The sequence below is a fragment of the Pleurodeles waltl genome, chromosome 6 (genome assembly GCF_031143425.1).
Source record: "Pleurodeles waltl isolate 20211129_DDA chromosome 6, aPleWal1.hap1.20221129, whole genome shotgun sequence".
In the NCBI taxonomy this organism is placed as follows: domain Eukaryota; kingdom Metazoa; phylum Chordata; class Amphibia; order Caudata; family Salamandridae; genus Pleurodeles; species Pleurodeles waltl.
Genome location: NC_090445.1, coordinates 1,154,577,489 through 1,154,649,577, shown reverse-complemented (window position 1 = coordinate 1,154,649,577; position 72,089 = coordinate 1,154,577,489). Strand labels below are relative to the sequence as shown.

The 72,089-nt window shown below is 42.9% G+C and overlaps 1 protein-coding gene and 1 long non-coding RNA gene across 3 annotated transcripts; one reads left to right on the top strand and one right to left on the bottom strand.

Moving 5' to 3' along the window:
* Positions 1–11,445: 11,445 nt before the first annotated feature.
* Positions 11,446–58,529, top strand: LOC138302108 (uncharacterized). Of its 2 annotated transcripts, none has more exons than XR_011205279.1 (4): positions 11,446–11,674; positions 12,181–12,300; positions 12,677–12,723; positions 58,468–58,529. It is a non-coding gene; the product is annotated as an uncharacterized lncRNA (long non-coding RNA). The 2 variants fall into 2 exon arrangements; XR_011205278.1 differs by lacking the exon at positions 58,468–58,529 and adding an exon at positions 22,873–24,451.
* On the bottom strand, positions 39,562–56,594 carry NODAL (nodal growth differentiation factor). Its single transcript, XM_069242552.1, has 3 exons — positions 56,486–56,594; positions 47,222–48,039; positions 39,562–41,106 (listed from the first exon to the last, which is right to left on the bottom strand). Exons 1-3 carry the CDS (start codon positions 56,592–56,594, stop codon positions 40,954–40,956), a joined length of 1,080 nt encoding a protein of 359 aa, XP_069098653.1. The 3' UTR covers positions 39,562–40,953.
* Positions 58,530–72,089: the final 13,560 nt, after the last annotated feature.

The window sequence follows — 72,089 nt, the reverse complement described above, 5'->3', positions numbered from 1 at the left end:
CCATCTTTAGCCTTTCTTCATGTGTCCCGCACATTTTGGGCATCGGTGGAGCTAACGTGAAGCACTGAGGTCAGTAGAGGACTGAGAAGTGGGTGCTGCAGGCAGAAGCTCACTGGCTCTCATAGCTCTCATATTCTTTGTGCAGCCGATGTGCAGAAAAAGTGGACGTGGAGGTACAGAGTCCTCCCTCTGGGAGTCACAGTGACAAAGGATATCTGTGAGGTATGGGAGACTTGGGGGTAGTAAGGTGGCACGGCTCATCACATACTGAAGGGGGGACACCATTTTCTGTTACACCACAGATGTTAAGCACTCATTGGAATTTGCATTAAATGGCATGATGCACTGATCAAAGTTTCCATAGTGTTGCATCATCCACACTTCTGATCGTTTGCCACCGTTCACATCTCGTGTGTAGCCGCACAATAAATCTTGTAGGTGCTTGCAAAGGGACATTCAACATGTGTTTCTGCTGTCCACCAAACATTGCACTGTGAGGCAAAGAGCAACATGCACAGCTGTGGCTATCTAGATGTTTGCACCATATTATTGCGTGATTGCGTCCATTGATCAGTTATGCATCAACACATGAATTACAGATCTTGCTATTGTAAGAACAACCAGTGCAGAGGGTGGAACTAAAATTATACCTGGACATATGAAGGCAAGAAAAATGCAATTTATTTAAAGTGTTGTCCAAAATTCTTGCTTGACTAACGAGAGTTCCTACTTCTTGGCTGGTTATATTCCTAACATATGTTTAACGTGTCTTTTGCTAATAATTTTCTCCATGCTTTATTTTTTTTTATTCACTTGCCATAGGACATGGATCTTTTGTATTGTGAACGCGCTGGTTGCAGTACTCACTTAGGGTATCATGTTTTGTATTATGATGGAACATGGGTAGGTCCTTTCTGTTCCTAGTAGGTGTCCATATGTAATACTGTTGTAGTGGTATCGTGCAGGGCCTGGAGGATGCAGGACATCTTGATTCCCTACTTGAAGTGGAGGTGTGCACAGACCACCCTGAGTGCACTCTCAACTCAACAAATGGTTTGTGGAGAAACATCTGTGCCCAGCTTCATCTTTATGCACCCTCAGAACCGTGACAGAGCACTACATCAGTCTTGAGGTTCCAGAGATCTCGAGTTTGCAGGCACCTGCTTTGCACCCTACTCGAATAACATTACCAGTTAATGATGGCCATCCTTGGTTAAATTGTCTTTCCATGTTAAAAATGGAGGGCCACATCTTGCAGTTGCTGAAAAAGACCATCTGGTTCATATGTTGACATGGGTGATATCCAGCAGCTGTGAAGGCCACCTGCTGATGACTATCTGTTCCTCCAGAAAGTTGGACATTCTGAATATTATAGTAAGAAGCTTAAGATTGGACTCAACTACTTATGGAATCAGAGGATACCAGCATTACTGAGAACGAGATGCATATCAATAGGTGGGATTTGAAGGGAAACTGCTGAGTTGCCCTTGCCATAGCCACCTCTCTTTAAGAGACTGAAGCATCAGTCCCCATACTAAAACCACCAGGTCATCCATTGCACACATTCTCCACCTGTGACAGATCTTCACTTTTCTTCAGGAGATCCTACTTCAATCCTGGTTCATCTCCTGGTACCAGGAGTAGTGAGGAACCAGCCTTAATACCATGTGAGACCTAATGAGACAATAAGCCCCAGAGACATTCAGGTCATCAATGTCACTGAGGCTTCAATTCAAGCGAGGATGCATGGGATACTGATTGTAGAAACTGTGAAAAAAGTAGCCCTGGGACCAAGAAGAGTTTGTAGACCGCAAGTTGCCCGGTGCAGAAAGCAGCTGGTTGTACATTGCACACCTCTGGCAGTAAGGAGGCAGGCTTCTGCATGATTAATTGACCTGCTTTAAAGGCTGACCCTTCCAGGTCCCACTCAGGAAGACATGCGGGTGCACCAAGGTTAGCGTGTGACTCAAGAATGGTGAAAGGATGGTGGAGAGAAAGAGATCACCACAATTTCCATTGTGTGCCTTCCTGTGATGAGCACCATCACAGCCAGTTGAAACCCTGTGGGAGTCATTTGAGAAGCAACTATACCCTGTCTTATGCCAGCTCGGTGCTAGGTGGCACAACTTGTGCCTTGCTCACTACAATTGCCCAAATAGTATATGACTGAAGTCAATGTACCCTACCTCTTCATTTGAAAAGCTGAGAAATGTAGTACCTGAAGTGAGGCCCTCGAACCCAGGCTTCCAGGTGAGATGACCTCGGGAGAGGATCTGCAGAGGTACCTTCCTAACCCCTTATGGGACCACTGCTCGACAATATATCATGCTGAACAGCAAGGGTATCCTTCGCCCTGCCGTGCAGTCTGTTCGAGACCCTGAAAATGGCAATGCTGTAGCTACACTGTATAGATGTGTGGTAGAAGTTATGTACGTTTTAGCACCAGAGGAGGGGCCTGGGTATCGTTGGGCCTGGGTATCGTTAAACTTTGAGCGACTATGATTGGTGAGACGGTGAAATTCCTTGCGCGTGTCTGAATGAGTCAGATTGGCGATGATGTCAGTAATATCACACCTCATCCCTGAATGTTTTTCCTTGCAGAAATACCTGGATAGGACCATGGCTCCACTCACACCACCCCCACTGCTGACGTCCATTGGATAGACAAGTTCAAGGATAGCTAAGAGCTGGAGAGGGGGATTCTGGTCACAGTAGCTTCTAAGTCCATGGTTAGTATTTGCCTCTTGTCTTGTTTGTTACAGCAAGGAGAGACTTCAACACCATTTAATTTCTAAGCAAGTCACAAATCTCTTTTCACTAATGTAGTACTACAGTAGTACCGAGTGTCCAAGTGCTCAAGTTTGTTAATCAAAAAAAACTTTGAGATCATCCAATAGACAATCGAGTGGAAATTTTAAGGATGTCTTTTGGTCTGGTGTTAGCCAAGGTGTTTTGATTTTGCTAATTTTTTGTATAATATATGTAATTATATAAGTAGCTTTCAATCAGCCCTTTTGATTCATTGACCTTTTAATGTGTCACTCACCATTTCCTTCTGCCTGCTACTGCATACGCTAGGTGGCAGGGGGTCAGTCCATTTCAGCCATTGGCTAATCTCACTGAGAGGGACAACATTCTGTCATTTCAAAAAATAATTATTCAACACACAAAGTGCCCTTTAATGGCAGGGAATACTACTCAATATGTGCTGAGATAAAAAATACGTTTTGCTTCTAGTCAGTCTTGTTTTTTAATTGATGAAGGCCCGGCAGCTTCCCCAACATTAAAGCTTTGCAAAAAAACATAACAAAACAAGTACTGTCAGAGCCAAAAGCCTGACAGCCACCACCAGAATTCGCTCTGCCAACGTTTGTTCACTTTGTATGTTTTACTTTGCAAATGTTGTCGCTGCCTTTAAATTATTTTTTCAAATATGTATCAATATTCCAATAAAAGGCCGCTAGATGGCACCTCCGTGCTATGAACTGCTTGTAAAAACACTGCACTGACGCAGGATCATAAAGATGCGACAATCTAAAATTAACTGCGCTTTTCTTTGCATCTCAGCAGTTTAAGAAACGATGCTTGACTCCTGTTTGTGCGAGAAGGTTATGTACAAAACCGAGACTTGATGAGGATGCTGTTAGCCACTATTGGAAACGACTTTGCCGTATCACCTCTATTCCACACGATCGATTTTTTAGCTAAGGGTGGGCGCGTATATAGCCAAAGAAACAAAAAAGATGAAAATGCACTATAAACAGCGGTGCATTTAAAAGAGGGAAAAAAGTATGGGAACAGTGATTCTGAGTAAAATGTGGAAGGGGGCGGAGGGGCTCCTGGGGGAGGAATCAAAGGTGTGGCTAACAAGAACAACATATTCTCTAACTAATTTGTTGTTCTTTCATCTTCAGGTAACTGCATATAAAATAACATACACCTTAAATGAAAAAGAAATGCAAGTTAAAGTAATCAGTGAGAGGTGCAGCATTTTATTTTGTGAAACCTCTCTTGATTAATGCAATCCCTGAAGATGTTTGTGTATGTAACCAGAAAGCATCAGAATTGAATTGTGGTTGGTGCAGTGGGGAATTGTGATGTGTTTTTAATGTTAATGAGGTCCCAGCATGTGACAGAAAGTACTCAGAGTATGTTCATCATTATTTTAAACTTACATTACACACAGTAGATGATAGGCTGCTGCAAATTGGACATGAAGATTTAGGTTTAAGATAAAAAAGTACTTTTAAAATATAGATCTGAGTGGCATGCAGACTGTACCAAGTGCAAACATTTATTATAGCTGTCCATTAAAACTCCTCACTCCACAGTTTATCAAATGACCTTACACTACCTTTCAAAAAGAATAGTTTTTGTGTGACTCCATGCATTAAAGCCAATACCGGGTTTCAAGTAGCCTTCCCATTTGCAGATTAACCATATGCTTACATTTACATAGCGCCATTATCCCATGGACCCCCGCTTAACCCCCAAATTGCCCTTGCAAATAATAATGTAAACCTTGACTGTAAACTGTTGAAATAAGATCAGGACACCACAAATTTAGATGGAGAACACTTGGCTGCAGGTTTATTATTCCATATGTAGGCAAGACAAAATCGGGTTACTTTATGATTAAAATCAGCATTCTGGTTAATGTCGGGCGACTTCAATCTCGGCTTATTCCACAACCCCAGTGAGGATCACATCCAAACAGTTGTAAGAATGCCCACCCAAACCCTCCCAAAAAAACTTAGGAAAGATAAAATAGGGGAGAGTTTCATACGCACCTGTGAATTAGTAGGCCTCTTCGCGCTAAACGGACGGAAGTGACCGGATATTCCACCGGCATGGACAAGATTCTCTGGGAAGTCTGTCTCCTATCTAGACTACACTTTGGTGTCCCCTGCTTTATATAAGTTAGTAAACACCTTTACCATCATGGACCGCACGGAAAGCGACCACAAACCACAGGTATTTGGGATTTGTGCATCACCGCAAAAACCGGAGAAAGTGGCAGCCCTAAACGGGACACTAGGCACTGAAAATCTAAAGCGACTCAAATGGTCCTCTGACACCATTGAAAAAACAAGCAGAAGAGGCCCTACGGAAGCTAGAATCAACTATCACAAGTGGGGCAAAGTTGACAACAGTCTGGGAGAACTTTGCCCTCAACCTCATAAAAAAAGATTCCTTAAGTAACACGAGAAAGGGAGCACAATTGAATCACCGCCAAAGTTCACTTTTACCGCTGCCAGTGCGCAAAAGGAAAGCAGCAATAGGTAAATTATTAAGGTCACTGTGTAAATGCCCAGATAATGGATCAATATTGACCGCCCTTAGAGAGCAAAGGAAAATGTATAAAAGGGATCTATGGACCTTTAAAAAAGGCCAACAGGAGGTCCTGTGGGCCAAACTACATTTTGCGACCAAAACATCTGACTCCAAAAGATTCTGGAAAATCATCAATACAATAGACAACGGTGCAAAAGCAGGCAATAACGCAAACATAACAGAGGAAGTATGGGTATCCCATTTAAAGTCACATCTAAAAGAATTGACCATCGAAGAAGGCCCCCAAATGCAGTCACATATAATTGGTGGGGATCCCAACACCCCTGAACCTTTGAAATTTACGGCACCAGAACTATTAAAAATCATTGGAAAGTCACGAATGGACTGTGCCCCTGGTCCCAATGGCTTACCGCAAGCACTATTTAAACAAGACACGGAAAGATGGGCCAATTTCCTGGCAGCAATGTTTAATGACGTGATCACAACAGGCATTGTCCCGGCATCCTAGAAAGGCTCAATAATCCACCCCATATATAAGGGTGGGAGCGCGCTCTCCCCAAGCAACTACAGACTAATCGCTCTTTTAGACGTTGACCTCAAGTACTTTTCCTGCTGTGTGCTAAAACATCTAGAAGCCTGGATTACAGAGAACAATATTCTACCCTTTAATCAAACCGGGTTCACCAAGCACCAAGGAACATTAACAAATCTTATGGGGCTAGGCTTGATCATAAACAGAGCAAAAACAAAGGGGACTCCAACTTATTTATGTTTTGTTGACTTTAAAGCTGCTTTTGACTGTGTCTCCCGTGGCAAAATGTGGGCCAAATTACTACAGTGGGGGCTGCCACACTCTATTTTAAATGCCATCAAAATGTTATACTCTGATACTTGGGTAAAGGTTAAATTGGGGGAAGGCTCTCACCTATCCAGGGCAGTCAAAACAACAGTGGGGGTGAAGCAAGGCTGTGTATTGGCTCCAACACTCTTCAACCTGTACATAGCAGATCTCCCCGCCAAGTTAAATGGTCACTCATCCCACTCTCCATCACTGGGCGGTCAACAAGTATCCAACCTACTATATGCAGATGACCTACTACTAATCAGTAATACCAGAATAGGCATGCAGAAATTGTTAAAGGCATTAGAAGAATACTCAGGTTCTAATGATTTAGAAATGAATCATAAAAAATCTAAAACGATTACCTTAAACCACAGGCCAACCACCCAAGGTAAATGGCATATGAATGGGAAAACCCTAGAGGAAGTAACATCATACAGATACCTAGGATTGGTGGTGGATGCTAGAGTTAATTACATGCCACAAAAAGAGGCTATAAAAAACAAGACGCAGGCCCTTACTTACGCCTTTTGCAAGCTAGCAATTTCAATCTGTGTTCATGCTCTGAACCCATTAAAAGCAGTAATGAGAGCGAAGCTACTTCCAACTATCACCTATGGGACCGAAATAATGAGGGGGATGGAAGTAGCTCTTCTGGATAAACTTCTGATAAAAACCTATAAGCACGTTTTTCGGCTGCCCGGACGTGCATCGCCAGCCCAGGTCAGATTGGAATTTATGCTGGTCAAACAGTTGTTAGCCCGACCGGCAGCATACATTAAATGCTGCTACAAACTGAGCCGCGCTTCAAAAGGGTCTTTAGCCAATCTAGTCTGTCAGGAAATTATCCTAGAAAGAGGGAACCCCAACTACATAAGGTATCTAGAAAAAGTAAGAATCTTTTGAACTTAGATGAGGTATGGAACCAGTCTCTACCCATCCCCGTTTTCAATAAAGCAGTGAATAAAGCAAGTAAATTACAGAGCTTGCTAGAAGATAAGATCTCATTGGCCAAAAGGGAGCATAGTTGGTTGATTGTTAACTCCTACAAAACATTTAAAGAATCACCACTTATGGCTGGCCCCTACTCACGGAAAATCAAGCAATCCTTTCTCAGACTTAGGCTGGGTGAAGTCCCTACTTTAGACCTCACGCCAAAATGGAAGAAGGAGTGGCAAGTAGGCTCCCAGGAGTGCCGTCTCTGTCATCTAGCAGATGAAAACTTGATGCATGTGGTCTGCATTTGCCCAGCGCTGGCGGCCGAAAGGAGACTCTTACTAAAAAAATAATTTAACGGTTTAAAAATTAGATCATGCAGACAAGCATTAATTGCAGCCTTTAACCCTCGAAATTCAATTTTTGGAAATTTTCACTCTAAAAACCACAGCCTCTCGAAATAACCAACTCAGAGGGAGGGCGGAAACGATAGCGAAATCCCTATAACCCGCTTTGAACATCTTAGAGAATGGAAGGCTCCTAGGTAGTCCATTGGGTTGTTTAGCTTGTGTCATAATAAAGTCTGGTACCAACAACCAGACTTAAGTAGGGGTAAATAAAATCGATAGAAGGTCTCTTCCCACTTTGCCCTATTTTTACCAATGCCTCATTGGGTTACTGTTTATATTTCTTTGTGGAAGGAAACTTCATATATGATTTCATTTTAAACACAAGATTTTATTTGGCGCTGTATTTTTTCTTACCTTCAATAAGATTGTTTTGTTGCCTATTATCAATGCCTTATAGCACTAGTATGTTTTTTTCTTAAAATTTTTATGTGGAAGGAAATTTTACTTACCATTTCACCCTAAGCCAAAGAACTGTAATTGTCTTTTTGAACTAAAATTGTTCTGTTATTGTTTAGGTGGAAGGAAAAGTTTTATGGTTTTAATTAACTAATAAACTTGTTATTATCAGTGGGTTACTTTACGGGTAATTCAGGACGGCCAGCGGACTAATCCACCAATGCTGACCAGCCACCTGATTGGCCAACGAGCACCTGGACTACCCATCATCGAACGCTCTACCTTTTGGAGTCTTCCACCCTGTGGACCCCTTAGAGTTGAACTCACGCCAGTGGTGGAGTGGTACAGGGCAAGCCCCCAGTTGCTCAGGTTTACAACTGCCTGTGGGACTATTGGGTCGCCGTTGATTTTGTTTGGGTTTCTGCCGCGAGGGCTCATGAGAAGTTGGCCTGGAACACTCTTTGGTGCTCCCTACTTGGCTGATTTCTGCACCAAAGTCCTTTGCATCGCCCCAGGAAACTCCGCCTGCAACACAAAACAGTAAAACTACTATGCCCATTTAAAATCAGACATAACTTCCTGAAGACATAAGGACAGGGTGGATGTTGCTGAAAGAGACCACAAAAAGACGAAGTGGGGCTGCAGACACCGGGTATTTATTGCCCCTACCCCGGAAGTGACCACTGCCTACCTGGCGGTTGGTTTGGCCACTTGCCAACCAGCTAGATCCCCCCCAAACCAGGGGGAATTGTGAGGGGGCAAGGGAATACAGCACTAACCCCCTGTCTGTAAAAGAGAGCATGCTGCATACGGCGCAGGCAGTCACGTTCATTCAGGCAGCAGAAACCCTGGCAAGAAGGCTTTTTTCTTGTTCATCTGTCTGTCCCTCCCTTGGATCTACTGCACAGCAGACTCTCTCCCCTTCCACTTCAGCAGAGTCTTCTCAAATGTTGGTTTTAACCATCCATGGAGAATAGCCTTTTAACATGAAGTAGGGGAGCTGTTTGTGCCAAATTTTAAAAGTATGGGCAAATTTTGCCCCCTCAGATCCCTCCTACTTAGACCTCTGACTACAAAGAGGAAAACAATACATGTGAAGATAATAAGCTGCCCTATTAGACTTTACAACTATGTGGATAACAGATTTTGCCAACACACATTTTATCCCACCGACACCAGTTAGTTGTCCCACTAACTCAAAGCACACACAAAAGCATTTGCAAGGCAAGTAGATCTGGCCTTGGTCACCAGCCTTTTGATTTTGTCAATGGCTTTTGCAAAACCTGCAAAACCTGATTGTTAGAAAAGCTTCCAGGTCTTCTGCAATCTGAAATAATAAATGGCTAAAAGTAAAAATATATTTTGGTGTCCAAAAGCACACATTGCCATTATAGTTCCTGGAACGTAACATAACTATATAGAGTGTGGATGTGCTCACCCACAGTGAAGTAAGCTAATGCTGAAATGGGCTTACTCACCATGTTGTACACTGTTTGTGACAGAAGAAAATTGTGAATTACACAATAGAAGACAAATTGATGAAGAGGGCTGGCTGAAAGCCCCTTTAAGTAAATTTCTTATACATATAATAGTAAAATCAAATTGTTTCTGTTAACACTAGACCGTAAAAGTATGTAATGTAACTAAAAGCATGAGAGAGAAGGCCAAGTGGTGTTAGAACCCCAAAAGGAGCAGTACTGCTCAACAAACTATTTGAAATCTGGAGGAAGCGGACTTGCACCCATGTAATGCCTTTTTCTTGGAGACAAAGAACGTCAAATCAGTTAGCCAGGGTTCTGATGTTTGCTTATGCCAAGAGTTTCAGAGTCATAACATTTTTTTTGTGTGGAAATGATCAGTTCCTGAAAGGTAAACAGATTTATTACTCTGCATAGAGCCTAAATGATCACCCCAATTTAATAAGCAAAGGAGGGGCCACATTAATCTCCACAACAACAGTTAGGCTTAAATGTACAAATACATCTTCACAGAGATTTGAAACTACATCATATCATTCAGAAAACTCAAGGCTTTATAACAGCTAAGGGTGGGTAGAATCTTTCATTCCACCTGCAGAATTGGCAGAATTTTGGTAACTCCGTGTAACTCTTTAACACTGAGTTTTGACCAAATTCTGTAATTCTGTTAATCTCTGTGTGCTGAAATTTGTCTCCCAAAAGGCTCCGGTAAATAAGAGCTGGCATGCGAGGATTTGCATCTCCCAGCGCAATTTTCTAATGTGGGCAGTCATGGTCAGAGGGCTGCAGCTCAAGTAGATTTGCTGCCACTCAAGTGAGTGAACTCTAATGACTGTATGCTCTTGCACAATGAATGTTGCCAGAACTCAGCGGAAGCTTGTGGAGATTTTTATGTCTCTTTAGTGAATTCTGTGGAGTGAAACTCTGTGAGTTCCCCCTACCCCTAATAACAGTCCCAACAATTAGCATCCTTTCCTTCAATACCTCCTGATGATTCATTTCTGCTGAGTTAGCCAGATAATTTATGTCCAAAATTTCTAAAGAGAATAGCATGTAAGTCTTCTAGCTGTATATGCAAGCCTTCCAATTCAACATAATCGCAAACCAGGCTGACTAGAATTCAGTAGCTAAGAGAAAAAGCATTTGCCATGCAATAGGTCTCGCATTTACTTGAGTTGGAGCTATAGACATTGTAAATGCATAACTGGACTTTTTTTCGCAACATCGATTGGTCAACCCTGCTGCATATTTTGGTCCTTTCAGCCATATTCCTCCAGTGGCCCTGCATATAACTAAATGGCTAGTAGGCCTTCTGGAATATTTTTTTAAGCAAGGCCCTTAAAACACAAACTACTCTCAGGTGCAAAGCATATTTACTTGGTAGTTGGTACAGGCGACATTGCCGTTGGGGCAACGAATAAATAATTGCACTCCAAGAATGCACACTTACTGGATCACTGTCCCTTTACTGTAGTGTGGGGAGTTGAACAAAGCGCCCATAATTTTTCACGCGCTTGAGGAGAGCCACCACACATGATATTAATGATCCTAAGTCAGACTTGAACTGAAATATTAGTTATAAAATATTGACCATTGTACAGCATAATGAACTGTAAGCTATCCTCTGGGTTAGTTTTATAAATACATGCACCCACAGCTCAAGTTTCACAGACTCAAACATGTGTAGGTCATCTAGTCAGGTTTCTGCTTTGTATTCACAGCTTGCATCATGTTGTAGGAATAAAACTAGAAGTCCCAGAATGCAAAGCAGAAACATAAACTGAATGAGCGAATTACTCATCGAACTAGGGAGCTGGACAATTCTACAAATACTACTCCAAAGGCTGGTTTCCAGCTTATATCACGTTATGAAAATAAAACTACAAGTCCCAGAAAGAATATGCGTGCTGCAAGTTACGTGTATGTGACGGGCTGGCCGGAACCCGCCTGCACACAAGACTGACTTGTGCTGCAGCTGCCTGTGGTGCACCGGAACACCACAGGACAACCTCCAATGAGCAGCGGGTTTCGGAATCCACGCGGGAAGGAGGCGGGATAAAGAGGTCGGCATCAGCAGAGGGAGCGGAGGAGGAGAAGGACGTGGGATGAAACGGAGACGAGGAGAGACGAGACAACGAGGAAAAGGAAGATGAGGAGGCCGATCCAGACCATAGGATTTTGGTGACGGGAGAGTGGTTTCTCCCCAAGCGGGGAGAAGAGAACAACGAAACGGAGAACAGAGGTCGGAACACCGCGCCGACCCGGGAAGACGGATCTCAGAATCCTGCCACACTTCTGGGGGAGCATGGCATAGCCAGGTGTGTGGGGGATACCGCTGTGAGGGAAGGGAGGACGGGTGGAGTAGATACGAAGGGAAAAGGGGTTGTGGGTGGAGGGTGGAAACCAGAAAGGACAAACAAGACACAGCACTGGGACTTTAAAGTCTGCTATTACTGGTGGGAGGGGAAAAAGGGGCATTGTCTAAGACAAAACACATATATGAATAACGAAGTAAAAAAGCCACAAAAGAATAAAACGAAGGAGAGCATACACCATTAGACAACAGGGCCACAGAGGCATGAGAATAGGAAGACAGAGGAAGACAGGAGAAGAGTAAGGAACAAACCACTGGCAGGAAGGGATAGAAAAGAGAAGACGAACAGACCAGGAGGAAACAGGATAAGAAAGGATAGAGACCAGGAAAGAAAGAACAATAATCAGAAGTGTGAAAGCCAGGAACAGATAGAGAAGGGGAAAACACAACGAGCGGAACAAACCACTTACCAGTATCTTTCTGCTTCTCTTCACATGCGTTTCCCGGGAGGCCTAAGAGACAGAGGGAACCAAGAAGAAGAATAAAGACCAGGAACTTACATAGTGACGTCAGACAAAGACAAGAAGAAACAAAAGAGGAAAAACACCAACCTCACCGGCACAATTCCAGGTATTTCGCAATAAATATAACCTACCTGTTTGACAACCGTATCCTGTGAGGTTATGGCCCCGTGGTTCACTACAGTCTACTAAGCAGATCAGAGTGCATATAATGTAAAAATGTCAAAATAACTCTGGCGATTAATGTTTTTTGAAAAGAGAACGTACTTTTGTCCATTGGAAGTTTCGACTCATTATGAGGCAGCGCAGAGGGTAAATGTTCTTTCTGGAGAGAGAATGTACTTTTCTCTAGTGGAAGTTTAAACTCGTTATAAGGTAACGCAGAGGGTTAACATGCCTGCTGCAAAGACTGTGCGCTAGACAAATCACAAAGTGCATATAATGTAAAAATGTCAAAATAACTCTTGTGATTTATGTTCTTTCAGGAAAGAGAAAGTACTTTTGTCCAGTGGAAGCTTGGAGTCATCATAAGGTAACGCACAAGGTTAATATGCCTGCTGCAAAGAACGTGTTCTAAGCAGATCAGAGTGCATATAATGTAAAACCGATACCGCCGATCGAGTTCGCGCTCTGAGCGCTGTGTGAGCTGTGGCAGCCAAGAGAATGTACTTTTATCTAGTGGAAGCTTGAAGTCATAATATGGTAGCGCACAGGGTTAATGTGCCTGCTGCAAAGAACGTGTACTAGGCAAATCACAAAGTGCATGTAATATAAAAATATCAAAATAACTCTGGCGATTTATGTTCTTTCTGGAGAGACAGAGCGTACTTTTGTCTAGTGGAAGCTTGAAGTCATCATAAGGTGGCGCACAGGAATAATACCCCTGCAGCAAAGAATGTGTACCAAGCAGATCAGAGTGCATTGTAAAAACTATACAGTCGATCAAGTTTGTGCTGTGAGCGCTGTGAGCACCATGGCAGCCAAGAGAACTTACTTTTGTCTAGTGGATGCTTGGAGTCATAATAAGGTAGCTTACAGGAATAATACACCTGCTGCAAAGAACATGTATCAGCAGATCAGAGTGCATATAATGTAAAAACAATACCATTGGCCGAGTTCGCGCTTTGAGCACTCAGAGCACATTAGCAGCCACGAAGCGCAGATAAAAGAAAAAAGTAGTTCGCCATCGCTGAAGTATATTGGCAATCGTGCAATTATCCCTGTAACAGGATCAGTGTTCAAGGCGGTAACTAAACAGCCTCAAGGTGGGACAAATGTAGAGCATTTACCAATCACATCAAGTGATTTTTTAAAGGCAAGCCCATGAACAAATTAAAGTGATAGGCGTGAGGTGGGTGTGGTTAAAAGCCCACAATACTTACAACAGGTCAAAGCGCTTGCACGCTCGACCTAAAAAGGAAGCAAAATTCACAGTACAATTTAAGAATGCCCAGGTGGTGGGCAAAGTATCTTATTTTTTTTGGTTTTTGTCACTTCTTTTACAACATCAGGGTTTAACTCACAACAAGAGAAAGAAGGGGAAACATGGGTGAAAGATGGTGGAAGAGAAAGATTGGAAAACAGTGACTAAGGGTGAAAGCAGAAATGAAAAAGCTGCTTCAAGAGTGAGAAGTAGAAACAGGAAGTGTATATTAATGAAAGACGCATGAGGTGCATTCAAAGTTAGGCATCCTTGGTATTGCACTGATGACTGCTCCTAAGAAGCACGGAACCAGGTGAATAAACGGACAAGATCAGAAATCACAATTCACCTCACTGTTCTTAAAACATTCTTTTCTAATTGCCAGTCCCTAAAGCCCCTTACTACAAGACCACAATCAAGAAGGCAGCCAACAGAAGCACGCCCTCTCCAAGACAGTGAAGCGCTGCAACAATTCAATCCTTTACTCGGATCCACAGGCCTTTTTTTAGTCGACAGGTGGAGTGCTCTGCACCTCTTCGCAAAGAAGATCAACAAAATCAGATCTAACATCGTTACTACTTCCATGGCCATCCACTATTGTCTCATCACAAAATTGACTTCATTCAATCCACTCTTGCACATGAATCTTTTTAAAAACACAAACTTTCCCAAGGCAATCTCCAGTGATGAAGGCAGCCTTTCTCCTTCTTGCATCATCTTGCTCTCAGAGAGGCTATTACACCCCATCTCCACATTTAATGCATCCCTAAGCCAAGAAACATTCCATTTGCCCTTAAGATGGTTCAGATGCTTCCTGTAATAACACAAATATCTGTGGACCCTGCTCCCTTCACCTACATTGATCCTATTTCCCATCATCCATGCATTGAGAAAATCATTGACAAAACAGTTTCATCCTAGCTACAGGATTACGTCAGTAAAAATAATCTTCTATAGAACTACCAATCAGGCTTTGGACTATGCTGTAGGACAGAGTCTGCCACGTTCCTCATAGCCTACAATGCCTTCCTGAAGACCAAGATAGTTTGGTACTAACTCTGCCTCATGAAGAACGTGAATCAGAAAACGTGACTTCAGAACAACTGTACAAGTGTTAGCCCTCCCCTATCTGGGCAGAGGTAGTGCTTTGCTCAGGGGTCTATATAACACCAGCTTAGCCTACCTGGAAGGTATCCTACATAGAATGATAGAGTTCATTAAGTGCTTGGAGAAATTCAACCACATCACCCCTCTCTTCCTCTAGCCCGAATAATCTTCAAGACCAGCTGCATCACTATAAAACCATAAGAGCATGATCCCAATTTACCTGGCAAATAGACTAATTACATCAGGGGGACTCCAGACCAGGAGTATATATCTGACCAGAATGGTGACAAAACATTGCATGAAGGAAAAAAACAGGAGGCAAGCCTTCCTGTTCATGCTTCTTGGATACATTTTTTAAGTATTTCCACAAGATAATATTGTCTTTGTGATTTAATCAGGTTTCCCTCATCCTCATCCTAGTATGGTACATTCCACTCAACCATCCTAGCAAATAACGGTCAACGTCAACAGATTTGTTCATTGCTGTTGGCTTTTGAATTAATGTGTGCAGGCTTATACTCATTGTTCTACGATGATCTGCCATTTATGAAGTGGTTGAAATGCTGTTAACAACTTCAGCTATCAAGACAAAAATAATCCCAATTTTTTGCATTGTATTTATAGATATATAAAGAAATTAATAGACATTGTCTCACTTATACTTTGCAAAGTACATAGTCAAACGTTGTTTTATATTTATGTTGCCTTTGAATTATATTGTTTATACTTTGACACTGTGTGATTACCTATTTCTATCAAACACATTACTACCATATCGCGTTTTGATGCTGTTCCAAATGTAGATATTAATTATACAGACCTAAATTACTTGGCAATGAACTACCATTAGCAAAACCTGTAAGGCTGTTGTGTGTGTTAACATTAGACAATAGTATGATTGATTTGAACTTGCTATGTGATTAAATCAGTTGGCAATATTACCTCATGGAAATATTGTTGCGACAATTATCATATCTTTGTTTCCCAAAGCTTTAAATATCAGCTTATGTTACTTCTAATCTAGGACATGGAACAGCATCCATATTGACAGTTGGTTGTGAGACAAATATTGCGGACAAAAGTATCACACAAAAATATTGAGATCACAAATACTGACTTTACATGTTTTGTATGGAACTCACAAATATTGGCAACAGAAATATAGAAAAAACACATTTTTGTCATAAGGTAGCTAAGTATATCAAATTATGTTCATTATATACAATATTAATTTTAAAGCATATATTAACTTTAAAAACATTTCAAGAAATATAATACAAAATATACATATAAACATGTTTATCCTACAACCATAAAACTAAAATGTATACTTTAACATAATCTAATAATAAATATAATATTTTAACAGTCCAAAAGACTGGCACGTCCTGCATGTCTTCAGATCGCCAATGGATACAAACAGCGAGTGTATCATTGTCACAGGAACAAACTGTGATAGTCGGCGTTCCTCACCCAAAGATGCACACAGGACACCTACCTTTTGCCTTTGAATGGCTCTTAATTTGACAGATCACATCATGCACCCATTTTTAGGTCGAGTGTAAGCGTACAATCTTTTGTATATTTTTAAGTATACTTCTCTGTGGGCTTCTAGCTATTTCATTTGTTAACTTCAGTGTCATTTAAAAATCCTTACTTGCTAGTGGTCAGTGCCTCTTTGTCCCTCCTTCTTTTGTGTAGGAGCAGGGACCAACTACTGTATAATTATGCTTAGTCCTGTTTATCTGGTCTGTAGAGAACCTTTTTTATGCTTTGTTTCCTGCTCCTGTCTAGGGAAGCATACCTTTTCATTTGCAGAACATTATTCCTCTGAGCTTAGCTGTAAACAAGGCTATAAATCAGGCTGTTATCTTGGTCACATTTGGTCTTTGTGGGCTCCCTGCACCCTCTCTCAGTTACCTGGCTCCCTCACTTGCTTAGCTTAGATTTTCTCTACCAAGTGTGCCTGCCTGTGTGCTGAAAGGGCCAGTGCCAGGAATCCCACACACGCTGTCTGCCAGAGCACCTCAGTTCTTGCAGTCAGTACACTCTTCTGCTCCAGTACAGGGACCTAGGGTGCAGCTCCATCAGTGCACTGCACTTCAGACCCTCCAAGCCCTCAGCCATGCCAATGCCAAGAACCCCACAAGTGCTGTCCACAATAGCACCTCATTTCTTGCAGTCAGAACACTCTGCTGCTGCAGTACTGGGACCTCGGGCACATCTCCATCAGTGCACAGCAGTTCACACACTCCTAGCCCTCAGCTGTGCCTGTGCCAGGAACTCCGTATGTGCTGACTAGCAGAGCACCTCAGGTCTTGCAGTCAGTACACTCTGCTGCTCTAGTACTAGGATCTCGAGTGCAGCTCCATCAGTGCACCGCAGTTCACACACTCCCAGCCCTCAGCCGTGCCAGGAACCCCACACATGCTGTCTGGCAGAGCACCTCAGTTCTTGCAGTCAGTACTCTGCTGACCCATTACTGGGGCTTCGCGCACAGCTCCATCAGTGTACCTCTGTTCACACACTCCAATCCCCTCAGCCTTGCCTGTGCAACCCCACACATGCTGTCTGCCAGAACACCTCAGTTCTTACAGTCAGTATACACTGACCCCAAAGAGCAAAACACAGCTCATTAAGTGCACCTCAAGTCTAACATCCAATGCCACTGCTGATGGGAACCACCACAGATCTGCCAGAATCCATCAATTCTAACATTCATTGCACATTTTTACTCATTACTAAGGCTCACACTCACGCCCTTCAGGACTCCTCGCTTCTGTGGTTCAGAAGCAATGCCACTCCTCTACTGGGCCCCATTTGCAGCTTCACCAGGGCACCTCCAAGCTAACAGTCTGCAACACTGGCATGCCAAAAGTAAGTTCCGCGCATAGCTACATTAACGTACTTCACTTCTGACCTGTTGTGCATGTTTCTGTTCCAGTACTGCAGCCCACATACAACTCTTTCAGTGCACCTCAACTTTAACCAGCAGCACCCCATTATTCCAATACCAGGAATTACACAGTGCTCCGCCTCTTATTCATCACCCACTGCCTTTCTGTTATTGCAGCACTGCGCTGAGACACAGCTCTGTATATACCCCCAATTGTGACCTGATCTGAAGCCCCCCAATATTGCTGTATTGGGGTTCACATAGAACTCTGCTAAAGCACCTCCTGCTGTTCTGCAGTGCCCCCTGCTGTTCCACCCTCTGACTTCTGTTTGAGGACTTGGGGGAGCCAATTAAATCTATTCTTAGTTCCCATCTTTATTTGAGAGGATCTGTTTCACCTATCTCACTCCGTTCTTTCCTTTACTCTGTTTACTCTCAATGTTTTACTTCTTCCCCACTTTTCTCTTTTTAGGTCTTAAAATCCTCAGGTTAACAGTTTCGCTCCTTCTTTCAACTGTTTATTTCTACTCCTCTCCCTTTTTTAATTCCCTCTCCCTCTTGCTACCTCCTCTTTCAAACTTGCAAAAACTTGATTATTTCTTTCCTTGTTTCATTGCTGTCTTTTTTCTTCATCAGGCGTTCATTCTTTCACTATTTTTAGGTCAAGCGCACAAGCACTCTTACGTGTTGTAATCTATCTGTGGGCTTTTAACCAATCCTACCGCACGCCCATAACTATCACTCGTTCATGGGCTTGCCTTTCAAAAATCCTTTGTTATCATCGGTAAATGCTTTACGTTTATCCCTCCCTGAGGTAGTTTCGTTACTGCTTTGGCCATCGACCCTGCTACTTGGATAATTGCATGTCTGCCGATACGTTCGACTACAAACAAACTTCTTTTTCTTATTGTGTCTCTCCTTTGCACTGACGCACATGGCGGCCGTGGCTCATGGAATTGGCTTGGTTATGTCAACTGTTTTGCTTTTCATTTTTTAATTTATGTGGCAAGAAAAGTCCAGTTAAGAATTTACAACGCTAATAGCTCCAACTTGAGCGAACACGAGACCCATTGCATTGCAAATGCTTGTTGTGCTTAGCATTTCTTCTGGAAATTAATTCTGCTGATATTAACTATAGGATATCTGCTTCTATAATATTTCATGTCCTAATGATGACCCCTAACTATAAAGGGTCAAAACGATATCTACGAATAGGGCAATTGCAACTTTTCATAATTACTACCTTTACTGTCCTATTGACAATGTATAAGCAGTGCAATTAATTATTAAATAACTATTGTCCCATGACCAACTTGCAACATACTTGCTGTATTATCTTTTTTAACCTTCCACTGTCTGGTCACAGGGTTACCAAGCACTTTTGATGCAGTAAATGCTTTAGCACTTGCAAAGTTTCTTCATTTTATAATTGATGTATCATGGCCATTTTCTGTTGTTTACATTTGTTCCTCAGCCAGAAGGAACTTCTATTGCATATGTATCTGTTTGTCATGGGTCCAGGTTTTTTTTAAGTGCTGTTTCTGTTTAAGCAAAGCAACTGACATTCTCTAAAAATGCAAGTAATGGTTACTGCTGCAGTTATTACTTTTAGGTTTTTAATCAAACTTAATTAACCTGCAGTGCTGTCTGTTTCTGTGATTATTCCAAATGTCAGTAAATTATTGTGGCATTTTTGCTGACTTGCATCCTGGCAGTCCAAGTTGCGATCATTACTAAACTATTCTTTCTTAGCCTGTGTAAAGTGATCTATTGCCAGATGTGGTTCATTATGTTTTGGCATGGTGGCACATTAACACCAGAGAAGATTTTTTTATTAAGTTCTGGGATTAGCTCGGAATGGGCGGTCATTTCAATTTGAGATTTACATGTTATATGATTGTTTCCATAAGAAGCTAAGATGAAAGATAAGAGCTAGATTAAAAAATGATGGTGTACCTGTTCGTAAGGTTCAGGGAGCACACCCACGTATGATATGGCCACTAATATCAGATTTAGTAAACCAACAGCCCCCACTGGGGGTCATGGAAGGGTGGGACAGGACCCCCCCATCACCCCAAGGGAGGTTTACACCTTACTAAATCTGTTTTTGTTACTGCCCCTAGAGTGCCCGGTGTCACAACAGTACATCTGTCATTACTACTGCTTTAGATGTGGGTGCAAGAGCTCAAACTGAGGAAGCTTCTCCCAGAAGTACATCCTTTGGTGTAGTTTCAGAATCACAAATTTATATAGAATGCACCCCCAAAGAGATAAATGTAGAAAGAAAAGGCAAATCCAGGGAACCTTTAAGGGAGACCATTTATCTACACTTCATATATATATATATATGTACAATGATACCAGCCTTAGGTTCTTGAGTAGGGATGCTGAAATATATGCATGTGAGGTGCATGATAGACTGGGAGAATTGTCTGAAGAGTTTGGAGTCAATCTGAATACTAATCGAGAGTGAAAGAAGAATTTAAGCATGCTGATGGTACAAAATATATTAATAAAAATAAGATCCTCAAGTTGAAAGTGCATGTTAGGGAGTTGGTAGAATCCATTGGAAAGTGGCAGAAAACACAGAATTACAAGGACTGCTAGACGAAGCAGGATGAGAAAAAGAGAAAGAAGGAAGATACAAAAGAGAGCTGGCTTGGATAATACAGAGGTTTGTGCCTTCCCATTGATAGAGTTGCAAGGAGGTGTGTGTGTTCAGGTGGTCTTGAGTTGATGTGATGCTTTTTCATTATAAAATCAGTTTCCAAAATTAAAGGGAGAATCCTGGTGCATTGTAAAAATCTCGAAAGTGCAGTGGGTAGACTTGAATACGGATTTTTAAATTGTGGTCTCCAAGGATTTGGGAGCAGGATGCAAATTGTTCAGAGTTTGGCCTGATAGAGAGCCACAGAGAGAGGCTCAGGCGAACATGCTTTCTCTTTTACTATCATGAAAGGAGTGGACTGACTCAATATAACCGGAAATCCTCAAGAGTCTGACAAGTTGGAGCATGCTTATTATAAGATGTTTTGTGAATTTTCAGACAGCGCACTGGGGTTGAACTGTCCTGAAAGGGAGACTCTTCGTAGGTTCTTGTTTCAGTTTGTACTCGGTTTGCACCTGGAATATAGCTCTTACATACAACAAATTGTGACATATTGATAGTCTAATTCCCTAGAAGAGATTCTTATACATTCAAAGTATTGCTGTGACAATTTGAAGGCAATGCGGAAAAATATTAATTCATGTTGGCACTGACTAAGTTGATTCATAGAGAATGTCAGAATGATCCATTTGTGTCAGATTCGGGATTAATTTCTGTTCCGGGTGCTGCTTCAAGATTGCAGGGAGCTGATTTTCATGGAGGTGGTCAGATGTTACAAACAGGGGATTTTGGTCCACAAGTCAGAGGTCAAGAGATGGCTGCCGACTCGAATGCAGGGATGTACATAAACATGCTAAAGAAGACCACTGCTTGTCGTATTTGTAATGAGGTGGACAACTAGAAGTGTTAATGTAGTCTGAATCCAAATCAAGTGCAAAATGATGGTCAAATGCCAAATATGAATATGATGCTAATAAAAAATATGCAAATGTCATGTAATGCAAAAAAGCCCCAGTGATGTAGCAAAACATGAGAAACAGAAGGTACAGTTTGAATCCAAATACAAACAGCAAGCTTACTAAATATGAACAGGTGATTTTAATAGCAGGAAATGTATCTCTGTAATGTTCTGAACCCTGTTGCTTTTTTGTTAGTTCCAGAGAGTGATTCTGAAAATGGTGTGGTTGACCATGACTGTCTTGATGTTACTGAGATGTGCACCAAGTCGGGACCTAGCGTTCGAGATTTCCCCTTGAAAGTGCCTAGTTTTATTTTTGCTTGTGAATGGCTTTTGTTTAAGAGATTGGCAAGCAATTCTGAGAGCAGCATAGGTGGTGTTGTGGAAGCCTCCTATTTATGCAATGTGACATGCGCACAGGTGACTGAACTGATTGCTCTGACTAGTGCATGTTGCACTTCCAACAGTCTGTCACCATTTGCACCAGCAGTCAATATAGTTTTGGTGTTTTTCATGACTTCTGACAGCTGTGGTCACAGAGGGGTTCCATGACTTCCTCTGGTTGCCCAATAAAGGATTAAAATATGTCATGGAATTACTAGAAACCTTATAGCTGCCTAGAGCGGTATTAGTTGCAAACTGCGCAGCACACAGTAGCATTTTGTTACTGCCCAAAACCGCTATGCAGACGAAATGGCAAGATATTGCGCTCTTGAGGTCTGTACATTTAATCAAGAGAAACCACTTGAATCTCACAATGGTCCTGTTTCAAACAAGTTATAAAGTACAATAAACACTCAAGAAGAATTAAAAGAATTACAGGATAAAGCTCCGGAGATAGAGAAGGAAAGGTGGGTTAGGTTTGGATGTGTAGAGAGTCAGCGTGAGATTTAGTTTTGAGGGATAGGGGACCAGTTTTACCTGATGCTATGCATACAAGCACTTTTACAGTTCTTCTCATGTAGGAAAAGAGCCCATGACCCGCACCTTCAAGAACTACTGGTATAATCCCCGTTTTCATTTCATTGCAGAGACTTTGTGTCACACATTACTTGGCGGCATTTAATTGCAAGCAGGAGGACAGTTGAGACTATTAGCCACATAGAGAGGTCCAATCGTCCTTTTAAACACATGTAGTTGGATTTCATAGAGCTGTCCATCTGCAGATGACTCTGCTATATCCCGGTGGAAGTCTGTCTCTTTTGCCTTTGGGTGGAAGTGTACCAAACAAGAAAGTGTGATAGCCTTTTGCTGGTCAAATTTTTGCTGAGGGAATTGATTCCCCAGTTTGGCCTGCCAGTTTCTTTGGAGTAAGATCGCAGCACATACTTTAACAATGAATTGATGAAATTGTTGTGTGTAGTATTCAAGATCAATCAAAGATTCCACTGCAGTTTCAGCCCAGAGGCTTCTGACATTGTGGAACAGATTAATGGAACTCTGAAATCTAGAATAACAAGGGTGTGTGCATATACCTCTTTGCAATGACGTGATGCTCTTTCCCATGATTTGATAAGCCTTTGAAACACTTCAAATCAAAGGGCTGGATCCTCCCCATATGGGGTGTTGATGGGGAGAGCCATGAGCCTTTTGTTAGTACCTGCAGCTGCACTTGCGAATATAATGAATGATATAGTTGTTGACTATCTCAAAGAATTGGCTGATGTGGCGAGTTCTGTTTCTCATTAGGTTGACTTGTCAAACCCACTTCCAAGACGAGCCGTGTCATGTCTTAGTCCAGGCGACTGGATCCTGATGAAGAAGCATACCAGGAAACCTTGTATGGAACTGCATTACAAAGGACCCTTCCAAATCATCCCTGTGACTAACACTGCTGTAAAGTATGGCACAGTACTACACTGGATTCATGCCTCCCACACGAACAGTTGGAAAAGCTGGTGAGGAAGTGGTGACAACAACCAATGATTCACAGAGTCAAACTTAAGCACCAATTGAACATTCAGAGGGAGGAGGAGATAGCATGCAGGGTTCTCAAACTTAAGTTGTGACAAGTGCAGAGACAGTGATAAATGATGTGAGACTAACAAGAGGAAACCAAGCAGCTGAACACAAGAGTCTGCATGTAAAGTTGGTAAAATGCAGAGGGAAGTGAAGTGGCTGAAAAGTGGGGAGAGACTAGAGCCAATTGAACAGAGTGTTAGTGGCAGTGAACAACCAAAAGTAACAGGAACAAAAAGATAAAGCATTCCAAACCACAGACATTTGGCCCCTCAGTGGATCTAGTTTGATAGAATCTAGATTGACCTGAGAGTCTATGAAACGGAGAATCCTCAAAGGCATTTGTTCAGATGTTAGAATTTCTTGTTTTGCTTCTCAGGTATGCAGATGAAGATATTAGGGCCTATATTTATACTATTTTAGCGTCGCATTTGCGTCATGTTTTGATGCAAAAGCTGCACAAACTTACAAAATACAATTGTATTTTGTAAGTTTGCGCCTCTTTTGAGTCAAAAAGCAGTGCAAATGCGGCGCTAAAAACGTATAACTATGGGCCTAGGTTTCCATAGGTATCCAGCAGTACAATCAATTTTCCCTTTAGATATCCAGATCTAGATTGTGGGTTCCTGATCCTAAGGTTAACTTGAACTAACAAATGTGCAGTGAAAAGGACTGAAAGTGCTGCTGATTTCCACAGTAACCATTAAATAGGTTTCTTTCTTTTTCTTTTTTTACTTTTGATCTGACTTGAGAGAAATCATGTTGTCATCAACACCAAAAATGTGTCGAATTTTATTAGTAGTCACAGTATTTTTCATAGTCATCATAATGATTGGCTTACTATTGTGTTTTCAATCTTCTGTCTAGCATTCTTCAAATGAAACTAGATTTAACAAGGCCTATTTAGATGAGCAACATAAAATTAATATGAAAATATTACACAAAGATAGTTATGAAAGACATTTTTGGACAATGTTTATTGTGGACAATTACCTAAGTATTTTAAAGTTATGAATGCCCACAATTGTTAAATTTGTATGTATCTTTCTGTGTGTACCGCAGATAGTGCCCTGCCCTTTACCTACTCCTTAATCTGTAGTTCAAATATAAATCTGTTTTATCATCAAGATCTCTTTAAGTATTGTTTTTTCAGCTTTTACCTGCTGTACGATGATGTGTCTATTTTTAAAACCTTAAATCCTAATTTAGTGGAAAAGTTGTGGAGACAGTAGGTCATTATATTCGGTTTATCACACAAATTACCATTGCTAGTTTAATGAACTCTAAAACTGCATGTAAACTGAATACAGCTGAGAAAGACTTTATAGAATAATTGAGTCAAAGGAGAACAGAGACTGAGAAGAGGTTAATAAAAGGAGAAAGGGTTGGTTGGGAGAAAGAAGAAGAAACATTAAAAGAGTCATGAATACTTCTAAAACTTCGTCTATATTTTCAAAAGAAGGAATATTTGTGTGCGGTAAGGCAGAAAGATCAGGAGCAAATGCCGTAGATGGTGGGTTAGAGTGATTATGTACAACTTTCAAAATTATGGGTGATCATGGTCCATCAGGAGAACCTGTTATTAGAGGAGGTTTTTATTATGTGCAGGAAAAATGCTTAATTTCAGCTTCCGTGCAATTGGGTAGGTAGTTGTTATTTTACTTTAGTGTTTCCTAAAGTGTATCATGCATCATAGATAAGAGAGCATACGTTCCTGAAAAAGCTAAGTGTAGTGCTTCACAAACAGTTGGTGATATATGCGATGTTGTGATATCTTCCGTAGGGGTAGTTTTAAATGTTTCAAAGGTGAGAAGGCTGTCAAGCTACTAACACATCATCTTTTGCTTTAACCGCAATAAATAATGAGCTTATAGCACTAAAGGCTGTGGTTGGGCAGAACAGGCTTTCTTTAGACATCTCATTAGAAAAAGAGGGCGGTTTCTGCCGCATGCTTCGTGTTCAGCAATGCTGCCCTTATGTACCAGAGACAAGTAATGAAATTAACAAACTCATAAATAACATGACTGACATTTCCCTGCAGATTTCAATTCAATTAAAGTGTGGTTTTCTGTGATTCCCAGAATCACCAGAGGGAGTGATTAGTGAACCTTTTTTTTAATAAACATTAATAAACTCGAAGATGTTATTAACCATATTTATTCACATTTAAATTGGCCACAGGTATAGCTAAGGTAGACCTGCATTTTAAAATGGCTAACATTGAGTAGGATCTTGCTTTGTGACATGTGAACAATTTATATCTAGATTAAACTGGAGTCATAATTAACAAATACAATGTTCTTCTTAAAATTAATGCAAAGTCATTAGAGTAAATTGTTGGTCAATTTCCTTCACGAATGAAAACTATACACAGTTTGGTTGTATTCATTCAAAATTGTTCAGTGCATTATCCAGTGAGTTAAATTATAGGTGGAAACTAGCCCTGAACGTCGCTGTCCTTCAGATCCAGTGTGACGCAATCACATTTTGAACTGACTTCCTCTGTCACAGAGCTTGAACCGCACAAAGTGAATACATTGAGTTTCACACTCTCCAGTCATGACTGTGCACCACACAGTGATGTCAACATAAGAGTACCATGCCTGTAACATACTGAGCTTTGCTTCACTGCAACTCTGATTATAATATTTTAGCTTACTTTAGCACAGCGCACCTCCACCTTACTGTGTGCTGTACATCACTGAAGAATGTAATATTGCCGTAACATTTTACAGTTGGATATTTAACCTGTGCTTACAAAACAAATTGTCACCCCATTCAAAATCCACACCAGGATGTTTCTAATCAAGTTCTAAGTTGTTTTGACTGTTCCTTTCCACTTCTCTCCATTGTAAAGAAGTCATAAAAGGATGCACGCAGGTGCTCGAAAGATACATTGTGTAATCGCCCCAACCACCAACAGATCTTGGCCCCCTGTTGCCACACTCTTTCAGAGATCACTAACACCAGCCCATATAAAATGGCATAGGATAATTCTGATGTTCTGCAGCAAGACACTGAAAGACCAGTAGAATAATCTGTACCTTCATAAGAACTCATTGGAATAATGTAAAAATAACATTTGTGGAGAGTAAGTAAGCACAAAAGCATGGAGAAGGCATACATAACGGGGGAAAAAGTAAGAAGAAAGGAGTGAAAATGAGAGAAAAGCAAGGAGAAAGCAGTGAGAACGAAGGAACAACAAGGAGAAGGCACACAAACTGGTGAAAAAGCAAGGAGAGAGCAATGAAAACCAGGGAAAAGCAAGGAAATGACACTTAAAAAACAGGGGGAAAAGCAAGGAGAAAGAAGTGAAAACTAAGGAAAAGCAAGAAGGCAAACAGAAAACGGAGGAAAAAGCAAGGAGAAAGCAGTGAGAACGAGGGAAAAGCAAGGAGAAGGCACACAAAAGACGGGGAAAATGTAAGGAGAAAGCAGCGAAAATGAGGGAAAAGCAAGGGGAAGGCACACAAAAATCCAGGATAAAGCAAGTAGAAAGCAGTGAAAATGAGGGAAAAGCAAGGAGAAGGTACTCAAAAACAGGGGGAAACAAGGAGGGAGCAGTAAAAACAAGGGAAAAGCAACAAGAAGACACACAAAAAATATGGGAAAAGCAAGGAGAAAACAGTGAAAATGAGGAAAAAGCAAGTAGAGAGCACACAAAAAACGGGGGAAGGAAAGAGAAAGCAGTGAAAAAGAGGGAAAAGGAAGGAGATGGCACTGAAAAAACGGGAATAGCAAGAAGAAAACAGGAGCAAGAGCGACACAGCAACATGGGGGTAGCTAGGCTTGGGACCAATTACTGAATTGTTTACGTAGTGCTGGCTTGTGATTAAGATGTACTTTAGAGCCCTTTGAATGATCAGATATCTGGCTGTGTTGTCCATTCGTTCCCAGTGAATGAAAGCTGTAAAACCTCAAATCAGGGATGTTATGGTATTTTCACAGCTATTCCTGGGAATAGTTGGTCTGCATTTCACGTCCATGTTCATTATACCCTCACCAGTTTCTGGGTCATCCTTATGGTGGCTGGAATAGAAGAGATTGGTTCTCTAAATTTTTTAGACGTCATCAGTTTTCATTGGTTCCTTTTGTGCAGGTGAAATAAGTTGCAGAGTTGGGCGCCCATGACCTAGAGCATTCTGCTTCTGCATTTTCCAGATGAATATGAATTCTATAGGCAGATGTACTTAGATATGAAGATCAAACATGATGATGAGGGACTGGTGTCCACACCCCTTATTCTCTTGAGCTCTTTGGAGGTAGACCTTGCAATTGCAAAGTTGACGCCGGTTTTTGTATTTTTAACCTCGCTTGTCAGGGCAGTCTGGAATGTGAGCAGTTCTCAGGAAATTATTTGACTCAGTGGGGTTTTCTCTCAACTTTTATGGTGCCATTATTTGCCCCCTCAAGGTCCTATTGATGAGGATCTACTCTGTGTACATATTCTGACCCTCCAGAAGTTTAACATTTAAGTTAACTATTTATATGTAGCACACAGGTGCCTCACCATAACCAAATGTGACTTTTGTCTATGTGTGTATGTTTATATGCTCAGTTCTATAGGTGAAGCCACCAGAGAACATTTTTTTCCAAGTGTGTTTAATGGAGTTTGGAATAAAGAGTAACAGAGACATGAATAGCTTAAATGGTACTCAAGTCCATAGCATTTATCAATAAGAAGAGCACAAGAATATTAGACAGAGGCACCGGAAAAACAAAATAGCTACATGGCAAATGTTCCAAATGGATCATCAAGTATAAAACAAACTGTGGTCCTGCACTGAGAGTGGCTGCTATGGGGGCGTGATCATGAACTGTGGATGGAGTAGAGGAAGAATGGAGTAAAAAGGGGGAGGGGGAGGGAGAGGATTAATACCAGGGGGTGCAATGGGGATTTTGCAAATGGGTGCATTAGGTACGACTAGCGTTTTGGAGTGAGTATGATAAAGATGGTTTTACTGCAGAAGGGGTCCCCAGAGGCAATGGATGGATGGGGGGAGATTTCCTCAAAGCACAGTGCCTCCCCCTCAGCCCTCCCCAGCGCCACAGTGCCCCACGCCAGGTTTCAGGGACAGGGGCTGGTGTCATTTCCAGTGCAGTGTGAGGGTTCTCTTGGCAAGGAGGAAAGTAGGGCTTGGTAAGCGTGCCCACACCACGATGCACTTCCTGTGTTTGAAGATGCAAAGTGTGCAGGCCTCCCAGGTGTATAAGTCTGGGAGCTCTGATACCTCGAGAATCATTGTGTGGATCGTGCACCAGTATGTGGTGAGAGCGGGACATGACCACAGCATATGTTTAAGGTCTGCAGACAGTATGTAGCAGTGAGGGCAACCCAGATGTGCGGTGGGGAAAAAGTGGTTCATTTGTTTAGGTGTTAAATAGGCCCTGTGGAGATTTGGAAACTGCATGCTTTTGAAACATGTGTTGCTAGAAACACAGTGTTGGAATTCGAGTGCTCTGTCCCACTCAGTATCGTAGCATGCCCGTCCAAAGTCAGCCTCCCACTTGTCAGTAGAGCCCCTGTGTGGTCTCTCAGCATCTTCCACAGCCATGTGATAAGATGATGGCCTGTTCCCATGTTTAGTAAAGTCTGGATGACAATATGTGTTTGGGGCTCCTCATCTATTATGGACCAAAGGGTGCGAAATATGTGCCCCAGTTGATGGTATACCAGATACTGACCCCTGGGGAGGCATGGTCCTCTATGAGTTGGTTAAGGGAGAGGAGGTGACTATCCACAAAAATGTCACCAATTGTGAAGAGGGAGCAGGTGAGCCAAGGTGGCAAGTCTACCGAGGAGGCAAGATTTAAGGGGCGTGGGAGGCCTCGTAAGGGGAATGCTGGAGCAGAGGGCGGGACATGACGGGTAAGGTGGGTCATTTTCTTAAGACATTTATGTGCTATTGTGATGTGTAATGTCTACTGAACATGAGGGATGACTCAGGGCAGAAGGGGACCCTGGAGCATCGATGGAGGAAGAGGGCCTATGCAAACAGCAGGAGGGATGGGGGAAACCCTGACTGGTGCCCTTCCCCATGGTGAATGACAGGGAGACCAGCCAGCCCGGACGAACTCTGGAGGTGGGATTTATGTAAAGGAGCTGTGTGCACTCCAGGGTATTGAAGATCTTTTCCAAGTCAAGTATGAGGCAAGCTGCAAAAGGATACTAATGGGTGCCTGATCCATCAGGTGAAACAGGTGGCGTATATTGTGTGAGGTGCTGCATCCTGTTACTTAGCCATTTTGCGGCAGGGGTGGCAGGATTTTGGATTTTGGCATCATTCAGCTAGGATTTTCCCCAGAACATTTTAGTCACAGCCTAAAATGGTGATTGGCCTAGAAGAAGCCAGGAGGGTCTGATCTCTGTCAGGCTTCAGAATAGATACCATGAGGGGTTCAGGGAAAGACGAGGGTAGGCGCCTAATTTGCAGAGCTTTGTTGTACATCTCAGACAAGCTTGGAGCAAAGAGTGAAACAAAAGTGCTAATCGGTGTGACACGTGGGAGAAGGAGCTATGACAGGAATGAGCAGACCGTGTTGGTAACTGCATAGATGGAGGAGTAATATATGAAGAAGGCATCAAGAATGTTGCGTTGGGTGTGAAGGTTACTGCCGTGAGAGGAGGTGAGCTCAAGGATGGACCCAGAGTGGGTATCTTGGTGAACCAGCCATGCAAGGAGATGGCCGGATTTTTCCCCCTATCTGTGCACCCTGGCTGTGTAGGCATAAAAGCTGAAGCAATGCAGTTGCTCCAAAAGGGACACATAATGGTTTGTGGCCTCCATGAGTGCGCCACTCTTGGAGGCATCCACGGCCACCGCATTGTCCACTTCAGCTATCTGGCTTTCAGACTGACGTATTTAGTGCTAGTGTTTTGCGGACCCCCATTATTTATTGTAGGCAATGCCCTCGGGTCACTACCTTGAAGGCGTCTCATATGAATGCTCTGGACAATGCAGTGCTGCGGCTGTCAGAGAAGTATTGGGTGATGCATTGGCCCTGGGATTCCTGAAAGCCGAAATGTCTACAGGGGCACCGGGGCACTACATGCCATATGTACACTGTGGGCATCATGATCGGAGACTAGGTGGCATAAATAGTCAGCCTGGTAGATAACATCTAGGTTGGAAGTGAGGGAAAGGAAGCGATCTAGGCGCACTAGTAAGTTGTGTATCGCGGAATAGAAGGAATAGACTCGAGCATGAGGTTTAGGGATCTCTATGCGTCAACTAATAAGCTTGATTGTATGGAAAAGCACAAAGAGATGGGCGAGAGAGCGATCAAAGGGCAGGTCTAGGGAGCAGTTGTAGTCACCAACAAGAATCGAAGATGTTGAAGTTCTATGTGAAAGTGTGATTGAAAAGGTCTCCTGTTCTCCTTGGCAGCATCTATGCTCCCAGTGTAGGATATTGGAGCTGTCAAGTAGGCCTTCCACTATGGTATAAAGCCTCTCCCTGTCTACTATAGTGTCTAGGGCCTAGAAGGGAACCCCAGGCTGAACCTAGATAAGGGCTCACCGCACAAAGGTAGAGTAGGTGGTGGCCATGAAGAGCTCCCCCTCATCGTTTGCGTAGGTGCTGCAGTTTAGTGAAGGTGATGTGTGCTTCCTGGAGGAGGATGATATGAGATTTCTGGCATTTGATGTAGTAATAGACAGCATAACGTTTTCTCACAATGCGCATGTCCCTGACATTGAGGGTGAGGAGTGGAATTCTATCTAGAAGGGCCGTTATGTAAGAGGGTGGGATGCCCTGTGAGGGCTAATGAACTGGGGTTTGGGTGAAGAGCATGGGTTCCTCCTAAGGAAATTTGGTACGTCGCTACCGCTGTCACAAGCGCCAATGGAAACAGAGCCCCAGTCTAACGAAGGTGTAGAGATGGGAGAGGTAGGGTACAATGATACAACTTGTGAGACATGTTGCAACAGCAGCTTGTCCAAACTGGGTGAAATCCTGTTCTATGAATGAAAATCGGGTGGTGGCTTGGCTAGAGAAGGTAAAACAGTTGCAACAATTGGCCATATAGTAGTGCGAATGAGCTGTCCAGGGCTTGCATCAAGGGAAAACAGAGTGGGGTGGGGTGAGTAGGACAGAAGGATAATGGAAAGGTGGTCATTCATATTCTGGAGTCCGCAGTTTGTGGGGTGAACAGTGGAGGAGTCTGAGAGCCAAGGCACAGTCCATGATGGGTCTTTAGCTCGTTGGGAGGTGTTGGGGCAGGTCTGACCTTAATGGGAATGCTGTTCTGATACCCTGAGCAGAGACTCCCATTCCTCCATAAAATCTCAAGTTTGACCGTCTCTGATAAAAGTGCAGTGTCTGGAGTGTCAGCAACACCTGGGCTTAAATAAGCAAAAGCAAGCGGAACCTAATTTAGACAATGTAAGAGCATCCAAACTGCAGGGTTTACAACAAAGCCCAAATTCATATCTTAAAATGCAATAAAGTGACACAACTCTTTATTGCCAGGGCATGTGTGGTATGTAATTAGCGGTTAAAAGCAACTGGCACGTTTTATCTGAAATGCTTTAGCCTTTTCTATTTTCTCTATTGTTCATTTTTGTTCAGTGGACGAGCATATATCCTTGTTTGCAGGACGGATGGTGAGTTTTGCATTCGTTTGCCTTTTCTGTGGGTACATGTTAAAACTTTTACCTGCCTTTGTAGTCACATGACATGTAGCTTTCAAAACCCACTTTTTGCAGTATTCTTTTTGCAGATCGTAGGTTCTCTTCCTTCTTGAGACACCCCCTGGCAAGTAGCAATCTAGGACTCACTTATATTATCCATCTAGCCAATCGCATGAATTTATCGACTTGGAACTTGTTAGCTAGCAGGGACGGGTACACTCATACAAGCATAATCTCTCTATTTCTTTTAAATGTTGTGTTTTTTTTTCCTTGAAAATATAATTGAATGGCCTACTTTCAAATCTGTACTCAGTGGATATTCCTACTTACTCCATTGATAGTGCCCTCTTTCTCACCAATGTTGAGTCCTGCTGGACTCATGCTAGTGTTTCTACCAGCCACTCCTTGAGGGCTGGCTTTTCACACTCACCCCGCATCCATACATCACATGCATCACAGGTCGGGTGACCCTGCCAATAAAAGAGCTTCAGTGCATATACTCGTGGCCAGATTTATGTATCCCAACCGTGTGTCTGTGTGCCTCCATTATTTAGTATGTGGGCCCAGGGTCCATGATTTTACAATGTTTCAAGCGGGTCTGACCCCGCTTGTGCACCAACTGCAGCTCTGTTGTTCCTTGTGGGGGAAATATAGCCCGAGTCACTCCTGCACCTGATGTTTGCAAGGCATGCCCCTGCAGACCCCGCCTGCCGTGAGCCAGCACACCGACCGGCCCTGAAGACAAGAGAGAGCTGTGAAAAGGAGGTGAAGTGCTGCAGCCAGCACCGTGTGCCCTTGATGCTCGAGGCACGTAAGCACTACCAAGAAGTGGATCCCCTTCACCAGCACGTGCACTACACTCTCGAGTGAAGAGCAGACAGAAGGAAGGTGATCCTTCATCCAGGGAGCAGAGCATCAAGAAGATCCCTGAGGGAGGGACAGGACCTGTGAGAGTTCTGCACGGAGAGGAGTCAGGTTCTCCTAACAGGACAGGACCTACGAGAGGTACATGAAGAAGAGTGAAGTCCTACCGACAGGACCAGGTCTGCAAGAGGCCCACGGCAGAAGAAGATACACAGTCCTATGAACCGGATGCAACCAGCGAGAGGTCCATGTGAAGTGAACGTGCAATATGTGGCAGGATGCCACATCACAATGAGAAACGTGGTCTGAAGAAGAGGAGAGTGTTGCATGATGCCACATCACTAAAGAGAATGGGAAAGGAGAAGAGAGAAGAGCGTGGCACAACGCCACATCTTTAAGAAGGAATGAAGAAGAGAGAAACATGTGTGACAGACCTGTCACACTGACTATTCCGACAATCTCAGGTGCCCTGGGGAATGCGATGGAGGACTTGTACCACCACCCAAGTGTGCATCCATCAACAAAAGCCAGCTACCGGGGTGCAGCGACATCACTAGAGACAGCACAGTGGGAATTCCGAAAGTAAGCTATCTGCATGCGCAGACTGGGTATCTGCTCAGCGCTTTGCAGTGCGACATCCAGACACCTGTCATCAGCTGCATGAGACAAATGGCATCCCTACTAGCAACTGCACATGCCAAAGAAGAACCGCACGTGGCTACGAAGTCCCTTCAGTCATCTTCACCCCAAGCAAGACATCACCACCTGTCGTACAGATTGTCAAATGGTAACAGCACCATCATTACCATATGCATCACCATAACCATTTTAACACCCAAGTGGAACCTTATGCCAGTCATCAGGAGACTGACAAGACACTCCTGCTGCCGTGGAGAACTAATCACCCACAGACCATCTGTTAGGCCTCATGTGCACCTGTATCCTGCTGGCAAGAGCACACCCGACCGTGCGTTACCTACTCTTGTGGTTGCCCTAGCGACTTGCCTGAAGTCCTATTTGTGTTCTGCAGTGACCACTTAACACAGCCCATGTGGTCCCATGGCAAACCAGCAAAAATGGTCTCAAGGGAATTCCTGCCTGAAGGAATCCTGGCACGAGAGATTAGTCTGAGGCTGCTCCACCTACAGGTACCAGGAGGCACTGAGGCCTCAGAGGAAAACGTCCAAGCATCGCACTGTCATCACAGTCTTTGTTGGTTTGACTTTCACAGAGACAGGGCACCTCAAAAGAAACCTCTGCAGTGCATTCCACCAGCGCTCGTGATACACCCTAGTTTGAACTGTTGATACCAACTGCAATACCATGAGAGCACGCTGAATTGACCAACATTGCATATGTGGACTGTAACCCATCTGACATGCTGTTGAAGGATCCAGACTCCATCCATACTGTGTTTGTGCCTAGAGTCATCTGGTTAGATTATGGATGCATGCCATGATGCCTGGTGCTCCCAGCAGGACCTGTCTACTTATCCTGTACTGTCCTGCAGCTTACCTGAAGAGACTCAGTTGTTTTGTTTTGCTGTTCCCACAGGTTGAACTTGTTCGCTTCTTCTTATAATAAAGTTTGGGAAGGATGTGGAGACCTGCTAGACATGCGGCATAGACAAAACACATGTTGGCTTGGTCAAGCATGAATGAAGAAGTTTTATTGTGAAAGAAATGAAGTACACATTATAAACAAGGAAAGAGCATCTACCAATTGTTGAGTGCCCAGAGTGTTGTTTGAAATATGGATTTTATCTAATTAAGGAAGACTGGGTGGCTCTTCCTCTTCTGGAGCACCATATATATTCTGACTAAATACTTTAATTACATACTGTATGGGTGAGTGCACCGTCAACCCCAGTCACCCTCATTGATCAACTGTGTACAGGGGTGTTGCTTCGGGGGCGGTTTGGGGGTGCTACACCCCCATAGTAAATTAATTTTCTGATCAATAGTTGGGTACAGATGCTTTCAGTCGGAGCAGCGGCTGCTGAAAGGAAGGAGTCGGGTGGGGGGCAGAACACGGAGCAGGGAGCACAGGGGTTGTGGTTCAGCGTGTGGAGTGGGGGTTGTGGGATGGCAATAAAAAATAAATAAACTTACCTGCCCCCTCCGTGTTCTGCCGCTCCAGCCACCTCGGTTCCTCACGTCTTCATCCTCCCTCCCCACCCAATCCCAACACTTACCAGCATGAGAGAAGCGTCGGCATTACCCTGAGTGGGCATAAATGCCGCTCAGGAAGGGAGTGAGACACTGTGCTTGATCTCCACCTAGCTGTGCAGCACAGCCCGGTGGAGATTTCTAAGTGTGCATGTCAGTTTGGCCGGCCTCAGATGGCCGGCCAAACTGACATGCACATTTAGAAGAACACCGCCTTTCCTCCTACACCTGCTGACATGGAGGATGCTGGCCCCATCCCACCCTCCCCTAAGGAAGTGGAAAAATAAAGTGATAATAAAATACTTTTATTATCACTTCATTTTTCTGCTTTTAGCAACGGGGTGATGCTCCTCTGCCATAGTGGAGGGGCTGCCCCTGTTCAGTCCGGTATGGTGGGATGTCTGCCTGACTTCACCAGGAATTTTTACATACATTCAGACAAAAACACACACACATTCTCCCTCTCAGTTTTTAAAGTCGTCAAAAATATTGTTTTACAAAATATTGTCTTTTCCCTCACTTAGTACCCCTACCGCTCCACATTCCTCTCGCTTTTCACTGCCCCTTAAGCCCCTCCTATGAACCCTGCTTGTCGTATAATGTATTTAAACATTATATGCCAGCCTGATTGTTGGAAAATCTGAACCTCACCACCCCCTCCCACAATCTTACTCACCTAGCTACGCCCCTGACTGTTGTTCTTTTCACTAATGTCTAGATTGTGAGGATGTCAGGCCGCAATGATACCCTAAGGTACTTAATTGTGGTCCTGTGTAAAAGTGTACTTTGTAGGTTTTTTGCTTGTTTCTACTTTGAAACAGATTGCAGGGCTTACTCACAAGAAAATGTTCCATTGTAAGAAGATTTAGCTTGTAGCACTGTACATACAGCCTGTACTGTTTGTAATTACTTACAAACTGAATGAAGAGCCATTTAAAAAATGAGGGGCATATTTATATTCTATTTGCACCAAATTTGCTTCTTTTTTCTACGCAAATTTGGCACAAAGCTAACTCCATATTTATATTTTGACATAAGACACGTCTAGAATCAAAATATAGGAGTTTGCACCATTTTTGGATGGGTGCACCTACCATGCGTCAATGAGATGCAAGGTTGGCGTTTCTATCTAAAGAAATTGTGCTATCCTCATAGCCCCATATTTATCCCCCATGCTAAAATGGTGCACGGGTGGGAGGAGGGGCCAAATAATAGTGCAAAGCTTGCTTTGCACCATTATTTAATGCCTGGGTCAGACCAGGCGTTATGGGACCTGTGGACCCAATTCCATGGTTAAACACCATAGAATGGGTCCACAGGTGCTCTCCCCATGCCCCAGGAACACCCCCACCCACACCAGAGGGACACCAGAGGATGAGAGACCCCATACTAGGTGAGTAGGGTAAGTATAGGTAAGTATTTTTTAATTTTATTTTAAAGTGCCATCGGGGCCCTAACCTGGGGCACAGGGTGCATTGGCCATGCCTGCGAGACACTTGTCCCCTGTGGTGGCCATTGGGGTGGTGGGCATGCCTCCTGTCTTTTTTAAGACAGGAGTCATGTTTTTAGTGGTTGTGCACCAGGAAATGGCACTAGTCTGGTTAGATGCATTTTTGTGCCTCTAACCAGGCTAGTGTCATTTTTTGACGCACAACCCCCTCCTTCCCTACTGCGCCCGGCTGGTATTGTTAAATGATGCAAGCCAGCGCTAAACTTTTTGCCGCTAAACTTTTTGCTGCAAAACTGCTTTTGCGCAGTTTTGCAGCAAAAAGTATAAATATGCCCCTAGGTGTCTCCAGTTGAAATAAATAAGAAAAATTTTATGTTTTTGACAATGAGGAAATTTCCTTTTAAACAACAAAGAGGCAGGTTTGTTTTTAAATCTAATTTATTGATTTACCACAAGAAGCAAACGTGATTAACATATTTAATTTGATGCAGAACTAAAGAATACATATTTTCTGTAAAATATCCATTTTAGAAAACAATAAAGATACTCTTTAACTATGTATAAAATATGATAAAATGTGTTCCGAAAAGTGCTAACTCAAATATTGAACCACAATAAAGGGCCATTAGACATATTCCCAACAAATGCATATTTGTATTGTTTTTTGTGCTATGCTTATATTTTGTGAGGTTTTTTTTCATAAAGATTAATTTTTATTAGTTGGCAACACTGAAATTTGGCAACATTTGGCATTTTTTCTCCTCACCTTTATTTATAAATGATTATGTGTGAGTATTTTCTAGGTTCCAGTGACAGTTAACATAATTATGCTTATTTTGTTACGTTTGTGTAAGGTGTTTAAGTCATGCGTAATCACATTTAAAAGTACAAATATGGCATATGGAACCACAGGAAATATTAATAAACATCAATATTAAGTCACAAAGTTGATAATGCGGTAGTCAGCGGAGGTGGCAACTCAGACAAACAAATATGAAAGTCTTAGATGGACATGTGACATAATTCCTCACTTCTCTATGTGCATTAAATATTTAAATTAATGATTTAAATTAATGTATATAAGGGGCTTTGTATGTAGGACCTTTCTGTCACGAGCCTTTTTCTATAATAGATGATCACAGAGAGAAACATAAAGATAAAGTTTAAGGACATTCAGCAAATGTCACCAACAGTCTAATCAAGCACTGACTTACTGAGTTGAGAGAGCATTTTACGGTGACATACTGTGGTCAGTCTCTCTAGTTGAATGTGACTTTCTCTTTTCTACACACCGTAGAGTTTCCAAGTTTGGACACTCTTGTGTCCAACAAATGAGTCTCCCCTTTTTCTGCATGCTCTTGAACATGGTATGTTTTTGAATTTGTATTAAGTGCTGGCTGGGGTCTTGTCTACGCTGCAACCATCATCATCAACTGATTGCATGGATAGGCAATGACACCCTAGCTGTCGTCTATTTAAATATTATTATTTTTTTGTAACAATGAGGGTGCCATGTAAGCATGTCAAATGAGAGTTGTGATGTTTGGTGTATCTGTATAGTGCCTTCTCCCATGAATACAACATCCTTGGAAAAACTACTATTTTTGAGTAATAGGTTCTTGAGAAGTCATTGCCATGGAATAAGGGTTAGGGATAAGGTATTAATACAGTCTATGTATTGGTGGAAGTGTTTAATGACACCTTGACTCTACCACTGAATGGATTTAGTTTGGCTCGTTTCCATGGCAACATATTTAAGTGCATTGACTATTATAGTTCTTTGTATTAATTTAAACTTGGAGTTCTGTATGATTTCTGCCTATCAGGGAAGACGAAACAGAGGACCAAAAAGATGTTCATCAGCGTTATGGCTTGTATTTCTAAGTGTATTAAATTCTTGATGATATGAGGAGTTTTCTTTCTAAGAATTAAGCTGTAATATCCATTTTTCGGAAAGATCATTTACCAGTACTGATGGAATTTCTGATGTGAATTAATTGAGACACAAGGATTGTTGTGCACTGATATTATAGGTACTTGTTAAGTCATCATGAATAGCCACATCTAAAAATATAACCACCAGGTTATCTAAAGCGAAGTCATTAAATATTTGGCCATATGGGGCTGGATCATGAAAGATATTCAAGATATCCAAATGAGACTAATTTACAGGCAACAAATCCAAAAGTAAGTCATTTATACATGAATTTGTTATACTGAAAACCTGTAATGGATTGCTGCCCCACTGAAGCTTCCCCAAAGGACCAAAACTGGATCAATATGGTCTAGAAATACACCTCCTATATGGCAGACATGCACTTAAGTGAACTCTGTATTCTTTGAACGCTTGAGCAGCTGGCCTGGAAGACTGACATCCTCTGTGCAATGTCAGAACTCACTAACCTGGTTGATTTTCTTAAAGTTACGTACAAGTAATTTACAAGTAAAGTACAAATTTACTTATATGCTTATTGAACTTTACATATTTGATACGTCTAGTGCATATCACCTATGAGTAAATTTGATAGAATACAGTATGACATTTTATAGATTGATAAAGAGGAAATTGATTTTTTAGCATACACGATGTTTAATTGGTTACAATCCTACAAATTTAATTGAAATTGGTTGGTAATTTCTAATTCAGTGTAGCAGGCATTTTGATTCTAGAAAAATCATTATGAATTAGCTCAGTTTTTTGTCAGTAATTATTCAAAACAATTTCAATCAAGAGAAATAAGTTCACACTGTGTGGGGTTGTAAGAAGCCAAAGGACATTTAAGGGAAGCAAATGAGTTCTGATGCCACAGTGATTATGGGCACAGAAGGTAAAACTTGGTCTCATTGAGGTAAGTGAGAATTATTGCATTTAGACCTTCAGAATTCCCTGTCAAGCTTTGGCACTGTTGGTCAGGTCTCTTCTGTAAAAGCATGGAAGCTGACCTGTAGGCAGTAAGATTTATCTTCATGTGCATGTTCAGGCTAGTGTTACAATTCTAGGTGTGAGTTTAACTTGTGTAAAACAAATATGTAATTTACTGGAGTCCAGCACTCCATTTATGCCACATTTTGAATATTTTGAACAAAGACTACTTTGTTGTTGCTAGCATTTAAATTATACTTACTTTGCTCACGTTTTCTCCCTAATTAATGGTGACAGGAGGTACAATCCACTGGCTATTACAATAATGTGTTCTTTCATCTGAGGAGCAATTTGATTCAATTTTGCTTAGCGCTCTGGAATTATGTAAAAGTTAAAACCGCTCTATCTCTAGGAAGTAAATTGTTGATTTCTCTTTGAAACTTGAAAATGGGAGATCCAAATTCATTCCCAGGATTGTTGGTGAAGTCAGTTTGAAAAATGGAATTTAAAAGTTAAAGATGCATATCAAAAACTGGACTTCTATTCTATATACTATTGGTGGTGAAAGCCATGTGATGATAATTATAGAAGCAAAGGCCACAATTCCACCTGTTTATTTCTTGTGCCTTGTATTTCCAATAATCATTTAGAAAATGACCTTCTTTTGAATTTGTGAACACCACTTGTGTGTGGTGACAGGTCCCTCCTCTATTGGTCAGTGTGTGCCTGGAGCGGTTTAGCTCCCATATCAATAAGATGTGGCACCGCAGACAGGCTGCATATATTTAAAACAGATCCAGCATTTGAGGTATCAATTCTCTCCACACTAATAAATCCCCCTAACATTTACAAGGAAACTGGCAGCTTGTGGTATTAGAAGACAAGACATGAGGAATAAAATGTCCTTTTTGCTTTGCACTGAATAGGTATGGATATCTTGCTATGAGCTGTGTCATTTTAGTAGCTATTGGAATAACCTAATTTAGATAATCACATGTTGCTGTCTAGTGCAGAAATCAGGAATGTTACATGGGTCCTCGGGTTCCATGGCCAACTATATTGTTAAGGTTAAGAGATCCTATGTCAACATGTTTAACCTAGGTAAGAATGTTTAACATAAGCATGTGTGATCGTCTTATGTAAGTACACAATTTACTTGAATATATGTTTTGTGTCCTAAACAAGAGGTTGAAGGCATAGCTGGAGAAGGAATTCAAGATCCATAGTCAGGGTGGATATGCTTATTGATTTAAAGTTCATAAAACTAACCAACTATGTTTTATCTTAATTTTTGTAATTGATTACTTTTTTGACTGTGGAACATAAATTATGTTTCTAATGCTAAAAAGACAGTTTAGAAAAATTGCAGAAAAAGGTAGCTTAAGGACAGTTCTATACCTTGGACATTACCTTTTCTTATCAGTATTTGTTTGCTTTAAAATTCTGTTTGTCACATATTTACAGGGGCCCTTAATAAATCTTAATGAGGGGCATGTTTTATCACGCCTGTAATATTCTACATGTACACATTTGTTTAAAAGAATACCTTCTGTTTCCCTTCCAACAATTCAATACAGTAGTAATATCAAACTGTACTGTTGTTATTTACAAATGTTTTCATCTCAAATTGTCTCTTGACACAAGTTGTTACAGTGTGGTCTCTTTGTTTCACAAAGTCATTCAGCACAATGACAAACAGCAAGATAATGGTCTCCTCACTTGGCTCTGCTGTGCTCATGTTCCTCATGCATCTCCTTTAAGTGCTAATGGATGGAAAGTAGAACTTCAGGATGGTGGGCTAAACTGGTGCCTATTCCGCTATTATGCTCTTGACTCAGCGACAACCACATTCCTCCACAACCATGTCCTCGTGGTGATGCACCACAACTTGTCCTTCTTCATAATATAGCAAACTGAGTGGACTGGTTCTTGTTGGGCTGCAACAAGGTGAAGGGACTCTGTCTGGGATATACAGTTTTAGCAGACTCTGTGGAAGAGAAGGCAGGGGAAAAAAAGATTGAAACAGTAATTAGTGAATTAGATTTAAAAAACACAGTTTGGTGGTTCATCCAGATCACAGCAGTGTTATGTCTTAGAGAGCAACTAGGCACAATATGAGAAGTGTCTATAACGTGCTCACCTCTGCACACCCCACTCAGACTTCTTTTTGGCGATTTGTAGAAAGCCTTCTACAGTATCTCCTCGGATTACCTATTTTCACTATTGTCAAACATCTGCTTTGGATCGCAATTTATCACATACACTTTACACTGGACTATAAGCTCATGATAAAGTGAGGGGACACTGTCACCGTTGTTTAACCTACAGAGGAGAGTGTGGCAGGGGTGTCCTATCTTCCCTTTGTCCTATGCATTAGCAATTGAACCCTTGCATGTATGATAAGGACCTGCTAGGAGGTCACCAAGTTCCAATGGTCAAACAGTCTGGTGGATAAAATATCATTGAAGGTGTATTACCTTCTTATTTATGTAAGCAACCCAGGAACTTTGGGGCCTGCAGTGATGGGGATCTTCGGGTATTTAGTAACTTTTCAGGTCTAAGGGTTAACTGGGATGAATCCAAACTATACCTATGATGCCTAGTGGAGGACCTAGGTGGGTGGATGTAGGACCTCGACATACAAATTCCACAGGCAGCTTCAGATATCTGGGCATACAACTGGCACTTACAGAAACCAACGCATGCAAGGATAATATTAACCGCATGGTAGACGAGGCACGTAGAGCCACTTAGACATGATTGACTCTCCCACTATCCCTGGTAGGGTGATACTTTCTGTTGAAAATTATCACCCTTCCAATCATTACTTACATATTACAAAATTACCCATACCCTTCCACCCCATTGCCTGCACACTTGGACATTCCTGATGAAGTCCTTCATTTGGAATAATGGTCACTATGGCACGGCATACCACACATGCTGCAAATCAACCTATGATTGGGGAATAGCCATGGCAGACTTGACGTCCTATTACAGGGCATCATGCCTGCTTGTGGAAAATAACTGGATATATTCTATTCCACTATGGCAAATCTAGACCCCACATACATTTCTGAACTATGGGGTATAGGAGACAAGTTGCAGCTTCATTTCCTATAGAGTGGGAAACACCCATACCCAGATATTCTTTGCTGCATGGAAATCCACAAATAAACAGATCAGATGCACCAATGGCCTAACAAATCAAACCTCCCTATGGCTGTTCACATCTCTACCAGTTGTGAATGCACAACTGGGCTTTAGGGGCTGGAACTGCTTAGATATTTGTGCTTTGGATGATGTAGCACCACTGAGCAGACTCGAGACATTCAGGAGGAATTCTTTAATTACCAACTCTACACATATCTTCAACTCAGACGTTCAATTCGGCAATATGTGGATGTGTGGATAACTCAAGTGAAGTACGGGCATTTAGCCCACTAGAAACTAAGCTGACTATGTCCCTCCTTCCCAGTTTGGAGAAGATGTTTTGTCTATACAAAACATTAATCATTAATTCTCCTGACAATGTGATGAGGCTAAAGGGGGAAATGGGAAGTGGATGTACGGCATATTGGGGAAGAAGGAATGGTATTTAATCTTATGGTCATAGTCACAATAAGATGTGCTTGATTCAGTTCAAATACTTGCACTAGGACCATTCTACACCAGCAAGGCAATTGACGTTTTGCAGGGGGAACAAACAGGAATGCCCGAGATGGCACAGAATAATAGGTGACTTCTTTCACACAATATGGATATGCCCCTTCTGGGAGGGGATCTTCCAATTTTTTAGTGCTAGACTTGATAGATCTATTGATCTTGACCTAAAGATCACTCTGTTACTCATACTTGATGATGAAGGCTTCGTGAGAACAGAACAGACCCTCTGGCAAAAGGGATATTTCCCAAACATGGAGGGACTCAGCTCTGCCTAGTATCCTAAAGTGGAGGACATGTATGGACCATTGTCATATTCTTGAGATCCACATATTCAAGGCCAGATGGTGTCCCCACAAACACTACTGCATACGTGAAGCAGTGGTAAAAATACTTTGATAATCCGAATGAAGATGAATAATGTGAAATGGTTGTGGATGTGAGTCATTTCATACGTGATACATGGGATGTTAACATTCATATGGACTAAATGTCATGCATGTTATGTAGTCGCTAGCTTGGATAAGTATTCCTGAATGCTTTGTGATAGACTCACGGATTGTGAAAACTGGCAAATGTTTATTATCATGCTTTGTTTCAGAAAAATCATTAAAAAAGCTATTTAAAAAAACAGTTTGTTTGCTCCCTTAAACAGAAAAGAAGCACACATGGGCAAGGGAAAAACAACAAAAATAATGTTTTCAAATTACAGCTGTTTTGTTGCTGGTATTAGTTAATCAAAGAGCGTATTCGTGTAGGCACATCTCTGAAACTAGTTTCTCATATGATTACATCTGATTAAAAACCTCTTTTGGTATTTAGATGGAATTAAAGACTATAGATTATTATTACTTTTTGTCAGTACTCTTTGTGAGGAGCTTCATCTAACCCAGATCTACCATAAACACTCCTGTATGTACTCCTTCCCTCTTCCACACAATCCCACCTCTCCCTCACCAGTGTCCGTGGTAGTTTTCAACAGACAATAATATTACTATGTGTACATTCCATGTCCACCCACAACTACACCTGGTTGTCATGGGGAGCATTTTAGAATTTGCGATAATTCAGGCAGTTGGAATTCAGTGGTGTAGTAGAAGAGCTCCTGAGTGTTGTGGTGTGTATTTCTTGTAAATAAATTATCAAGTTATCTGATTCTGGAATTTTTCACCTAGCCACAGGGATAATTGTTTGCATATATAGACATTCCAACCAGGTATTACATCTGTGCCAACAGCAATGATGAATGCTTATCAGAAACTGGACAGGAATGAGTGCTCCTCACACTGTCTGGTAGCGCATTGTTGGACACTGCACTGAGCACATAGCTGAGCGTCCTCATCCCTTAGCCCCTTCTGTCGTCTCCTTGCTTACAGCCACTCATAGAGTTGTTCAGTGAATTGCCTGGAGCATCAGGCAGATAAGGCGATGGCAGGACCGCGGATTTCAGCGCCAGACATAGGATGTCCTTAGTTTACCAAAACAACATCATGATTTACAGGAAAGGGCAAGTACAAGCCTTATAAAGTACTCTTTCCAAGATGGATGCAAGGTTTCCATAGAATGCACAGTTCCGCATCCAAGATGAAGTAGAGTTCTTTACTATGATGTCAGTTACTGTTTGAATCATGTATAAGGAGCCATTTCCAAGTGATGGGTGCATTGCAATGCATTTTGGGCCACATGTCCAAAATTTAAGAATTGCCATTTTCTAGTTGAGATTCTTACCGAATAGCAATTAAAACATTGCAATTTGTAACGTAAAAAACCCTAAAAAGTTCTCAATACCGAATATTAATGAGGTAGGTTGCAATTTGTGACCTATTAGGAATGATGGCCATCACAGGGATTTTGGACAACCAAGTCTGTGATTGCTTTATAATAAAGCATTTTTTTAATGCAGCTGGTTTTCCTTAAGGGAAAACGGGACCCGTTTAAAAAGAAAAAAGAAAACTTTGAACTTTCATTTTTTAAGAGTATCACTGCCTGCTCTTAAATACATTTTTGTTTTGATGCTCACAGGGGAAGAGGTCCCGTGGCAACCCCTTCCAAATTTGTGAATGGTTACCAGTATCTTTTAGTAGTTGGTAAAAAATGACTGTTTTGCTACTGGAATTCGGTTGCAAAACATTCATACATAGCACTGCAATTTGGTATTTGAAAGGGACACCCTAAACATGCTCCTCCCACATATCGAATCGCTAAACCAAATTGTGATTCCGTAACAAGTTACTGAATCATAATTTTGCATTTGAACGTATGAGAAAGCATTTTATGGTTGGAAACAACAGCAAAAATATTTTGTACTTATGGTCCGATGGCCCTTATTTTTGGGCAGTTTCTTTGCCCCTTGTTACCATTTTTATCCCTGATATTTATTTCCAGAAGTTGGAACCTTCACTAGATTATATTTCTAGACATTCTTGCTTTTTCTGTTCCCTAATGTCTGAGACAGTTTGGTACATTGCTTATGACATCATATTAATCTTCATCTTCAATTAAGAACTACAGGACTGTCAAAAAAGATTTTGACCAGTTGTGTTGTTTTAAATCCTAAATAGGGCCCTCTTAAATAGACACTTGACATATTTCACATGTAAAATTCTATGCAGGATGGCTCATGGCTATGTGGAGGGGTTGCCCTTTCCTCGAGCAGTCAAGAAGGTGACGTCACTGTTCAGCTAATTCCTGACAACAGTGAAATGTTAGCTTACGAGGCGTAATGCAAAGGAGATGGTTTTTGGTAAGTGATGAATAAAAGCCGGCGAATGGGGTAAGGAGAAGCTATTTTAGGGTGGTAAATGAAATATTCTGCGGGCCAGGTACCTTTTAAGGTTGTACGAATTCCTGGGTTGGTAGACACTGATTCATACCACATCACTCTGAGTATGTCTTTACGCAAAACAGTGTGAAAGGAAGTCATTACCACCACTTACCACCACAGATCTCTCTTGCTAGATGTACAGGGACTTGGCTGGAAGCAGCATTCATGGTTAAAAATTGAACCTAGGTATTCTTAAATAATTCGGGACACTAAAGATTTTTTTTTATGATTGTAGATAGAAGGAGATTTGTGGCTACTGTTTATATACCAGAGGTGTCCTGAAAATTGCACAGAAACTCATCTGAAAAAAGTGGTTGTTTTATGCAAATGTGATAGAGCTGACTGAAGAGCTAGGTAAATAGCACCAGTTATCAATGCAGTTATGTTCGATAGATCTATTAGAGTGTTTTACATTAAAAACTTCTAGAAACAAGAATTTGGTGGGCAGGGGTTCCTGGCTTAATGTAAATGAAATCCTTGTATTATAAATGAAATGTTAACCATCTCACAAAGGTGAAATGGTTTACACTTTTTGATGTTGCTTTGCCTTACACCAACTAGAGCTATATTCCTCATGTCACGGCTTCACTTCTTTAACTATTGGGGAACATTGATTTAGACTGATGCAAAAGGGCTAGGCGTAGGGTTTATGATGAGAGGTAAGATATTACCAACATGACATCCTGAGATGCAAGGCTACAGAAGAAGAGCACAAAAATATAATGTGTCTGGTGCTCAAGCATTTGAAAAGATATGGCCTCGTCATAAGGAACTGGAAATACAAGCTAACAGTTTAAGTTTACCTACTCTATCTAAAAACAGAAAACAACTAACAAAAGTTAGTAAATGCAATGATGACCTTATTACAGCCCACTCACAGATCCCATATAAGATTATATCTAATTGAGTATTATTTACAACTTGTACCAAAGTTTGCAGTTATGACCAAGGAATGGGAGAATTTATAAAGAAGGCAAAAATGTTGCATGGTGTGAGGGGTGTAACATACAAATGCTTTGCACACATTCAGCATAGAATGCATGGTCACACTTACCATTGATGGTAGCTCACAAAGAGGTGGAGCTTTGTTAGGTTAGGTAGGGCGGCACAAGGATGTTACCACATTTTCTTCTAGGGCTTTGAAAGATACTGGTGAGGATGCATAACTATTGAATGTGAGGCTTTCAATGCTGTGACCTCAGTCAATTCCAGAATGTAATTATGGGGCCTGCCATTTAAAGTGAATGGCACCTTACCAAGTGATTTAATTTACACACTGTTACATAGTTGCCATTCATAAATCCCAGGTGTGAAAAGTTTGACTTATTTTGACTTGTTTGTATTTTGAATATATTAATTTTCCCCAGTGACTAGGTTTTCATGTTCCTGGAGCCAACTAATCATAACAATGAGCTGTATGTTATATGATGAGGTTGGATGTGGCTGAACACAGGCATCTGTGATAGTGTTCCTATTGGAAAGAAGCAGCCTTGATTACAAAATAGAAAGTATTCTGGTACAAATCACACAATAAAATGCAATATATTTAATGGCCATTATCAGACTCCAAAAGTTGTAATTTGCTCTTCAGATTAATAGATGAATTATTCCTCACCTGCATGTAGGCATGGTTGGTGGCTTTGAAATTTTCCCCCAGAGGGCTGGGGCAGTGCCCTTCACAGCGGTATGCATTGTATCTTTTAGGGTAGACGATCCAAGATCCCCAACCAATTTGACCAAAATCCACATAGAAGTCTACTCTGCGGCACTGAGCCCTGGAAGGCAAGCCCTGGGAGAGGCTTTGTACTACCATGCGATGGTCTTTGAGTTTTTTATTTCTCCTCAATCTCTTTGTCTTCTCTGACAGTGGTGTGTTATTTTTTTCATCATTTAGCTTAGGAATTCCCAATGAGAGATATTTGGATTTCTCTGCTTCCTGTTGCAAAGTGGATTTTGCTGAAATGTGACTGTCCTTTGAGATGGTGGAAAAAACAACCATCAGCACCTGGTTTTCCATAGAATGAGATTTTGGTTGCAAACCTTGCTTATTTCTGTGAGTTGATGATGTGCTTTCATCAGTGTGAATTTTAAGTCTGGTATGACCTCTGCTCGCTGATCTTCTATGCCAAGGAAGCCTTGCTGCATCCATTAGAAGATTGGTGGAATTCACCACTATCCAGTCAGATGCCAGAGGCTGATGTGGTGACACTGAAATGGAACCCAGATATAGGTGACCACGGCAGGTTGAAACCTTCCAGTCACACGATTGATCCTGCTGATGAAAGATATCCATTATCATTTTAGTTCCATGGTGTGGTGAATCAGAAACATTAGACCACTTAAACCTCAATTCTGCCAGCTGTACCTCCTCTTCTTGTCTAAGAGATGATAAGTCAAAAATTATGCTCCATCGATCTTCTGTTGTATTTATGCCTGTTTCCAAAAAGACAATATAGGTGTAACCAGCATTATTCTAGCCTAATAAATGCAGCAGCATCAAAGTATTAGAGAACATGTATTTTCTGTCCTACAGCATGTAATATGTGGACACTGTTTTTATTTTAGCAGTGCATATGCAATATTACTTCAGATTAGATGTAGTTCACATGGCAGGATCACAAGTCAAAGATATCTCCGACTAAATAAGGGGTTGTGCAGAATTCTTATCTACTGCCAATATCTGGAAAAAAAGACAAAATTGGCAACTTCAAGAAGTATGTCATCAGTACAAGATTTAGCCTAGGAATGAAATTCCTCAGAAAGAAAGATTTTTCTGAGATTTCATTGGAGAATTCCTCCCAAATTAAAAGTATGTGTTTTTATCCTGTGAAACTAGATAAAGTTGACAAAGTAATAGGAAAACAAAACAAAGAGGAGAGGAGAGGGACAGAGAGACAATGTTTGGAGGGTAGAAGAGGGAAGTGAAATATTGAGATTATCTCTGTATTGGCATTACCATACTGAAGAAACAATCACAGGACATAATGCCATGTAGAACACACTTTCTTATAGAGTTTTTAAATTGTTTCATGAATTTGCAGCAATAAACCTGTCCACTTGTTAATATTGAACAGGCCTAATTAGGTTCCATTCTTTAAGACATGGCACATTGCAGACAATTGGTGAGACAGACTAAGATCCTCCAATACTGTTCGTATACACACTTTTCTACTTGGCAATAATAAATTGCAATGTAATTGATTTTAAATAGGTTTAAATATGCTAAAAACATTAACTATTGCTGCTGAAAATGTATCTTTTACATATAAAAACGCATTAAGCTGAAAATTGCAAAAGTGTATGAAAAATAAAATGTATATCTGAATAAAACAAATTGTAGTAGTTAATCATACGCAGACATTATAACCACATGAAAGAAATAATGTACTGTTGTAAGTTAGTTTAACTGACGATGCCATATTGATTATAAAGTAATACATTAGCATTGAAAGGCCTGTTGTTCTTGTCGAGTTGTTGTTTTGTTTGAGCTGTTTTTCTTTTTTACTGCGGATTCATGGGAAGAACTGTCTGAACCTGAAAATGTGGACAAATTATCTTTTCAAGGACACGTGTTTCTGGTCTATTGTGCAGATGTGAGAACTTGGGTAGTTTATCTAGTCCAAAGAGTTTGCTAAAATCCTATTGGATATTTCAGACGACAAAAAGAAATATTACCATCTAGAATGTTGTGTGTTATATTAGTGCCTGTTCCTAAGTTTGATTTGGTGGTTTATCTCACTCGCAATAGCTGGAGGCTCATCACGAAGTTTCTTAAGACTATGGGGGTCGTTCCGACCCCGGCGGGCGGCGGTCGTCGCCCGCCGGGCGGAGACCGCCAGAAGACCACACCGCGGTCAAATGACGGCGGCGGTCATTCTGACTTTCCCGCTGGGCGGGCGGGCGCCTGCCAAAAGGCCACCCGCCCGCCCGCCCAGCAGGAAAGCCCCAGCAACGATGAAGCCGGCTCCGAATGGAGCCGGCGGAGTTGCTGGTGTGCGACGGGTGCAGTGGCACCCGTCGCGATTTTCAGTGTCTGCTAGGCAGACACTGAAAATCATTATGGGGCCCTGTTAGGGGGCCCCTGCACTGCCCATGCCTGTGGCATGGGCAGTGCAGGGGCCCCCAGGGGCCCCACGACACCCGTTCCCGCCATCCTGTTCCTGGCGGTTTTTACCGCCAGGACCAGGATGGTGGGAAGGGGGTCGGAATCCCCATGGCGGTGCTGCGAGCAGCGCCGCCATGGAGGATTCTTTGGGGCAGGGGTAAACCGGCGGGAAACCGCCGGTTGCCCTTTTCTGACCGCGGCTTTACAGCCGCGGTCAGAATTGCCCATGAAGCACCGCCAGCCTGTTGGCGGTGCTTCCGCGGAACTCTTCCCTGGCGGTTTTCAACCGCCAGGGTCAGAATGACCACCTATAGCTCTCTACTTTGGAGGCTCCTTCACCTATTTTCTGATGTCTGCTAATTTATAGCTGAGAATACTTTCCAGCTTGATATGCAAAGGCTTTATGCTTATGCTTTGATTCTCTCATCAGAACCCTTTATTTTGTAGCTGAACTGACACCTTAATCTATTTCATTCCAACTTAATTTATATTAGGGAACTTGCTTTATGTAACACTTTTGCTGTATTATTACATTATTAACTGTATTTTTTCTTATATTGAAATATCGATTGTTGGATTATATTCATGGAAACAGCAGACATTCCAGCCCCTGGACGCTCAGCCCCCTGCAAAAGTAAGTATCACTATCAAGCACTGTGGAAATCCTACACTGGCTGTATCTTATCAAATATTCAAGGACAACTGCAAAGCAATCAAAAATGTCTTCAAGAAAAGAGCAACAAAGGCACATAGCACAAAGACAGCAAGGAAGATTCATACTTCGACACAATGAACTTACCCTGGAGAACACCCAGAGACATCCTTCTTCCACAGCTGCATTGCTGGTGAGTTGGCATGCCTCCTCCACTCATTTAAAGCCACCAGTTATGGAGACTTGTGACATCATAACATTCTTGATAATGAAGCACATCACTGGCAAAGTTTTCATGGCACAACATAGTATCACCTATGCTTCCCAAAACAAGGGCATCTTCTTGGACTCACTCATGATTAGACAGATCTTCCCTTCCTTGAAGAAACTCACTATATACCTCACCAACCTCATCAGTTGCCATCTGGTGACTCGTTTACCATTCCTGAGGAATGCCGATGACACTCAGCTATACCTGAAAATCCCCTCTGGCTAGAAAATCAAGCTGCTGAAGGACTGCCTCACCACTATTCAAGCACAGGCTTTCCTCATGCCCAATCAGACAAAATCCGAAATTGTGTTCATTATGAGTCACAGCAATCTGAAATCAAGTACAAAATGTGTTCTTGGCAATTAATGTGGATGGCACCACTCTACAGTTCGCCAGCAGTGCCAAATCCCTTGGCTAGCACCAAGCAGCAACCTCAGCTTTAGGATTCAATTTGCACACAAAACAAAAATTGCCTGATAATAGCTGGCTCTGTTGCACAATGTGCACCTTTTTCTTCCCGAGGTGTAGTTCAAGACAGCTGTTCAAGCACTGGCCCTGTTGGAGGCAATGTCCCTGCCGTTCACTTTGCCTAAATCACACCCGACTCCCTCATGAGTGTTCTTCATTTCACTGCCCTACTGATCAAGGGCCTCCATAAGTATGCCCTCAGAGCTCCACTGGCTCCCTTTTGCCACTTTAATCACACTTAACACCATGAACATCTCAATACCCCACCATTCTAGGCAATCAATTTAATATCTCTGACAACTATACCTCCCAGCTTAAGAGAAGTTCTGACAAATGTAAGCCTGGTGCCACTGCACCTGCTGCACCATTCAAATTGTGACGCTAGTGCCTGCACTTGTGACTGCCTGGTTAGTAGTAACATATTGCAATATTTGGTGCTTGGAAGAGTTATGACAATGTTTTGCTATTGTGCCACTGCAACCACTGCACCATTCAGATCATGATCCTATTGCAAGGTACCTGCACTTTTGACTGCCTGTTTAGTAGTAACATTAAACATTAAACAATATTTGTTGTTTAGAAGAGTTCTTACAACCTTTGGTCCTGGTTCCACTGCACCTGCTGCACCATTCAAATCATGACTCTAGTGCCTTCAAGATAATTGCACTTGTGACTGCCTCTTAATAAGTCACTGAGAGAATAACAATTAGAAATAAAACATCACCCAATTTCATAAATTACTTTTTTTTTTTAATGAGTGAGTGGTAATTTAAGAAATGAACACAAAAAAACTTTAATATTTATAACTGTTAATCATCAGAAATGTAATTATTAAGTAATGAAAAACACAACATAAGCAAAGCCCACTCAGTGCTTGCCTTACATCTGCACTCAATACTCCATTGCAAAATGGCTGACATGTTTACACACATTTCAACCCAAATCAAATTGAGTTCAGTTCATCTTTTCTCTTGCAAATACCAACAAGTAACCAATCACCAAAAACCGGAGGGTGTACTTTGGTCATGCTCCACATGATGGCAAAAAGCAGAACAGAAAACAGAACAGAACAGCAGGAAGTGACCTGGTAGCCAATAAAAAGCAAGTAAATTCAAGCGATGTTGGAGAGTCGTTTGAATGAACAAATGGTAAGTTCAGGAAAGTAAGGGGCAAAGTAGGGGCAGGTTCTAATTCCATTTAAAGATTTTGTTTTTAGTAACATAAGACTAAAAATGTACCTTGTGGAATCAGGTCCCCGGGGCCCAAGGGTGACTGGGGGAGAAGGGATGCATGCCCTCTCCTCTTTATTTACTATTTGGCCACAGGATTTGGGAGCCCATGATGCCTCATTAAGGCTCAGGGAGGGGGGCTGCATGCCCACACCCCTTTGTTTACTATTTGGCCCCAGAGGGTGGGGTTCCTGGGGCCACAGAGTAGCTCGGGCAGGGGGCAGTGCACCCCCTCCTATTGTATTAATATGTCTAAATCAAACAAGACCAAAACAACAACAATCCATCATACACTAGCAAAGTTCTGAATTTTTAGATTAAAAAGAGTCTTAATCTGTCGAAATCAATGGATGAGTTGTTTTACACAAAGTACCTGGTTTGCGTCAAAAATTAAGCCACACGGGCAAGCATCTGGTGGAAAAGTCAGCGCTACATCAATTCCTTACTCGCAAGTGAGGCCATGTGTCATTTCATCTCCAGTCGGGTAGGTGATGCATCCTTTTTCTCTCCCACAGAAGAGCGATGAGTCGATTTACAGACGGGCAACCTTGGTTCCGTGCAGGGTCACGATGATTTTGATGCCCAGTGACTTTACGTGCAAAATTACGGCACACTGTGGTGAAGTGCAGTGCCGCCTGGGTGATGTGTTGATTTTCGCAGCCGTACACGGGTTTTGCGTTGATTTCCCAGTCGCGATGCAGGTTGTGCATCAATTTTTCAGGTGTGAAGCAGGTGCTGCGTCGATTTTTCTCCCGCACGGCTCCTGTGCATGAATTTCAGTCTTGGTTCCACCAGCTTCTCCTTTCAACGGCCCAGCCAGGGACTGGACCAGAGGAAGTCTTTGATGGTCCTGAGACTTCAGAACAGGGGGCATGCTCAGTCCAAGCCCTTGGAGACACTTCACAAGCTGGAAAAAACAGAAAGGTCCAGTCTTTGTCCTCTCTAAGGCAGAAGACGCAACTGCAGACCAACCCAGCAAAGCTCACTCACATGGAAAGGGGCAGTCCTCCCCCTCCAGCTCTTCAGCTCTTCTCTTTGGCAGAGGATCCTCTTGATCCAGAAGTAATCTAAAAGTCTGGGGTTTTAGGTCCACTACTTATACCCATTTCTGCCTTTGAAGTAGGCAAACTTTAAAGAAAAGTCTCTGTTGTTGACAAGATCCAGCTTGCTTAGGTCTGGCCCCAGACACACACCAGGGGGTTGGAGTCTGCATTGTGTGAGGACAGGAACAGCTCTTTCAGGTGTAAGTGTCAGTTCCTCCCTCCCCTCTCTAGCCCAGGAGACTCATCAGGATATGCAGTTTACACCCAATCTCCCTTTGTGTCACTGACTAGAGCGAATTCACAACAGCCCAACTGTCAGTCTGACCCAGACGTGGAATACACAAGTAGGCAGAGGCACAGAATTATTAAACAAGAAAATGCCCACTTTCTAAAAGTGGAATTTTCAAACTGACAATCTAACCGACAATCTAAACTAATTTTACCAAAAGATATATTTTTAAATTATGAGTTTAGAGACCCGAAACTCCATATTTCTATCTGCTCCCAATGGGAAATTGCACTTCAAAGTTATTTAAAGGCAGCCCCTGTGTTAAGGACATGTAAAACACATTGGTACATGCCCTACCTTTAACATACACTGCCCCCTGCCCACGGGGCTACCTAGGGCCTAACTTAGGTGTGCCTTACATGTACAAAAAGCGATGGTTTGGGCCTGGCAAGTGGGTACACTTGCCAGGTTGAATTGGCAGTTTAAAAATGCACACATAGACACTGCAGTGGCAGATCTGAGTTATGTTTACAAGGCTACTCATGTGGGTGGCAGAATCAGTGCTGCAGGCCCACTAGTAGCATTTGATTTACAGGCCCTGGGCACCTCTAGTGCATTCTACTGCACTTTGTTAGGGACTTGCTAGTAAATCAAATATGCCAATCATTGAAAAGTCAATTACACATACAATTTACACAGAAAGCACTTGCACTTTAGCACTGGTCAGCAGTGGTAAAGTGCCCAAAGTACCAAAAACCAGCAAAAACAAAGTCCAGCACACAGTCAAAACACAAGAAGTAGAGGCAAAAAGACAGGGGAGACTGTGCCAAGGATGCCAGGTCTAACACTGCCATTTTGTGTTTTTATTCAGCATGATTCTACAGAAGTGCTGCAGGATTACCACAAAAAAAAGATATATATATATATATATATATATATATATATATATATATATGTATTATTTTTTATTTATTTTTTAGGCCCAGGGCATGTCCCTATGGAACCTTTCCTCAAGGATTAGGGGGCATGGTATCTTTATTTTTTAACCTATTTTCAGGACAGGGAACTAAGGGGTCGAGTTATATGTTGGCCAGGGCACAAGTCGGGGGTACACATGGGTGGACGGCATCCACCCACTATTTTTACAGCTGTGCCTTACTGTATAACATGCTGAACTCATCCTGATGTAATTTTCAAACACTGGGACACATTCAGCATCTCCTGGTTGTTGTCCGCTTTCATCCTGAGCAGCAACTTTCAGGCAGGCAGGAGGCTTTGTTATTTCAGACACCAGCTGGGCCATAACCAAAGCTGAACTTAAGGGGCCATCTGTCCTCCTTTTGTTTGAGTATCCTGGCCAGGAGCTGCCTGTAGCCTCACACCTAGATGTAAAGGCAGTGGAATTCCACTCACGAAATGTTGGAGAGCTGTTTTCCTTGAAAGGAAGACAATTTGCTTTTTTGTAGCTCTGGAAATGCATGATGGCTGTGTTAAATTTTGCCAAGTTGTTACCATGGTGAGGCATGGGTGATATTATTTTTTGCCCTTCTCCCACCTACCTACTGCAGTGATGCTGCAGAGTTTGCAATGTACAGTATTATACAGGGTAGCTTTGTTATGGTTCTCTTAAGTCTGGAAAACTGATGTAATTCAGAGTTATGCTATGTATGAAATGAAAAATCATGGGATCTTACGGAGGGCTGGCTCCTGCAAGATGAGTGCACACTGAATAGACAAGCCCACATGTCAGTGTTACTGAAAGCAAGTAGGTCAAGTAGGCCGTCTCCAGTGCATCATTTTTTCAGTGTAATATGTCTAGGATATGCCAACTTCTTGTTAGCGAGCCTAGTCTATTGTAGATTCTGATTACTGGCCGTAGTTTGTGGCATCTCCAGCTGTTCCTACATCTGCCCACTTCGGTAGTATATCTTTACAAACTAGCAATATTTCCTTGTGAAGGCCAATATTTTCTTGAAAGCACTACTTAGATTAGAATTGCATGTGCCTTTTTCATATCAGTTACCTTTGTCATCATTTCCTTTTCATCTTTGGATACTTGGTGGCTTACTCTTGATGTGGAGATGATACCTCTTACTGTGCAGTTTATTCTCCAATCTTTGTGTGGGTATTCTGGTTTTAGTGATTCCAGGGTGAACTGTCTGGTTCAGCTGGTGCATGTGAGTATGGTTTAGATAGTTATGCCAACAATCATAACTTGAGACATGTATGCTGCTTAATGTGGATGTGATATTTGTGGGTGAAGCAGTGTGTAATTTGTAAAAACATAAATGCAGAGTCCGAAACCTTTTCTTAGGGTCCTATTACTGAATGCCAAGTTTGACATAACCTTTTTCTTTCACTACTCTACACTTACTTATTCTTGCTGGTTATTTGTGTCATCCTATTTCTGCCTTCAGCTTTGTTTTCCTATGTTTCTTTCTCATTTCTTCCCTTTTTGTCTATCTTGCTTTGAGTCATGGTCTGTTGGTGAAAAAGGAGCCTTAATCTCCCACAATGAGAGCAGGTGCCTACCACAGACACATTAAGAGGGGGGGTAGGGCTGAGTAAGTATACTTTCCATAGGAGAGTGGTCTCACCTCTGGAGAGCGCAGTCAGCTAAAGCAACCACATCTACCTGGAAATGTGCTGCATATGGACGTTTAAGCTTGGTGGGGTAGGCTGGCGGGAGAGTTAGGTTGTTCAATCCTTGGATAAAGGAAGCTTTAAACTGACAAAAGGCAACATTGAATTATGTGTAGCTTACAAAAGTGTGAGTCTTCCACCGAAATCAGGAGTGTTTGTGTGTACTCTCGTAATGCACTCAAATGTACTCATGATCGGCCCACTAAACAAATGTGTGAGTACTTAAGATTTGATGTTACTTCTTGTGATGTCACTTCTTGTAAAGTCATGGCTTGTGATGCCACTTCCTCTGATGTCACTTCCTGTGATGTGACGTGCGATATCATGCATGGTGGTGTCACAGGCCATGATGTCACCTGCTGTGATGTCACCTGCATACTGCCTAACTTTGTTACTCCCCCCACTTCTGTTTTTAAGGACTTGTGTCCTGATGTTGACTGTGTGTATACTCCATTGCAATTGTAATAGAGTATGCACACTAGCAACATAACGGTCAGCCCACCCAATTTATTTGTGGGTAGACCATAGGTTTGGCTACAGTGGTGACTACTCTGTCACCGACAGAGCCACACCTCTCTGGCTGCCTGACGGAGTAAGGGCTTTCAAAGAAATGACTACATGCCCACCTACCCAGTTTAGATGGGTGGACATGTAGCAATGTTTCTTTACTGTCCATCAGAGCCAGACAAACCCAGAGGGTGAGGGACAGTAAAATGTAAATAATGCCCTCCCGACCGTGGGTGATGACTCCCATCGTGAGGGTGGTATTATTGGTATTATCTTTTTCAAAATAAAAAAATAAAACTATTTGGTGCAGGGTTACATCATGCTAACACACCCCGCACCAAACTGTAAAATGAATAACAACATTTTATTTGTGCACAAGTTGCACGTCTGGCATAAAAATAGTGCACTTCAGTGCTAGAGCTCGAGGGACAATATGCGCTCTATTTTTTTAAAGTTTATTTTCTTTTTAAATGTAGTTGTTCACTTTTTTTAAGGACCCTACCTTTCCCCAACCACTGCTACTGGGCCCTCGCAACGATTTCCAGTGTGCTAATTCTCATGTGGGCACTGCAAGTGGCAGAGATCTTGAAACAAGCTTTGGCATCCTTCAGTAACTAAGAATGTCAAACAATATTAAAAAATGGCCATTCATGCACCCACGTGGAGCACATGCTGCATCAAGGCAAGACAGCTTCAAAGGTTTTGTTGAACCTTGACAAAACACTTTCCAGGAAAGCAAGCCATCTGTCATGCCCATGCAGTTGTAGACATCGTGAAATGTTTTTTTTGTTTTTGTTTTTTTGTCAAATTATCACAAATAGCATTCCAAGATTGCTTCATATGCGAGTATCTGTACAGGCGTTTGCGATATATTATTATTCTTTACTGTCCCAACATCTCTGGCACATGCTTTGAAATTAAGTGCTTGTTTCAGCTCTATAAACCTTCCAAACAGTGTTCATTAATAGATTTCGGCATCAATGGACGAACTAAGGCTTGGGCTGGAGTGTGTCCCTCTGTGGCTTCCATAGTGGAGTGTGGAGGCCTTCAAGAGCTGTAAGAGGTCAGTGAATAAGTATGATCAAACTGACATGATGTAATTGGTGAGAAGCCTTTTGAGGTGAGTGATTACAATCACTCCTCAATCACCCCAGACCACACCTACTCTCTTTCTTGGTGCCATCCACTCACTCACAAATTTCAGGTGGCCTTCAGATCAAAACTCTCCTTGTGTAGCAATCTGGGTGTCCACTTTAAAAGACCTACAGGGGTCAGTAGTCATATTTTTGTGGGTCTCTTTCGCCACGTGATTTTCTTGCAGAGAATGGCAACGGTTTTTCTTTCGTTGTTGCTCCTGGTAAGTCAGTGGCATAGCGTGGGTTGTCAGCACCGGGGGCAAGGCAAGTAATTTGCGCCCCCTAACCCGGGGCAAGGCAAGTAATTTGCGCCCCCTAACCTGTGGATTTAGTCTCTTCCAAGATGTTGCGCCCGGTGCGGCCGGCCCCCCCTGTACCCCCCAGCTACGCCACTGTGGTAAGTGCATTACTTGCTGGCAAGTGTTTTTTAATATTTGGAAACTGTCAGTGATATTCATAAACAATTTTAGGCCTTGCTACATAAGGTAGACTGTGTACGTCAAATAAGGGAGCTCTTGAGTGCCCCATCATGTGTGAATAGCACATGCAGTCCCGTTTTTCTTTTTCTTTGCATTCAGGATCTTGAGGCCATGAAATATAAGGACAACGAACAGACAGACCTGAGTGAACTTTTCAAAAGGTAAATTGCCATTCCAATGCCACAATCAGTCGACAGTAAGTATTTAAATGCCACTTGGAGAGTTTTGATATTTAATGTGGAGCATATTTTGTGTCTACTTGTTCTCTGCAAAATTGTCAGTTTCAAGTGCAGGTTTTTTGGAGGGAAATTAGTTTTGTATTGGAATTCATTTACCACTTGTATTTTAAGCATGACGGTAGATAGTATCCAGAAAACACGAAATTACTTCCAAAATTCCAGCCGTTGAACTTGCTCACAAAGTTAACTGCTGCTCCAAATTATCATCAGCGCCATCATGATAACAACAAAACAGTAATAATAATGTCTTAATGTATAGCGCCGTCAATGACACTTCTACCATTTCTAAGCGCTTTAAAATAACAGATGCAACTATTATTCTAGTCATTAAAAAGAAGGGGAAAAAATCTACCTGTGCTTTCGCCAAAGCGCTTGACACGTTTCCAGTTCTTGGGACAGGTGTATTTCACGTCAGTACGGAAATGTTTTACACTTGAACTGACCCATTTTGCATCTTCCTATGTGGGCTGCATTGTTCTAGGTTTTGTGTAAATGCGTATAGCATTCAGGAATTCACATTACTTTCTGTTGTGTTTCAAACGGGGTTCCTCTGGGATTAGAAAAGTAGCCCTTTTGAACCCCCATAATTTGAATGTATTTAGAGAGGAGATAAGAGGTCGTTATCAGCCCCAGCGCCCCCTCCCTAACAAGCGACGTCACACTGCGGAAGTGTGAATTGGGGTCCTCTTACCAGAGCGAGGGGAAGGTCAGACCCTTCAGGTTTCCTGTGCCCCGGGCGGGCTGAGGAGAAAGGAAGCCGCAGGAGGTAGAAGGGGCGATTGCACTGCTGTGGGGCATGTCTGGGCTTAGGATTTCCACAAACCTTAGCTTTTTCTCTGTTCGTTCGCTTTTGTTTCTTTATGTTTTTTATTCATGTACTTATTTGCGTGTTATTGCAAATAACATTAGTTTAAACATTCTGTTGGTTAATATTGGTGTCTTTGAATGTACCCTTGGTTGCCTCTACATGTAGTATAATTTCCTTTTTAAATTTTTCAGAGAGTTACGTTATGCTTTATCGTGACAATGTTTTGTTGCTTATCGTATTTGGTCGCACATTTTTTCCTTTATAACCCAATTTGGTGTTTCGAATTGACATGTATACAAATATATACAGAAAATGGACTTCACTGATGGACTACTAAGTGTAAAGCGAAGGTCCTATGATATGGCTTTTCTTTTGTTGCATTATAGTGACAACTGATTATCTGAGAGGCTGTGGTGTCTGGAGCAGCTGAATGAAGTGGCCTTCTGTGATGCCAGAGATGATCAGTTGTTCCACGTAGCAGATTATTCACTGATGTCTCTTGAATACTAGCCCAGCTTTTCTTGGTATCATTGTCAGACTACAAATAGCAGAATGCAAACGCAAAACCAGGCCCAGCTGTGATACTGCTTGAGGCAGCATATAACTTTTAGTGCTTAATATACACACGCACACATATATTCACTGAAAAACTAAAGGTTATAGTTCGGTTGATGTTTTTATCCAAACAAAACCATAGAAATTCAGCAGTTATAGTCATACTTATGTTAAGAAACTATATATAACTCATTGCCTAAAGTTACTTTCGGGCCCAGTATATTTTCTTCATGTAGCCAAAGTATCTTTCAAATTGAGGTTTCTGAGCTCTTTTTAAAGGTAGTGAGGTAGGGGGCAGGTCAAAGAGCTGATGAGTGCCGTACCTTTGTTGCACTTCCTTATAATGCAAACAAAACGTATGCAACTCAGAACAGAATTAGTGGAGTTGCTGTGACCAGCACACATTTTCGTCGACAGGGACTTATTTTTCAAACAGACTGAACCAGAGCAAGAGAAGGAAACGCAGAAAGGAGATGGGGAAATGTAGGAAAGCAGGGTCACGGAAAAAGCTTGGAGCTAAAAAGAACCCGGAAGACTGAGATGAAGGGACCGGAAGTGTAGGGTCGCCCAAATAAGAAACATTAGGCTGAATCAAGGATAGACAGCCTTGGTGTTGGACACGCACGGTGGGCTAGGAAAAAAATGGACTCCTGCACTTATTTTAAATGCGTACTTGGACAAAATCGACACTGCAGCAACTGTAAAGTGGAATATAAATAATGATACTGACTGTACATAATTCGCTTGTGGAGGAGCACAAGGGAGGGGTAGCTACGTTAAGAGACAACTGTAACATTTCCACCCCTGCTGTCAAAGGTTTACGGTTCAGGCTGCGGATTGTACGCTATGGAAGTGTTACAATATTTATTTTCTTGGTGTGTTTTGCCCCACGGATTGTCTGCCTTACGAGTCGTCAGCGTCAAGAAATCCTTTTCAGCTACCGAAGGGAGTGGGCCTGCGCTTGACATAATCCAATCAAATCCGCCGTGAAAGGATGTGGATTGCGAGGCGAGGCTTTCTATGGGCCTGTCTGGCCGTGCACACCGAATTAGGACGAGGCCACAAAGGCTGGGAGACTGTAGGGATGCTCTGCGGCCTCATCTGAACAAGTACTTCTCCCGGCATCCTCAGGGTGTAGAATGGGCAGTTTCTGAGCTGTCTGGGGCAGAGTGCACAAGTTCAGCACGGGTCAGTGGAGAGAACAGGGCGGCAGCTGGGACAATGGTGACACGCTGTGCATCACATATAGACCAGTCCGAGTAATACTGGATTTACAGCATCCAGTCCTTCTCAAGCACCGGGAAAAGCCACGAATGTGGCTGGGTGTCTGCGCCATGCCGTAGTGCGCACTGTGTGACCTGCGGCTAAAATATTAGCACGCATGCCATGCTCGGGGTTCTGCGGGCCAAGCACTCCGCGCCCTTTTGATGGTTGTGAATTATCAACATATAGTCAAGCACGATTCTATCGAGAAGGCTTTAGACATTCTCGCCAAATTTGATTTCGCCCCGGACACTCCCTGACCAAAGGCCAGCTCTGTGCACGGAACCGTGGGACACACCACTAGACCGGTGGAGCTCGTTGGGCCTTTCATACAAGAAGCTGCACGATGATCAAAGCACCGACGACAGGACTGGTGGATTGTAACTTAGAGCATTAATTGGTATGGCATACACTGCGCCATACAGACCAGCACGAGCATAGTGGTAGAGCATAGTGGTGCTTGAGGAGAAGAAGACGACTCAAATGCTGTCATTCATCTGTTCAGCCTTCCAAAGGCCTTTTGACCCATCGGTAGATATTCATCCCTTGATCCCTCCTCCTTCCATTCTTCTTTCTCTCCTTCATCCATGTATCTCACTGTTCTAGCTATTCTGTCTTTCTGCTTCTGCGTTTTTCCAGCCTCCGCATCATGTGAGCTTTTTAATTACCTTATAGCCGCTAGGGACGGACTTACTTTCTTTCTTTCTTTCTTTCTTTCTTTCTTTCTTTCTTTCTTTCTTTCTTTCTTTCTTTCTTTCTTTCTTTCTTTCTTTCTCTCTCCTTTGTTCTGCCTCCCTCTCAGTCACTGAGTTCTTTCCATCTACCTCACTACCTACGCGTCCCGCTCCCTTTCTGTCGAGAGGAGGAGGGATAAAGAGACGAAAATCGAGAAGAAGAGGGGAGTGGGAGGCGGTGTGAGAGGCATATCTCCTGCTGTCATGAGATGGGAGACGCGCCTTAATGATAACATTCTTTCTGCAGGTAATCGGGTTCAAGGCGCTGTATGTGGATGCCAACTACATCAAGCCCACGATATAAACAATAGAAAACAACTTCCAAACCTCTCTGTGCCCTCATCACCCATCACGCCAGAAAGCCCCGCTTATTATACCACAGGAATCTAAAGACAGAGCTCCTGCTTTGTAGACTTGGAAAACATCGCATCCCTGTAGGGATAGGAAGGTTGAAATGTCGGTAATCCCTTCTGGCGGCGTGAGCGGCACATCACCTGCTAATGTCCTGACAGCACCGAGTTCGGCATCCCACCTGCATGTGTTAACAAAAGCACAGCATGTACAGCCTACGTGACACGCTTCGGCTCTAAATAAAACCGCGCTGCACTTGAATTCCCCTGCCCCTGCGATCGATGTCAACCAAAAGCCACGGCATTCAGAGAACAGCCCAAGAGAAGAAGGCGCCTGCTGCGGGGATTAGTATACGCCTAAAAATTACAGTAACATAGTTCTGCGAGCTAAGCCCCGTGCGTAGCGATCTATCCAAACTGTAAGACGCAAGTCCTTTACTTACTGGACATGCCCTACTTTTTCACCATTTTGATTAAAAGCGTACAATATAGTTATGTAAGCGGCAGCTACAATTTAAGTGCAAAGGGAGGTTGATTTTGTTCTTAGTCTCTCTAAAAAATGACATTTTTTATTAGCTCTAAAATGGTATTGCATACATAGACGGCTAGAGAACACACATTTCTATTATAAATAAATACATATGGCAGGGCACAACAAAATCTTATTATCTAGAGTGACACCACAGGTAACTGTTCTAAATCATCATAGTGCTACGACGCGGCTCAGTTCGTGATGCTCACTTTAGAGATATACCCACACACCTACTGAAGCAGAGATGTTTAAAGGCATGGGCAAAGTGGGATGTGGTCCAGGGCCAAAGCCTTTCAAGGGGCCCCTGGATAGAGTCAGCGCTGTTCTGCAGAGAGACTTGTCCTCCTGACCTTGAATAATTCTTAACCAGGTTGTTTTAAATACCGTTTTCCGTTAGTGTGTTTTTAATGTGAGTGATGTGTGAGAATCTATTACAATTTGTAGAAAAACGCGTTTATGTTTCATGCATCATCCATTAAAAAAGGTTTCTTTTAGATCAAAACTGGTCCTCATATATACGAAATGGGAGGGTGTCCCAGAGTTTATTTCCAGTAATATTAGTAAGCTGCTACTGTATTATAACATTGAAAACATACGTCACTATCCCTAAATATTAGATGCAAACATAAAAAGAATTTGGACCAGTGTGTCCGTGCACTGCCCGTGACCTGCCCAAAGCGGGCATGAAGGAGTATAATTTTACAGTTGTTCTGAGCAGTGGCCCTAAAATATGTTTGGCCAGGGGCCCCAAAAATCCTTAAAGATGTACCTGTGATGAAGTCAAAAGCCGCGTAGCGGATATGGCGTAAACTGTTGACCACTGAACCAAGAAAGACGTTATCTAATCTAATGGCGCACGCTTTCTTCTTCACCACACTCAGTTTTTTTTTTCTGTCAACACCTGAGAGAACATGCAAACCTTCTGAACACATGCCAATTTTACTTTTCCTGTCAAATAAAGGAAGTGGCGAGCTTACTTTTAGCTACCAGGCTCCTGACGATGTCTGCTTTCTGGCCGAGTGGGGTATGTTTTTTAGCTCTCCTCCCTTCCGGTTGCAAGTCCTGAAAGAGGTTCACCATGTAGCGGAGCGGTGGGGAAGTCCTTTCGGTCCGCAGGACCCCAAACCCCGGCTCCTGCTGCACAGGCCGCCTGGCTGCCCTCCGGGTAGCCCCTGCAGCCGGTATCAGTACCAGGCTGAGGAGAATGGTGATAAAGTCCTGCATTGTGGCGCGAGAGGCTACAGTGTGGGAGGTCAGGGCATTCCAGACACCCCCAGACCTTTATACTAAAACATTTCTTCAGGGAAGCCTGGGGCGCTTCCAAAGCCTGCGGCCAATCGCTCGCGCTGTCCCTAAGTCAGCACAGACTTAGCATTGACCTCCGGTGGCGAGGAGACACATACTTTGCACCTGCATCTTTGGGAAGGAGGGAGGGATCTGTTGAGATTAGGCGAGAATTACAACTGTTTTACAGAACTCATAGCGCCGCTGAAAGGCGACGGTGCCCGTATGTCATGAATGCTTTGATGGGTGTCTTTATAACCACATGAACTCATTATAAATAGCGGGCATTATGAATCCGCTCAGTACTAAACATACGTCCCCAAACACCAACTCCCAAAAAACAAAGCGCGAGCAAATTTGCCTTTGGTAGTGTAGAAAGTCCACGACGACAAAAGTGACGACAGGGGGGAGGGTATAAAAAGGGAAGCATAAGGCGGGAAGTTGTTTTTTTTAGTACGAGCGAGTTATTAAATAAAACGTCTGATCCACGTCAAGCTGGCTCCGAGTCTTTATCTGTATTGGCGCGCTCGCACGTGGTGCGACTCAACAGACTCCATGAATTAATAGCTTGCTGAAGGATAGAGGAGAGCTACCACAAGGGGCTACATGATTGTCACCTGGCTGTGACAGTGTCTGCCTCTGCACAGTCTGAAGTGAGAGGAGTCCCAGATTGCAGAGACATTGACTTTGTCAAATTCTGTTTTGTGCATGTTAATACAGTATAACTAAACAGTCAATTAATTACATGAGGATGTTAACCTGCAGTGTGCCATGTGCGGGAGTTAATGTCCCATGTCCTGTAGGCCTTTACGCCAGTCACGTTCTTGTTAATGATTTCCGGGAACTGCCTTTGTATGGGGGGAACACTCCTGCAAACCTTTATTGCAACGAAGGCTTCTGGAATCCACCTTGGTCTCCTTTTCTCGATCTTGAGATACTTTAAGCCGGACTTTAGCTTCTAAGAGAAGAGCATTATAACCGGACAGCGTTTTGCAATATGCGTAACAAAGGCCCACGCAGTGCGGGGGAGGGGGGGGGGGGGGGCAGGAGCGGAGTGCTTGGTGGAGCGAGCTCCAGGGGGCCCCCTCAGCACAGCATCTGGCCCGAGTCCGGAGGGGGCTCACCTCCATGTTCTTTGCAGGTGAGTCCCCTCCAGTTTCCTTACACCACTGATTGTGGGTAGCGTACGTAGGTGGACTCTGTAGTGTTGACCAGTGCTTTAAATGGAAAAATAGAAGTGCAGGTACTCTGTAATAGAGTACCTGCTTGTTTCTGAGAAGTGCCGGTACTCTTCAATTAAAAGTATTACGTTTTTCTTGAGATATGCCGGTACTCTCCCTCTCAAAATAAAAAAATGCCGGTACTCAGTACCGGAGAGTACCGTCCCATTTAAAGCACTGGTGTTGACGCCGGAAACCGTCAACACCACAGAGAGAGACCCGGAAGGGGGAAATGAGGATTCACCCCTCCACCAAAGGTGCAAGATGGATTGCACTGTGACGACAGGGGGGAGGGTATAAAAAGGGAAGCTTAAGGCAGGAAGTTGTTTTTTTTAGTACGAGCGATTTATTAAATAAAACGTCTGATCCACGCCAAGCTGGCTCCGAGTCTTTATCTGTATTGGCGCGCTCGCACGTGGTGCGACTCAACAGATTCCATTAATTAATAGCTTGCTGAAGGATAAAGGAGAGCTACCACAAGGGGCTACATGATTGTCACCTGGCTGTGACAGTGTCTGCCTCTGCACAGTCTGAAGTGAGAGGAGTCCCAGATTGCAGAGACATTTAATTCCACATGCATGTAGGCACAACAGAGAAGCTTGTTTCAATGAACAATCGCTATAGAGCCTTATGCAGGGTGTTACAGTATCAGAGGTTGGCCATGTGTGCTGCTGGACTTAATTAAGATCTGAGCTGGAGTACATTTTCCAGCCATTTCCCCTGCCCCTTTCTTATTTACTACAAAAACGTATAGATACATGTGGGGGGTCTCTGCAATCGGGGTGGGGATCTCCATCCATAAAAGATAAAAGAGACGGAAACCTCCAAACATAGGTTTGTGGATAGCAACCGGTCGACACCAAAGGTGCGTTCTCCAGCGGCACCCGTTACATTATCTATTCTTCCCTCTGCTCACACCCCCAGCCGCCACACCCCTCGCCTCCCAACTCATACGACCACGCTTCCCACATCCCCTCTCACACGGCTCTCAGCCCTCCTCGTCCTATCTCCTTCTTAACACCTGCTTGCTCAACAGAAATTTCATCAAACTCTGGGACCTCTGACCTGAACTGCTCTGTCTGACCGAAACATCACCCCAGCATTGGCACCTGGCATCAACACTGTGATCTCTACCCAGATACAAGTTTGGAGGACTTCACAGAGCCTACAGAATAGGAGGAGGACTAGCCACTTTCTTAAAAAAATAACCGACTTTTCTACCACATCTGTAAATACCAGCAACAGCATGTCACACCTGGCTTTTAAACTGCACATTACTAACAACTTCACCCTGGGGTGTACCCTCATCTAAGAGCCATCCAGCCATCAAGCCAATTTTGGAAACAAAATTGCGGACTTCATTGTCCCTCTGGTACTTGACTCTAGCTCCATCCTCCTCCTCTGAGACCTCAATTATCACCTAGTGGACCTCACAGACCCCGACAACAACACAAGACTTAACCACACTTGGACTTACCAGTGATTGGAGGGCTCCACCCAAGCCCTCGGACATTTACTCAACTCCATCCACACAAACGTAAATAAAATCTTGTTGGACAAGCCCACCGCCCCTCACCTGGACTGACCATGCCCTCGTCCACTCCAACTGCAATGCCTGGATCAGCTCCTGTGCCTTGCCCTTTCACTGCTCAAGACCACCACCTGGACCAGACCTCAAGCAAGCAGGAACATTGAAGAACTAAGGCTCACCAGATGCCACTGCAAATAACTTAACTACAGATGGAGACAGATCAGCGAGGGAATAGATAAATGCACCTACAAATCAGCCCTCAGATTCTTGTACCACAAATCAGATCCTCCAAGAAACCGCCAGTGACCAAACGCATCAAACACAGCACAAACGATGCCAGAGAAATCGTCACAATAGTGAAAGATTTCACCTCTCCTAGAGTAAGCTCCACTACCATAAACTACTCACAGGACCTCTGCTCCAAGCTCTTCCACTATTACAGCAACAATATCAGCAACATCTCAACAACATCAACCATCAACTGTACCCTTCCACCATTGCACCCTGCATGCCAATCGAGGCTAATACCTAGTACCCCACTATCTCAGCCCCCCCAAGCACCTACACAGATGGGAGAGGTATTATTGGAAATGGGAGAATCCCCTCTTTCCAATGGTACCATTCCCTAGTGGATCCCTGCTTGGGGATCACCATATGAGGCCAATCCCCAAGCAAGGATCCACCCACTAGACTCCAGGTTGGGAAGAGCGACCCCTTGGGAAAGGGCTTTTGCTCCCCTCTTGTTTGGCCATATTCATTCTTTCTGAATCCCCCTCCAGGAATTATATTTATTTATTTATTTATTTATTTGTTTATTTTTTATTACAAATCAAAGGGGCAAACAGCGGGCCTACAAACAATTCACTTTCATATAGAGTTTGGCAAGCCAAGAACACGTCATCATGTCACAAAATCTCTCTAATGAGGTAAAAATGGTGCATTTATGGCCCACATACAAATAGGATGTTTCAACCTGAAAGTGTGGTGTCTCTTATCAATCAACCGCTCCTTAAGTCACTATGTAACATTAATCCCTGTATACCTCCCATGCACCCCACACTTTCTTCCTTTTTTGTGGGCAGCCCTTACTCTCATATACCACTGGTTCCACCCTCTGGCACCAATCCAAGTCTGGGGGGGGGGCAGGAGCGGAGGGCTTGGCGGGGCGAGCTCCAGGGGGCCCCCTCAGCACATCAAACTCTGGGACCTCTGACCTGAACTGCTCTGTCTGACCGAAACATCACCCCAGCATTGGCACATGGCATCAACACTGTGATCTCTACCCAGATACAAGTTTGGAGGACTTCACAGAGCCTACAGAATAGGAGGAGGACTAGCCACTTTCTTAAAAAAATAACCCACTTTTCTACCACATCTGTAAATACCAGCAACAGCATGTCACACCTGGCTTTTAAACTGCAAATTACTAACAACTTCACCCTGGGGTGTACCCTCATCTAAGAGCCATCCAGCCATCAAGCCAATTTTGGAAACAAAATTGCGGACTTCATTGTCCCTCTGGTACTTGACACTAGCTCCATCCTCCTCCTCTGAGACCTCAATTATCACCTAGTGGACCTCACAGACCCGACAACAACACAAGACTTAACCACACTTGGACTTACCCAGTGATTGGAGGGCCCCACCCAAGCCCTCGAACATTTACTTAACTCCATTCACACAAACGTAAATAAAATCGTGTTGGACAAGCCCACCGCCCCTCACCTGGACTGACCATGTCCTCGTCCACTCCAACTGCAATGCCTGGATCAGCTCCTGTGCCTTGCCCTTTCCCTGCTCAAGACCACCACCTGGACCAGACCTCAAGCAAGCAGGAACATTGAAGAACTAAGGTTCACCAGATGCCACTGCAAATAACTTAACTACAGATGGAGACAGATCGGCGAGGAAATAGATAAATGCACCTACAAATCAGCCCTCAGATTCTTGTACCACAAATCAGATCCCCCAAGAAACCGCCAGTGACCAAACGCATCAAACACAGCACAAACGATGCCAGAGACATCGTCACAATAGTGAAAGATTTCACCTCTCCCAGAGTAAGCTCCACAACCATAAACTACTCACAGGACCTCTGCTCCAAGCTCTTGCACTATTACAGCAACAATATCAGCAACATCTCAACAACATCAACCATCAACTGTACCCTTCCACCATTGCACCCTGCATGCCAATCGAGGCTAATACCTAGTACCCCACTATCTCAGCCCCCCCAAGCACCTACACAGATGGGAGAGGTGTTATTGGAAATGGGAGAATCCCCTCTTTCCAATGGTACCATTCCCTAGTGGATCCCTGCTTGGGGATCACCATATGAGGACAATCCCCAAGCAAGGATCCACCCACTAGGCTCCAGGGTGGGAAGTGCAACTCCTTGGGAAAGGGCTTTTGCTCCCCTCTTGTTTGGCCATATGCATTCATTCTGAATCCCCCTCCAGGAATTATATTTATTTATTTATTTGTTTATTTTTTATTACAAATCAAAGGGGCATACAGCGGGCCTACAAACAATTCACTTTCATATAGAGTTTGGCAAGCCAAGAACACGTCATCATGTCACAAAATCTCTCTAATGAGGTACAAATGGTGCATTTATGGCCCACATACAAATAGGATGTTTCAACCTGAAAGTGTGGTGTGTCTGATCAATCAACCGCTCCTTAAGTCACTATGTAACATTAATCCCTGTATACCTCCCATGCACCCCATACTTTCTTCCTTTTTTGTGGGCAGCCCTTACTCTCATATACCACTGGTTCCACCCTCTGGCACCAATCCAAGTCTGGGGGGGGCAGGAGCGGAGGGCTTAGTGGGGCGAGCTCCAGGGGGCTCCCTCAGCACATCAAACTCTGGGACCTCTGACCTGAACTGCTCTGTCTGACCGAAACATCACCCCAGCATTGGCACCTGGCATCAACACTGTGATCTCTACCCAGATACAAGTTTGGAGGACTTCACAGAGCCTACAGAATAGGAGGAGGACTAGCCACTTTCTTAAAAAAATAATCCACTTTTCTACCACATCTGTAAATACCAGCAACAGCATGTCACACCTGGCTTTTAAACTGCAAATTACTAACAACTTCACCCTGGGGTGTACCCTCATCTAAGAGCCATCCAGCCATCAAGCCAATTTTGGAAACAAAATTGCGGACTTCATTGTCCCTCTGGTACTTGACTCTAGCTCCATCCTCCTCCTCTGAGACCTCAATTATCACCTAGTGGACCTCACAGACCCCGAAAACAACACAAGACTTAACCACACCTGGACTTACCCAGTGATTGGAGGGCCCCACCCAAGCCCTCGGACATTTACTCAACTCCATCCACACAAACGTAAATAAAATCTTGTTGGACAAGCCCACCGCCCCTCACCTGGACTGACCATGCCCTCGTCCACTCCAACTGCAATGCCTGGATCAGCTCCTGTGCCTTGCCCTTTCCCTGCTCAAGACCACCACCTGGACCAGACCTCAAGCAAGCAGGAATATTGAAGAACTAAGGCTCGCCAGATGCCAATGCAAATAACTTAACTACAGATGGAGACAGATCGGCGAGGAAATAGATAAATGCACCTACAAATCAGCCCTCAGATTCTTGTACCACAAATCAGATCCCCCAAGAAACCGCCAGTGACCAAACGCATCAAACACAGCACAAACGATGCCAGAGAAATCGTCACAATAGTGAAAGATTTCACCTCTCCTAGAGTAAGCTCCACAACCATAAACTACTCACAGGACCTCTGCTCCAAGCTCTTCCACTATTACAGCAACAATATCAGCAACATCTCAACAACATCAACCATCAACTGGACCCTTCCACCATTGCACCCTTCATGCCAATCGAGGCTAATACCTAGTACCCCACTATCTCAGCCCCCCCCAAGCACCTACACAGATGGGAGAGGTATTATTGGAAATGGGAGAATCCCCTCTTTCCAATGGTACCATTCCCTAGTGGATCCCTGCTTGGGGATCGCCATATGAGGGCAATCCCCAAGCAAGGATCCACCCACTAGGCTCCAGGGTGGGAAGTTCAACCCCTGGGGAAAGGGCTTTTGCTCCCCTCTTGTTTGGCCATATGCATTCTTTCTGAATCCCCCTCCAGGAATTATATTTATTTATTTGTTTATTTTTTTATTAAAAATCAAAGGGGCATACAGCGGGCCTACAAACAATTCACTTTGATATGGAGTTTGGCAAGCCAAGAACACGTCATCATGTCACAAAATCTCTCTAATGATGTACAAATGGTGCATTTATGGCCCACATACAAATAGGATGTTTCAACCTGAAAGTGTGGTGTGTCTTATCAATCAACCGCTCCTTAAGTCACTATGTAACATTAATCCCTGTATACCTCCCATGCACCCCACACTTTCTTCCTTTTTTGTGGGCAGCCCTTACTCTCATATACCACTGGTTCCACCCTCTGGCACCAATCCAAGTCTGAGTCCCAGTCTGTCATTGCTGGAGCAGTTGATTTGCCCCAGGCTCTGGCTATGTTACGCTAGCTATCTTCGTGGCCAATCACAACCAAATCCTCTGATGTCTTGGCAGTACCGTGTCTGCCAGAAACCTAGCAGCAGCCACTTTGGATCTAAAGGCACCTCCACCTTGGAGACCTGGGACATCACTTGAGCAAGTTTAGACCAATAAGTTTACATGAGAGGACAGTCCTATAGTATGTGAGTAAATGAGCTCTCCGCATTACAGCACCTCAGGCACAGTGACATGGCTTCCCTGCCGAATTTGTGTAGTAGATTCTGAGTGTAATATGATCTATGCAATATTTTGAGTTGCAACTGTCGAAAACAACACATATTGCTATCTCTGGGGGCACAGAGGGCCTCCTCCCATTCTTCTTCACCCATGACTCCCACATCTTCATCCCATACCGCCTTTAGGCAACCCAGGGTGTCAGGTGCATTGTTGACCAATTTTATATATATTATGGAAAACCCCTTTTTGGGGAGAGGTTCAGACAGTATCCGGTCTTTTAGTGGTGAGGCCTCTGGTATCTCCTCTTCTGTCTTTAAATGTTCCCTGAGTGCATGGGCCAACTGCAGGTATCTGTAATATCCAGTTGCAACTAAGTTATATTACTGACTGCGATGCGTGAAGCAAATCATTGCAGTTCTCTTGATACGTCATTCAAGTGTTCAATGCCTATCAATTCCCA

What these genes read in the sequence shown, in the direction of transcription:
- NODAL (XM_069242552.1), bottom strand. Translation starts at nt 56,594, where the DNA reads ATGGCCTGTGACACCACCATGCATGATATCGCACGTCACATCACAGGA. An exon ending in AAGAAGTGACATCACAAGAA is followed by an intron (nt 48,040 to 56,485) that starts GTAACATCAAAT and finishes TTTTGGAAACAG; the next exon opens with GCATAAATACAACAGAAGAT. An exon ending in CCAACCATGCCTACATGCAG is followed by an intron (nt 41,107 to 47,221) that starts GTGAGGAATAAT and finishes TCTCTTCCACAG; the next exon opens with AGTCTGCTAAAACTGTATAT.